The 72,089-nt window shown below is 43.8% G+C and overlaps 1 protein-coding gene across 3 annotated transcripts; it reads right to left on the bottom strand.

The window, feature by feature from the left end:
* Positions 1–14,609: 14,609 nt before the first annotated feature.
* On the bottom strand, positions 14,610–57,688 carry GAD1 (glutamate decarboxylase 1). Of its 3 annotated transcripts, XM_082465391.1 has the most exons (18): positions 54,563–57,688; positions 53,732–53,887; positions 52,959–53,103; positions 49,501–49,563; positions 43,683–43,841; positions 42,117–42,359; positions 37,442–37,532; positions 30,497–30,609; positions 29,234–29,349; positions 29,074–29,153; positions 28,795–28,849; positions 27,409–27,525; positions 26,146–26,210; positions 22,789–22,867; positions 21,400–21,549; positions 19,192–19,299; positions 17,637–17,726; positions 14,610–16,053 (listed from the first exon to the last, which is right to left on the bottom strand). In XM_082465391.1, exons 2-18 carry the CDS (start codon positions 53,831–53,833, stop codon positions 15,880–15,882), a joined length of 1,950 nt encoding a protein of 649 aa, XP_082321517.1. In that variant the 5' UTR covers positions 53,834–53,887; positions 54,563–57,688; the 3' UTR covers positions 14,610–15,879. The 3 variants fall into 3 exon arrangements, with proteins under 3 accessions (XP_082321517.1, XP_082321518.1, XP_082321519.1); XM_082465392.1 differs by lacking the exon at positions 53,732–53,887 and having other exon boundaries at positions 54,563–57,687; XM_082465393.1 differs by lacking the exons at positions 53,732–53,887; positions 54,563–57,688 and adding an exon at positions 53,366–53,702.
* Positions 57,689–72,089: the final 14,401 nt, after the last annotated feature.

Genomic DNA, 72,089 nt, shown 5'->3' with positions numbered 1-72,089 from the left:
TTGTTATGGGTTTGTTTTTGTAGGTCCTTTTCTTCTCTTGTGTTTCCCACTTAGAGAAGGTCCTTTAGCATTTGTTGTAGAGCTGGTTTGGTGGTGCTGAATTCTCTTAGCTTTTGCTTGTCTGTAAAGCTTTTGATTTCTCCGTCGAATCTGAATGAGATCCTTGCTGGGTAGAGTAATATTTGTTGTAGGTTCTTCCCTTTCATCACTTTAAATATATCATGCCACTCCCTTCTGGCTTGTAGAGTTTCTGCTGAGAAATCAGCTGTTAACTTTATGGGAGTTCCCTTGTATGTTATTTGTTATTTTTCCCTTGTTGCTTTCAGTAATTTTTCTTTGTCTTTAATTTTTGTCAATTTGATTACTATGTGTCTCAGCGTGTTTCTCCTTGGGTTTATCCTACCTGGGACTCTCTGCACTTCCTGGACTTGGGTGGCTATTTCCTTTCCCATGTTAGGGAAGTTTTCGACTATAACCTCTTCAAATATTTTCTTGGGTCCTTTCTCTCTCTTTGTCCTTCTGGGAGTCTTATAATACAAATGTTGTTACGTTTAATGTTGTCCCAGAGGCCTCTTAGGCTGTCTTCATTTCTTTTCATTCTTTTTTCTTTATTCTGTTCCACGGTGGTGAATTCCACCATTCTGTCTTCCAGGTCACTTATCCGTTCTTCTGCCTCAGTTATTCTGCTATTGATTCCTTCTAGTGTAGTTTTCATTTCAGTTATTGTATTGTTCATCTGTTCGTTTGTTCTTTAATTCTTCTAGGTCTTTGTTAAACATTTCTTGCATCTTCTCGATCTTTGCCTCCATTCTTTTTCCGAGGTCCTGGATCATCTTCACTATCATTATTCTGAATTCTTTTTCTGGAAGGTTGCGTATCTCCACTTCATTTAGTTGTTTTTCTGGGGTTTTATCTTGTTCCTTCATCTGGTACATAGCCCTCTGCCTTTTCATCTTGTCTTTCTGTGAATGTGGGTTTTGTTCCACAGGCTGCAGGATTGTACTTCTTCTTGCTTCTGCTGTCTACTCTCTGGTGGATAAGGCTATCTAAGAGGCTTGTGTAAGCTTCCTGATGGGAGGGACTAGTGGTGACTAGAGCTGGCCCGGCTCTTTGGTGGGGCTAACGGCGGACGCTGGGAGGGCTCACGCCAAGGAGTACTTCCCAGAATTTCTGCTGCCAGTGTCCTTGTCCTCATGGTGAGCCACAGCCACCCACTGCCTCTGCAGGAGACCCTCCAACACTAGCAGGTAGGCCTGGTTCAGTCTCCTATGGGGTCACTGCTCCTTCCCTTGGGTCCCAATGCACACACTACTTTGTGTGTGCCCTCCAAGAGTGGAGTCTCTGTTTCCCCCAGTCCTGTCAAAGTCCTACAGTCAAATCCCGCTAGCCTTCAAAGTCTGATTCTCTAGGAATTCCTCCTCCCATTGCCGGATCCCCAGGTTGGGAAGCCTGACATGGGGCTCAGAACCTTCACTCCAGTGGGTGGACTTCTGTGGTATAAGTGTTCTCCAGATTGTGAATCACCCACCCAGCAGTTACGGGATTTGATTTTCTTCTGACTGCGCCCCTCCTACCATCTCATTGTGGCTTCTCCTTTGTCTTTGGACGTGGGGTATCTTTTTTGTTGAGTTCTAGTGTCTTCCTGTCGATGATTGTTCAGCAGTTAGTTGTGATTCCGGTGCTCTCGCAAGAGGGAGTGAGCACACATCCTTCTACTCCGCCATCTTGAACCCATCTTGGAATTGCCTATATCTTTTTAATTATTAATACATTTTAGTATCAGGTAGGATCTGTGATCCCTGTGTGTTTGGTCTGACAATTCAACCCCTTGTATTATCTCAGCCATTTTCTTGTTTTTGTTTTTCTGTTTTTTGTTTTGTAGTGACCAGCAATGCTCCAGTATGTGGTTGTCCCTTCAACCTCTCCTGGATTGAGGACAGTCTGGAGAGGAACCCCCACCCGACATGTTATGGACAGGGAGTATGATCAGGAAATAAGCCTGTATTCTTCCCCCATCCCATGTTCTTTTAAGCCACTAATAATGTGGGTGTTGTTTCTTAAAGTAGCATAACCTGAACTATCTAGACTGTCCTGGCGTCAAGCACCTGCTCCTGGCCAAGTGCTGGGTTGGAATAACATGCTTAGGCCCATACCTTCATCAAGATTGTCTAAGCAGGACAGTCCCAGAGAAGGGGATGTGGGCAGGTAGGTATAGGTCATGTTTACTGCCTTACTGCCACTTTATTTCTGACCACTGGCACTCTCCAAAGTCTTCTGCAATAGGACTGAGCAGATGTATTAGTTAGGATTTTTTTGATTGTGAGTGTCATAAACTCAATTCAAATGAAACTGGACCACTATCTTACACCATACACAAAAATTAACTCAAAATGGATTAAATACTAATACATTAAATAATGTAAGAAACCATAAAACTCCTGGATGAAAATATGGGTGGTAAGCTCTTTGACATTGGTCTTGATGAGGATTTTTTGTATCTGACACCAAAAGCAAAGGCAACAAAAGCAAAAATAAACAAGTGGGATTATATCAAACTAAAAATCTTCTGCACAGCAAAGGAAACCATCAACAAAATGAAAAAGCACCCTACTGAGTGGGAGAAAATATTTGCAAATCGTGTATCTGATAGGGAATTAATATCCAAAAAAGTATAAAGAAGGCATACAACTCAACAGCAGAAAAGCAAGCAATTTGATTAAAAAATGGACAGAAGATCTGAATAGACATTTTTCCAAAGAAGATACACAGATGACCAACAGACACATGAAAAGATGCTCAACAACACTCTTTGTCAGGGAAATGCAAATCAAAACCACAATGAGATATCATACCTGTGAGAACAGCGTTCATCAAAAAGATAAGAAGTAACAAGTGTTGGTGAGGATATGGCAAAAAGGGAACCTTTGTGCACTGTTGGTGGGAATGTAAATAGGTGCAGCCACTGTGGAGAGCAGTATGGAGGTTCCTCAAAAATTTAAAAATACAACTACCATATGATCCAGCAATTCCACTTCTGGGTACTTATCTGAAGAAAATAAAACTACCTCAAAAAGATAAATGCTCCCCCATGTTCACTGCAGCATTACAATAGCCAAGACATGGAAGCAACTTACACGTCCATTGATGGATGAATGGATAAAGAAAATGAGAGATATATATGACTATTATTTAGCAATAAAAGAGAAGGAAATCTTTCCATTTGCAACAACAAGGATGGACATTATGCAACATGAGGGCATTATGCTAAGTGAAATCAGCCAGAGATAAGTCAGAGAAAGACAAATGCCACATTATCTCACTTATATGTGGAGTCTAAAAAACAAAAACAAAAAAATCCCTAAGCTCATAGATGCAGAGGACAGATTGGTGGTTGCCAGAGTTGGGGGTTGGGGAGTGGGAAAAATGGGTAAAGGGGGTCAAATGTACAAACTTCTAGTTCTAAAATAAACAAGTCATGTGGATATAATGTACAACATGGCAACTATAGTTAATATTACTGTATTGCCTATTGGCAAATTGCTAAGAGAGTAGATCTTAAAAGTCCTCATCACAAGAAAAAACATTTTTTTGTAACTATATATGGTGATGCATGTTAACTAAACTTATTGTGGTGATCATTTCACAATATATCCAAATACAGCAACATTATGTTGTACACCTGAAACTAATATGTCAACTATACCTCAGGAAAAAAACACCTCAATTCACACCGGCTGAAACATTCCTTATACCCACACTCTTATGGGCCCCAGAAGTTTTGGCCAGGCCCAGAATGTGCATGCAGTGGTATAAAATACAGAATGGGTCAGAGGACTGATGGTCCCTGGCTAGAATGAATATACTGTATTTCTGCTGGCCGGTGCCACTGCCTTGAATAATAATGACCTTCTAAAGGTCAGATCTGTGTCTTGAGGACCAATGAGTTCCAACCTGCCTCATCAGGCACCTCAGGTTCCAGACCCTCGGCTTGTTGCTGACCACAGCTAGCTGTAAGCCCCCGCCAGTCCGCAGCTTCTCTGGTTCCCAGCTCCTGCCCTGAGTCTGGCAGCCGCTGCGTCCCCTTTGTTTACCCCAGCTCTCGGGGCTCTCTGGCTCTCTTGGGCCACTCTCTGCCAGCCCGAATCATCTGCTGCCTCTACCCCAATGTGAGGGGCAGCTTTTGAGAGGCTGAAACACCGTTTACACCCCTGCGTCTGGTAGTTGAAGCAAGCTAAATAGGAAATCAAACCTGGGCTGGCCACGGCTGCCGGCTGGGTGTGAGTCCACCGTTTGCCCACTAGGTGGCGTCTCTTGAGCCTGAGGAGAGAAGGAGAGCTTTTCTGTTAAAACAGCACAAAGGAAGTGTTCTGCTGCTTTGCTTTTTCTTTTCTATTTTTTTTCCACCCACCACCATCGCCACCGCCACCACCTCCAACCCTAAAAATAACATTAAAACAAGGCACCTTTCTACTTCTCCCTCCCGGGAGGATTCCAGCTTCTCTGACTGCCCGGACTAAATTTAAGGCAAGAAGGCTGTTCTTTTATCAAGTCCGAAACAACGGCCCAGTGAGTTTCATTTGTTGTTAGGTTGTAATTGGAGCCCGCTGAGAACCTGTAACCCTCAGCCCATTCCATTCCTTCCTTTCACCTGATTTTCTCCAAGACCCACAATTAAGTTTAGCCACAGGTGTTATTTTTTTTCTTTCTCTTCTCTCTCCTCCTCTCCCCTCCCCGCCTCCCCTTCCACTCCTCTTCCTTCTCGTCCCTTCTCTCCAGGTGTTGTTTTGTTTTTTCTTTTTTTCCTTCTAGGAAAGGGTACGGCAGCTTGCCTACTATCAGGAGAAAATAAGATTCTTGGTGCTTATTCTGCCATTACTGTAAATTCGTTGTAAAGATTTCTAATAACCCTAACTCTTGGGGGGGTGGCATAAAACATGAACCTGTTCTATTTGTCTTCCAGTCTGTAGCCCCAAATGTTGAAACTTTCTTTCTCACTATGTAGGGGGTCCCTTGGCAATAGCTTAGATTCCGTAACTTATCACTCTTGATTATTAAAAGACAGTCCAGCTTTTCAAAGCTGTCCACTGCCCCGTCCGTACAGGCTGGCGGCTCACCGACCTGAGTGGGAGGGGCAGGGCCGCGAACTGCTGGTTCTTCTTCCTTCTGCCCTCGCCTCATCAGGGAAGGGCCTGTATCTCCTCTGGGAGGCCGCCTCCCCTTCAACCTCCAGGCTCCAGCTGCTCCGGGGTGGTGGGTCTCAGCTCACAACCCTGACAAATCCCTTCTCTCCTTTCTGGAAAGGTGGTGGGCCTGGAGGGCTGGTCTGAGGCTATGGCTGCTGTTAGAAGGGCCGGTTCTACCACCTCCCAGTAAGCTCTGGGCAAGGTGGGCGTCCTGGCGGTGCTGTAGCATGTGAAGTACTTACGGCTTTTTATCTCTCCAGTTGGATCCTAAGTACCGATTTTGGGGCAAAGAGAAAAACCCCACCTGTTAACCTGCCACAAAGTACAGAACCATCCCTCACACCCTCTTCCCTCCCCCTTCCACATGCTATGAGGACCAGGAGCACAGGCAGACTCCGAAACAGCTCACCAAGCCACACCCTCCTGCCATTTGTTCACGCCTGCTGGAGTGGCCTGAGTAGCGCAATGATGGCCAGGTTGTCCTGGTGTCGGAGCAGAAGCATCTGGAGCCCTGGCGGCAGGACACCTTTGTCTTTTTTCACCCTTTTCTCAGAGGCCTTGAAATGTACTTATGAGTGGGGAAAGTACCCTCAAAAGTTAACCACTCTGAAGCCATTGTCATTGGAGTCTCTGTTCTAGCCAAACCTAACCCAGTAACTTGAGATCCAGGCAGAAGGCAGAGCCCTTCCCACAGAGCCATTGGACTCTAGTCCCCAAACACCCCCATGGGGGTTCCACTCTGCTATGTGGCTCCAAAGCTATTCCAGCTTGTGTTCTAAATTTCTCAGTTTGTAGTGAAATGAATTCTTTTCTTACCACCTCCTCTTCACAGATTTCTGGTATTAGTTCTCAGGAATAACCCAAGGTCTCCTTTTCCAAAAAACTAATCTCAGTAAGACATTCCCCGATGAACTTCACAGATTCCTTGTTACACCAACTCATTGTCCTTGGACCATTAGCTGTCTCTTTCCCTCAGATGAGGATTTTGTCAGGAGGTACCTTGGCCTCAGTGCACATTTAACTCATGGTGGATCTTACCCATAGGCCCCCCAAAAGCTTCACATCCTTATCCCTGGAATCTATGAATGTGTTACATGGTAAAAGGGAGTTTACAGGTGTGATTAAGTTATGGATCTTGCAATGGGGAGATTACCTTGGATTTTTTAAGTGGTCCCAATATATTCACAAGGGTCCTTATCATGGAAGCAGCAAGGCAGGTGAGTCAAAGATGGAGATGTGAAGTAGAGCCATGAGCCAAGGAACTCAGACAGCCTCTAGAAACTAGAAAAGGCAAGGAAACAGATTTTCCCCTAGGGCCACCAGAAAGAATGCAGCTCTACCTTCAGAACTGTAAAAAAATTAATTTATGTTGTTTTTTAAGTCACTAAATTTGTGTTAATTAGTTACAGTACCAATAGGAAACTAATACAGCCCTCCAGACAAGTTCAGCCATTATTAAAGAATCTTGGAAAAACCTAGTCTGGGCTTCCAAGATGGGGCCTCCGTTCCATCTGTTGTGTCAAGGCCAAGATTGCTAAGGCTTCTCACATGTTGCTTTGCTCATGGAGTCCTTATTGACTAGGGCTTCATCACCTCACCTGACAGCCTGTCCAGGGTCAAGAGTCCATCCCTGTAGCCCAGGGGATGGAATACCCTGATTGGCCACACTTGAGTCAGATGACCAGCTCTGGAATCAGAGGGTGGGCTCATTCCTCCAATTACACAGGGCAAGAATGAAGAAAGGATATCCTCTCAAAGGAAAATTAGAGTGTTATGATCAGAAGAAAAGAGAATAGATGTAGGGCAGGCATAAAACACAGATGTCCACTATGCAGACTGAGGGAATCAGGAGATGGAGTTTTGCAGTGGTTTTACTGGAATATTAAAGCAACCTTGTATTATGAAAAATTCCATTCTTCAACCCAAAATAAAGTGAGATTCCCTTTATTAAACTGCTTTACATCATTTGGTCAGATTAAAGGATTTTAAGATTCTTGCAGGTAAATTTGATGCATGTATCTAGTTTCTTTTATCTGTAAGAGATAACAGAATCCTCATAAAGCTTAGAAGCAGGGCCCCTTGATGTGACTGGACCATTTTCTGTTTAACAAAGTCTGCCTTATCTAAGAGTTACCTTTTCCAGCTTCAAGGCAGCAAATCGCCTGAATCACTATGATTTCAAACCAGCCTCACAAATGATGCCCAGGAAGCAATGTTAGAGAGCCCATTCTCAGAGAGGGGTTATTAATAAGCTTCAATAAAGGAAAGTTCAAACACGTGCAGATCAAGGAAAAAGAAAATGACCCAAATGGAAGGTCTGAGATGTAAAAAGGAATCATGCACAAGGGAGTGGTAAATATGTGGGTATATCTAAGCAAAAATCAATTGAATAAAACTATTAATAATGTATAAATTATAGGGTTAAAAAAGAGATACCCAAAATACTGGATAACAATGGTGTATATATTGGGAGGAGGATGATCAAAGCAAAAGAATTCTAAGGTTCTTTTGTGATTCATGAGGAGAGTAAAATTATTAACTTTTGAAACAGTAAAGTATTCATGCTAATATCTTTAGGGTAGACATAAAGAGTATAATTTATCAGCAATTATACCCTCATAAGTTAAAACTGAAAAGCAAGAGAAACAAAAAACAAACCTCAATTAATCCAAATCTTTTACAAGAAAGAAGAAAAAAAGAACAGAAAAGGTGGAACAAATGGATAGCACAAAATAAGATGGTAGAATTAAATCCAAATATATCAGTAATCACAATAAACGAAATTCTTCAGTTAAAAGACAAAGATGGTCAGATGGAAAAGATGATAAAATCCAGTTATTTTTATATGAGACACACCTAAAGTATAAGGATACAGAAACATTATAGTTCAAGGAAGAGAAAGTATATATTAGGCAAATTATATCTGCCTGTCAGACAAAAAAGACAAGAAGGCAAAAAAAAGTGGGTCAGCACATAATGATAAAAGTTTTAGATCACCAGAAAAATATGACAATTATAAACTTGTTTATACCCAATAAAGAGCAAAAATTAAACTACAAGGAAAAATAGACAAACATCATATTTAGAACTGAATGATAATAAATTATTGTGTGTCAAAACTTGTAATATACAGCTAAAGGAATGCTTGTAGGGAAATATATATCCTTAGATGCTTCCATTAGAAGAGAAGATAACGTTCAAAATTAATGACCTAAGCACAGAACTTGAGAAGTTAGAAAAAGGAATAGCAGATAAGCCTCAAAAAAGTAGAAGAAAGGAAATAATAAACATAGAAGCAGAAATTAATGAGGTAAAAAGCAATCATATGATTGAGACTATTGACCAAGACAATTTTTTTTTCTGAACAGCTTAATGAAACTGACAAACTTCTGCTAAGGTTAATGAATAAAAAAAGAAAGAAGACACAAATTACCTCTATTAGGGGAAAAATGGAGAATATAAGTACAGATGCAACAGATTAAAAAAAAAGAAGATATTGTGGACAACTTCATAATAACCTGAAAACTTCAAAATATGTATAAATTCCTGGAAAAATGCAACTTGCAAAAACAGACTCAAGAAGACATGCAAAACTTAAATTGTTTATGTATAATACAACATTAATTAAACATTCATATATTACAGAAACTCTTAGCAAACTAGGAATAAAAGGAAACTTCTTTAACCCAATAAAGTGTATCTACAAAAAAACCCCAAAAAACCCTAAAGGAAACATAAAACTTCACGGTATCTGGTGAAAACATTCCCTCTAACATCAGAAATAAGGCAAGATGCCTGCTACCAACACTTCATTTCCTCATCATACTGGTTATCCTGGCCAGTGCAGTATATCAAGGAAAAGGGGAAAAAAAGGTATAAGGAGCACGGAGCAACTAAGCCTGTGCACCGCAACTACTGAGCCCACGTGCCACAACTACTGAAGCCTGTGGGCCTACAGCCCATGCTCCGCAACAAGAGAAGCCACCACAATGAGAAGCCCGCACTGCAACGAAGAGTAGCCCCTGCTCGCCTCAACTAGAGAACACCCGCGTGCAGCAAAGAAGACCCAACGCAGCCAAAATAAAAAAATAAATAAATAAAATAAATTTTAAAAAAATAATAAAAATAAAGGGTAAAACAGAAAACAAAACACAACACACACACAAACGTATAAGGATCAGAAAGGAATAAACAAAGCTGTCATTATCCATAGACGGTATATTTCTCTATTTGGAAAACACTGAAGAACCGAAATTATTTGAGTTTTAGAAAGTTTTCAGGATACAAAATCATTACTGAAGAAGGCAGTTACATTTCTATTTATCAGCAACAATCAGTTAGAAAATGTAATTTTAAAAAGATGCCATTTAAAATAACAACAATATAAAGCACATAGGAATAAATCTATCAAAAGCTGTGCATGTCCATTATGAAACTTTATTGAAAGACATTAAAGATAATGTTAAATGGAGATATAAACTTTGTTTAAGGTTATGATATTCAATATTGAAAATATGTTAATATTCTTCAAATTGATTCACAGATTCAATGAAACTCCAATAAAAATTCCAACAGGATCTTTTGGTGGAACTTGATGAATTAATTCTAAAATTTATAAAGAAGACTAAAGGGCTAATAATAGCCCTTTCATTCTTGAAGAAGGACCAATCACAAACATCAATTCCAGGTAGATTAAGGACTTACATGTGAAAGGTATAAAACCATAAAACTTAGAAGCCAATATGAATATGAGAATATCTTTATGACTTTGGGATAGGGAAGAATTTCTTAAAGAAGGCACACAAAAAAACAAAAACTGTAAAGAAATATGTTGATAAATTCTATTACATTGAATTTAAGAAATTATATTTTCAAAAAAAGACCATTAGTTAAATGAAAAGTCAAGCCCCAAATTAGGAGAAGATATTTATCAAACATACACTCAGAAGGAATTAGTACTTGGAATATATAGAGAACTTCTAAAAACTATAAGAAAAAGGCAAACAACTAAGTTTAAAATTGGACAAAGGGTATGAATTAGGCGTTTCAAAGAAGAGAGAACACAAATGGTTCATAAAATGTGAAAAGATACTCAATCGCATTTGTAATCAGGGAAAGACAAATTAAAACCACAAGGAGATACTCTTTTGTACCCACCAGACTGGCAAAAATTTTGGGCTAAGTGATGGTGAGGTTATGGAAAATGTGCATTGCTGGTTGATGTGCAACTTGGTTTGACCACTCTGCTTTACTCGGTCAAGTTCAACAAGTACTCTACGACCCAGCAATTTCACTTCTAAGTATTAAACCTTAGAAAAAATTTTGCACATGAGCACCAGGAAACAAGTGCAAAGAATGCTCATAGCAGAAAACAGTATGGAGGGTCCTCAAAAAACTAAAAATAGAGTTGCCATATGATCCAGCAATCCCACTCCTGGGCATATATATGGAGGAAACTATAATTCAAAAAGATACATGCACCACAATGTTCATAGCAGCACTATTCACAATAGCCAAGACATGGAAACAACCTAAATGTCCATTGATAGATGAATGGATAAAGATGTGGTAAATATATACAATGGAATGCTACTCAGCCACAAAAAAGAATGAAATAATGCCATTTGCAGCAACATGGATGGACCTAGAGATTATCATAGTAAGCAAAGAAAGTCAGACAGAGAAAGACAAACACCATATGATATCACTTATATATGGAATCTAAAATATGAATGAACTTCAAATATGAATGACACAAATGAACTTATCTCCGAAACAGAAACAGACTCACAGACGTAGAGAACAGACTTGTGGTTGCCAAGGGGGAGGGGGTTGAGGGAGGGATGGAGTGGGAGGTTGGGATTAGCAGATGCAAACTATTATATATAGGATGGATAAACAACAAGGTCCTTCTGTATAGCACAGGGAACTATATTCAATATTCTGTGATAAACCATAATGGAAAAGAATATGAAAAACAATGTATATATATGTATAACTGAATCACTTTGCTATACAGTAGAAATTAACACAACATTGTAAATCAACTATACTTCAATACATTTTTTTTTAAAAACTAAAAAAAGAAAGAATGCTCATAGCAACATTGTCCCTAAAGGCAAAAACTGGGGAAAAAAATCATATATCCACCTTCACAGAAGGAATAAACCAACTTAAGTATATTCATACCAATGAATAGCATTAAAGCCATAAAAATGAATGGATTACAGCATAATCAAAGATGAATCTCAAAAACATGAGGCTGCCACACAAGGCTGTGCTTGCAAGTTATGGGAGTGGGCTCAGTAGGTGCTAGAATCTACTACATGCTCCACATGCCAAGCTGAACACACTGGCACAGGGATGCCTATCTCTGAAGGAAGGGGTGCCTTTAAAAATTTTTTAACTGTCCAAAGGCTCTTTATAGGTTAGCTCTGGCCCTACAAAATCATAATGTTGAAAGACAAGTCAGAAGTGTATATATTCTGTAATATTCCATTTATACAGAGTGCAAAACCAAATAAAACTAAACCATAATGATTCATATACGTGTGTTAAAACTATATAGAAAAACAAGAGAGTGTTTAACACAGAATTCAGAATAGTGATCATTTCTTGGGGAAAGGAGAGCAACCAATTATGGAAGAGTTCCTGATGGGGGTGGAGAGCTCTTAAGGTACTGAAGATGCTCTATTTCTTTGGCTGAACAGTGGGTAGTCAAGTATTCTGTTATCGTCATTCTTTACCCTGTACATGTATATTTTAAAAGCCTTCCTTATGTAATCCACATGATTGATTTTAAATAAAAGAGATTCCACCCAGGAGTACTGCCTGGAGAAGGGGTATCAACGTAAGGGCTGGACAGGGTATATTGCTAGGGGCCCAGAGCTGAGAGTCTGAGTCCTAAGTGGTTACAGGAGGAGAGACTTTGATGTCTCATGTGCGATGAGGTGGGAGGACTCCAATGGGAACCTTCAAAAGTGCTCCATGAAAAAGCAAATTAAAACCACAGCAAGATACCACTATTAGAGTAAAAACAATACAAAACAAAATGTCAATACAAAAACTTGTACACAAATATTCATAGTAGGTAGTGTTATTTATAATAGTCAAAAAGTGGAAACAACCCCAATGTCCATTAACTGATGAATGGATAAATAAAATGTATATCCATACAATAGAATATTATTCAGCAATAAAAGGAATGAAGTACTGATAAATGCTATATCATGGATGAATCTTGAAAACATCCTAAGTCAGATGTGGTCACAGAAGACCACATATTGTGTGATTTCATTTATATGACATGTCTAGAATAGGCAAATCTATAGACAGAAAGCAGAGTAGTGGCTTCCAAGGGCTGGAGAGGATGTGTGTGTGGGAATGTGAAGTGTTTGCTGATGGGTATGAGGTTTCTTTGTGGGATGATTAAAATGTTCTAAAACTGATGGTGGTGATGGCTGTAGAGCTATATGAATAGTCTACAAGCCAGGGAATTGTACACCTTAAATGGATGAATTACATGGCAAGTGAATTATATTTCAATAAAGCTGTAACAACAAAAAGAATGGCTAAAATTTTTAAAAATTGACAATACCAAATGTCAGCAAAAATACAGAGCAACTGGAAGATTTGTACATTGCTAGTGAGAATGCAAAATGGTACAGCCACTTCAGAACTAGTTTCTTATAAAGTTAAACATACTCTTACAATATGATCAAGCAATCTTACACCTAGTTAATTACCCAAGTTAAATGATAACCTACATTCACACAAAAATCTGTACACTAATATTCATAGTGGCTTTATTTTAATTGCCCCAAACTGCAAACAACCCAAATTTCCTTCTATGAGGGAATGGATAAACAAACTGGTACATTCATACAAATGGAATACTACACAGTAATAAAAGGAACAAACAAATGATACAGACAACAACATGGATGAATTCCAAATGCCTTGTGTTAAGTGAAAGAAGATAGACTCGAAAGGTTACTTATTATATGATTCTATTACCAAAATGGGAAAAGCAAAACTCTAGAAACAGACAAATCAGAGGTTGCCAAGAACAGGGATTTGGGGAAGGTGCTACACACAAAGGATATAGGGGATTTATTGGTGTGATGGAACTCTTCCAGGTATTGTGGTGGTTACATGACTGAATGGGTTTGTCAAGACTCACAGAACACTACACACAGTACACTATAAAGAGTGACTCTTACTGTACCTTAATTATATCTTAATAAAAAAAAATAAACCATTCCCCTCAAAATATTGTCCCATGAGAAGAAAATCTCAGACCAGGGGCCCGGATGCCAGATGCCAATTTAACAGTTACCTCAAATTGTGTCTTTGTTACTTTGACCCCTTCTCCTCCTAGACCTGACCCTAGATGGGAAAATACAGTAGCTAGGGAGTAGAAATGAGGCTGAAAGAGTAAACAAAGCAGCTGACTTTACCCCACCACCAGCCTCACACGCATTTCCCCCCAACCCTCGCGCCAGGAATTGCAGCCTGAAAGGTACCAGAGGGAGGAAGGGGAGGAGCTCTATATTGTATACAAATTTGAGGTCTTGCTTATCACAGTGACCTGGACATTTAGTTGCTAAAATGAGACTGTTCTTGTGACTGAGAGGCCAGGAAAGCTATGGGATCGGCCTGAATTCAAATGGAGGCATGGAAACAATCAGCCCACAGAGGGGATTTGAAGGAACAGTAAGAGAAAGAATAAAGTGACTTTATCATCACCTCCTTATGGAGCCCAGTTTGTTTAATACAATAGTTACTTGTACAATCAGTATGTTAATTACAAATGACTCATTTAATCCCTACAAGTGCCAAATAGGGAACTCCTTGTATTCCAAATGAGTGAGATAGTATTATCATAGCTTAATAGAATATTGTAGAAAATGGACCCTATTTCATAATGATCCAGCACCAAAATATGTTTCCTGAGAAAGTGAACTGGGCCCACTGTACAAGCATAAACAGCAGGAAGGCACAATTCTGTGCTCTCAGACGTATTCAGATACCACAGACACCAAGTGATGGAAGATCCCCACGAGAAGGAAAATTTGTCTGCCGTGCACACCTCTGCAACCCTAGTGCTAGAACACTGCCTGCCACAGAGGAAGAAAACATTTGTTGAGTAACTGAATGAATGGAACTCCAAGATGCAGATACGAAAATGAAAAACAGGAATGGCTTTTCTTTTTCCAGGTGTGAATTGCAAATTTTATTTAATTAGAATCCCAATGATTTTTAGACAAGGGGCTTGGGAACCTAAGACTGTGGGTTGAGTCCCAACTTAACAAAGGTACCGAGCATCACCTAAAGCCAGCTAGTGGAGAGTGAATGGGCTGTGGTGATCCCAGTAACTATAACTGGAAACCTCTCTTTCTGCATGAAACAGATACTAAAAGAAAATTTTGTTCAAATTCTCCACGGAGAATATTTTTATTTGTTTATATTCTTCTTGCATACTCTAAAACGCACAGTGTGAATTTCCTTTCTTCAAAAACAGCTGTGAGCCTGGTCAGTTTATCTGACTTCAGAAGGTCTTGGGAAACATTGCCTTAGGTTTGTGCTAAGCAAGTCACAGAGATTGGTCATGAGCTACTACAAAATTACAGGGCATCTAGTTATTACGCAACAGTTACTAGAAAAGCGTAGAGAACACCAGACATACAGCCAGACAGAGAGGGTAATAGAAGAGCAGATGCTATGTAAGTAACAGGATTTCCATATATACGTTATGTACAGTATCAGAGTTCTCTTACAGACAGTAAACTTATGCTTAAATCATTATTTTAAGGGCACTCTAATATAAATACAAGTCTCACTAATTTTAATCTTTTCTCTTTGGCTCACAAGTGCACGAAAATACCATAATCAGTTTTCAGAACTTACTGCGTTAATATATAAATAAGATACATTACAAATGGGAAGAAAATACAAGACGCCTCTTTAACATGGTAAATCTCTGAATATAAATAAGCAAATATTTCATACAGCTACTGTTAAACAGTCATTGAAATCATTACATGTGTTCTTCCACTCCGCCCCAAGGTCAGACAACAGAAATATCCACAATCTATACAAATTAATCTCTAAAAATACAGCAATAGTACACCTGAAACAATGACTCTGCTACTGTTTTCCCCTCACAGGATACTAATGGGAATGGCAGGACTCTTGTCAGCCAGTGGTGCTTTTTCTCATCCATCATCACTTCAGGCAGGAGAAATACCGACAATGAAGTCAACTCCTGCCAACAGCATTTCCCTTGGTCCCCGACACCTGGCATTTTGAAAAACATCTTTCCAGGGGTTGTTGCGCAAGCTGGTTTGCAGCATGTCTGGCCCCTCAGTAACTGCTGAAGGTAAAGTGAATTCTCATGGAGTGGGAGACATACTGCGATCTATTACTAAGCCACACTCACTATACAGACATATATTTATAGAGAGAGGTATATATAGCTGTACATATATACTGTGATCCTAATGTGCAACTTTTGAAAAAGAACATCATTTCCTGCTAACTCTAACAAGCCTAAGTAAGGTTTTAACAGTATTCTTCAAGATATTATGTTTTCCCTCAATGAAATGGCCTATGTGTTTCAGCAACATATAGAGTTTGTTCTAGAATACCAGAGGGGAAAGGGAAGTCCCAGAAACTCATGTTCTATGGACGGCAATTACAGATCCTGGCCCAGCCTCTCTATTTCCTCAATGAGGAAGTCGATATCAGACTGGGTAGCGGCTGGGTTGGAGATGACCATCCGGAAGAAGTTGGCCTTGTCCCCCTGAGGCTGGTAGCCAACCATGGTTGTGCCAGACTCCATCATCAGGGCTTTGATTTTCGGGGCCACCTTGTGAGGGAAAACACAAAACAAAACTCAAGACTGATACACCATGCTCTTTTTCAAAATGCAACCCATTTCTTAGTTGGAAAAAAGAGCAATTTTCTTTTTATTACTTGTACAAGTTTCTTCCTTGGCTAGTATCTAATGACTAATTTTTTAAATTGACATGTAGTTGATTTACAACATTGTGATAGTTTCAGATGGACAGCAAAGTGATTCAGTTATACACACATATATATATTCTTTTTCAGATTCTTTTCCATTATAGGTTATTACAGGATATTGAATGTAGTTCCCTGTGCTATATGGTAAGACCTTGTTGTTTATCTATTTTATATAAAGTAGTTTGTATCTGCTAATCCCAAACTCCTAATTTATCCCTCCCCCATCCCCTTTCCCCTTTGGCAACCATAAATTTATTTTCTATGTCTGTGAAGTCTGTTTCTGTTTTGTAAGTTCATTTATATCATTTTTTTAGATTCCACATTCACATTCCATGTGATATTTATCTTCTTCTGACTTACTTCACTTAGTATGATAATCTCTAGGTCCATCCATGTTGCTGCAAATGGCATTATTTCATTCTTTTTTATGGCTGAGTAATATTCCATTGTATATATGTACCACATCTTCTTTATCCATTCCTCTGTCTATGGACATTTAGGTTGTCTCCACGTCTTGGCTACTGTAAATACTGCTGCTATGAACAATGGGGTGCACGTATCTTTTCAAATTAGAATTTTCTCTGGATATATGCTCAGGAGTGGGATTGCTGCATCATATGGTAACCTTTTGTTTAGTTTTTTTAAGCAACCTCCATACTGTTCTCCATAGTAGCTGCACCAATTTACATTCCCACAAACAGTGTAGGAAGGTTCCCTTTTCTCCACACCCTCTCCAGCATTTATTATTTGTAGGCTTTTTGATGATGGCCTCTAATGACTGTTTAAGTCTACCCAATCACACATTCCTACAGAAAGTACTGTGCAACTGAATTTTGAAAGTCGGACATAGGACAATGATAATAAATTCAAAATCAAAAACAAAAATGAAAAATTCACATGGCCAACAACACAAATTAGGGCTTCTGTATAATCCAGTGCCTAGGATACTGTCTGGCGCGTGGCCTCTGCTCAACAAATATTTGCTGAATGGTTAGATGAATGAAATATTATATAAATTAAATACAATACAAACAACTATAAGTAATATATAAACTAGATATAGAAACCGACAACTAGAATGAATCAGCATTAGAGCAGACTTGAACTTAGTAAAAGATATTTTAACAGACATAGTGTAATACGAAAGTTCCTAGGAATACGTATATTATTCAACTGCCCTGCATATGACCCCCTAATGACGAACACCAACCTAAGGCAGGGATGCGTCCCCCAGAGGTTCCCATGGAGCTGAACCACAGTGAGGGGACAGTTCAGACCCAAGAAGACTATAACAAGATGTTTCCCTACCACCCCAAGCCTTTAGCTTTTATTTCTCCTCTGTTAGAAAGACACATCAGAGTGAGTATGTTCTGACTAGCCAGAGAAACTGCAGAGGGTTAGATGAGACAAGGAGTGATTCCATACCTTGTGTAGTTTTTCCCGTCGCTCAGGGCTATCCAGAAGGCCCCTTAGGCTTTGTGGAATATACCAGAAACAGACATTCGTGTGCTCAGGCTGTGGAGATTTTCACAGACAAGCATGCATACAAACAAAACAGAAAAATTATGAGAACTTGAGAGAAAGCTGTCCCAAAACCCCTATGGACCCTTGGCGGAAGTCTCTCAGACAAAAAAAAAGGATAAGAAAAGGCTTCATGTTACTTCTACACTTGGGAGAACAAAGCCTGGTTAATCCCATCATCTCTGACAAGAGAGCTGTTTCCCATAACCCATTTTCTAGATGACTAAAGTTACCCACCTTTCAACACTGAAATGTTAAAAAAATTACATTTGGGTCATTTTAAAAAGGGGTATTATCCATCTTGCCATTTTGTAGTGCCTCATGTATAGAAGATGCTCAAAACATAGTTAATTTTATTGGTACTGAATACTTTGAGTTTACTCTATCGATAATGAACTTTCTCTGAAGACTCAGGATTATCATAATGAACATTAAAACTGGTTCTAATCTATAAGACAGGGCTTATTGAGATGCCTAGAACTGTTTAGTGTTCCTGCCCTAAAGACTCTCATGCTTTTTAAGTCCTTCTGTATTCTTGCTATAGTTTTTCAGTTTCCTTCCTAGTTGCTGTCTGCCATCACTGTGCCTGCCTCTCATGGTCTAGAGACATTACATTTGTTTTAACCTGCTAGTAGAATGTTTAAATTAGTGTAAATGACGAGAGTGAGGTCCCAGAGGTGAAACGCGTGAGCACTGTATGACTGATTTGAACTGCTCAGGGCTCTCTTTCGCTCATTTGGAGACTCTCCAGTGTGTTCCTAGTAGTTTAGGTGCCTGATAAATAGACTGAATTGAATGCAGGCGGTGTTTTATTACACTGAATTATGAGTGGATTTCCTTTTGTTCAGCACTGGCTCCTATTCCAACTTTCTTCATTCAACTGCGAGCTCCAATAGGGCAGAGACAGTACCTGTTTTGGTCACTGCTCTATAATCCAGCTCCTGGCCTGGGGCAAGGCACACCACAGGCACTCAGCCAACACTGGTATGACAAGTACCTTACTGTGTGCAATGCGGATCTGAACTCAGGGCAGAGACAACTGTATCTTGCTCTCTTCATAATGAATCTATTGTAAAGTAGAACTTCATTTTAGAACCAGTCTTGGAAGACAAGGATATACCCATCCTATAAGTTTCTTGGAACTGAGGAACACTTTATCATGGAGGTATAACACCATAATAAGACCCCAGAATTATACAGGATTCAGACCTGCCAAGGAAAGACCTCTTGCCTACAAAGGGCTGGCTGAGAACTATTTCTTTATTAGAAGAGGTGAAGGGGAAAAGTCATCCCAATGCTACCGGAAGAAACACTCATGGACACAGAGGGAAGTAAATGAAGAGTGCTAGAATGAAAATCCAGAAGCAGCTTCTGGCAATGTGGGACACTACAGCTTCAGGAGCTTCCCTCAAAAGATTTTCCAGAAATGCTATACATCTAGTCCAGGATGACAACTTACCTCACCATCAAAAACCATCTCAAATTCCTCTCTGTTTTTAATCTTGGCATAGAGGTATTCTGCCAGCTCCAAGCATTTGTTGATCTGATTTTCAAAGCCCACTGTGCCCTGTTTTAAAAAAGGAAAAGTCATGTTTGTTGGTGACAGGCTGAATTTCCCTGTGATGGCATTGACAGGGCTATGCTGTCTTCGTCTATCGGAAATATACATAAGAGTATTCTTGGAGATGGTTAACAAGAACCATCTCATTAAATGTGTGTGGCTTTCTCATAGCTCTGCATGCGATAAAGTGTGCCTCATCTCTTTTGAAGGCACTCTAGTCTCTGGGCAGTTATTCTCAACAGGGCTTTTAGCTTCTTGCTAGTAATTCACAGCCTGAAGCCCATTTCTGGTTTGCTTTAGGATAATGCCACCCAAACTGTTGTCTATGGACTGAGGCCAATCCACAAAATGTAACCAGTCCATGATAAGATGAGCCCAAAAACTGAGATTAAGTAATAAGAAACTTTTATGGTCATTTGACAGAGTAATTTTATGCCTACTGAATTGCATGTTTAAAATCGGTGTTCATACTTTGTATGGCTTTTTATTTCACCTTTCTAGCAATTCATTTATTGTAGTGCACAATAAATGAATTTAATGAAGACCAATTTATTGCACTGCTCTATGAGAGGTTAGAAAAACCCCAGCTGGTTCTTCACCACAGATAGTTGGAGAAATACTACTTTAGAACCCACCTTCCGCAGCAGGAAGTCCTGGCCAAACACGTCCCCCTCCCTCCCAGGCAGGCTACCTTCCACGTAACATGGTATTACCCCTTTTTGGTGAGAGGCAGGCAGGCAGGCAGATGGGGAAGCACTGGTCTCAGGATGTGCCCTGAGATGGCAGTAGCTCCATCTATTGACAAACTGAGCATGAGTTTCCAAAGCCAGCATGGCTGATTAGTAACAGCAGCATGGGGGTTGCTGAGTGGGTCGGTGTTAACAAGGAGAGCAGATGCACAAGGCCTGTGGGTTGCTAACGTGTCTGGGCCAAGTCCAACACTGGCAAAGCAGCAGTTGCCTCTGAGCATGTGCTCGGGCCAGTCCACTTCCTTCTTGGGAAGGAAGCCCGCACCAGGTCCCACCTCGGTAACCAATACACTTTGAGCTAAACTTCCGGCAGACGGTTCAAGCGGTTATTGTTAGGCAAAACCAAGGCACAAATTACTGAGACAGGCCATGTGGTTAGCATATTTCTGAATGATAGGGCTCTTTCTCTTGTTGCAATTTATGGCTATTTGTATGCTTAAAATACCTATGATTACTTTGTGGTAGAAATCAAATTCAGACGATTTCTATATTAAGACAAAATAACTTAATGAGGAAAAAAACTAATGATCCATCAAATTCTTCTTACAGAAAAAACATTGGACTAGATGTCTGGCTCGAAAGCCTTTTTTGTTTTGGTATTAGGTGACCCGATCTTATATATGGAAATTTATTAAAATTACTTTACAGTAGAAAAATAAAACGATGGTTGCAATATAAAGCTGTGAAATAAAAATTGCCCTTACTTGACTGCATACAAATACTTTTGAAATAAATAGTCCCATGGTATTCCTCTCCCTCACCCCCACTGGGGGAAGTTCCAGTAGTTTGGTTTTTTTTCTAGACACAGAAATGCAACCTGAAAGACTGATGAATGCAGACATAGCACGCTTCAGTCTCAGATTACTTAGAATAAAGTATGTATTTTCTAGAAGAGAGTAAAGAAGTACAAATAATGGGAAAGCCATTATTTAAATAGAACTTAAAACTGTCATATATATTTCCCATGATTTGAGGCCACATAAAGGAACTCAGGATTCTGCACAGAATAATGTAGTAATTTTATCTTTATCTCTTTCTCTACATCTGCACTAAATAATTTCAGCATCCCTAAGGACTGCTGTGGAAGTCCTTATCTTGGCAAAATTTTTAGTGCTTATAAGAGAAAGTTATAAGAAAAGTCATGCTAATTCAAATTGAGGAGACTGAATGGAAGGAGAGAGAATTTGACATAAGGGATGAAGTGATTTCATTTGCAAAGAAAATACAGTTAACTCAATTATCTAGATATTGATTTCACACATAATGAATTATCTGGGATATATCTTTGCCTCTCTTTTGCCAGCTAGCCTGTGCAAATTACATTTCTGCTCTATTTCCTGAATGCCCTCCTTCGTACCTTTGCTTTCCACATCAGCCAGAACTTGAAGATGTCCACATGGCGGCCACACTGAATGGCTTTATCCCCAGTGTCGTAGGAGACGTCATACTGCTTGTCTGGCTGGAAGAGGTACCCCGCACACATCTGGTTGCATCCTTGGAGGATACCCTGTCATGGAAATCAAGACAGGTGTGCATCTGTATTCACAGGGCAGAGGTGAGGATGGTTTTGAAACAGGGCAGGCCGGACTTAGGGCCACATACAACCTTTCTTCTAACGTCTCATGAGGCTGTGCACTTGTTCTGATGTCCTTCTCCAAAACCACCCTTGGAAAAACCTTTGCCCCTTCTCCTCTATCACTCTGATTGGAAACCGATCTTTTGTCTCAGATGCCAACAACAAGGGCCCACCCTAGTGTCCCTCTAAGGAGCATCTGGAAATGTGCATGGGCGTTTTGGGTCATTTCACAGGCTGGAAGTGCTATGGCATTCAGTCAGCAGGGGTTGGGGACATAAACTTCCTGTAGGGGGTGGGACAGTTTCATGCGTGGAAGAATTTTCCTCCCCCAAAGCACCCCCTAAAAAGTGTTCCAATCCTTTCTGGGAGCTCCTATGAAGTTAACAGGCATCCTACTTAGGAGTGGAGTAAAAAGCTTGTACAGGTACTGGCCCCCACAGGTTGGTGACAGGCTTTTGGGGACGCCTCAGTGTGCAACAGTTTTACTGCAGGAACAAGGCCCTCTGGGGCAGGGTCCTATTAGATTCTTAGGAAGAGAATATACTACCTATTGTTCTAAGTGCCTTTCAGGCATTTTATCAGTGTGTTGACATGGTTAAGAACTCAAGCTTTGGAGCCAGAGTACCCAAGTCTGAAATCTGGCTGACGTTTGCTAATTTGGGCAAGTTACACAACTATCGTCATTTACAGAAGCTTTTTGGTCAACATTCCTTGTTGCCCTAGGTTGACATTTGTAGCTGTGGTTCCAAATAACTTGCTTCAGCTCTTGGGACCACAAACTCATGCTAAGAACTAAAAGTATGTCCCAGTGACCACTTTTTGTCCTCACTGAGGTGAGAGTTGGCAGCTCACCCAATCACTCTCACTTTTGTTTGAACAAACACGAAGGAATGTGAAATGAAACAATGCCCTTGTAGTTTCTATCACTGGCAGGGCCCTGGGGGCTGAACAAGGAAGAAGGACAGTTCAGAGCAAGGGCCAAGAGGATACGCTGGGTTAGCCGAAGGCTAAGATATGCAGATGGGAAAGAACAGCCGTGGCAGGCCCAGTGGGGCTGTCAATCTTGTGAGTGTCTCAGCCAGTACTGTAAAAAGACCCCATGCTTTTCTCTTTTTTGTGCCTTCTCAAGGGTGTGCAGGCCACCAGCTCATCTCTGCGGGGAGGGCAGACCTTTTCCTTGACCAGGATGGCGGAGCACTGCAACAGCACGCCCATCATCTTGTGAGGATTCCAGGTGACTGAGTTGGCCCTGAAAGAAACACGTGATGCTCTGAGGAGGAGGTGCAGGAGTCAGCAAGAGGCAACCACCCTCTTGAGGAAAACATCACCCACTGCAACTCAAGTCAAGACTCAACTCAAGTCAAGACTCAACTCAACTCAAGTTTTCGACACCTCGTCCCCTAAATTGACTAATCAAGTGGCAAACAAATATTTTGCAGGCAGTCTCAGAGTACTAAGTGGTAGACTGCCTCTTCTAAATAACTGCTATTAATACTAGCTAACATTTACGAACAGCATTTATTACGTATCCTATTGTTCTAAGAGGGTTACAGGCATCTTATCAGTGCGGTGTCACGGTTAAGAGCTCAAGCTTTGGAGCCAGATTACCCAAGTCTGAAACCTGGCTCTGACATTTGCTAGTTTGGGCAAGTTACATAACTCCTTTGAGCCTCAGTTTTCCTGTCTGTAAAGTGGGGAGAACAGTATCTGCCTCAAGGAATTGAATAAAGGATGAGTTAGTAAATATATAATGCTAAAACCATGCTTGAATACTTAATTCTTACAACAATCCTATCATATAGGGACTATTATCACCTCTATTTTAGATGGAGAGACTGAGGCACAAAAGGGTTCAGTACATCACCCAAAGTCACACAGCTGGGAAGCGCTGGAGCCAGGATTCAAGTTCAGGGAGTCTAACTGTCGAGCCAGTGTTCACATCCTCTCCACTAGACTGCCTCCCTCTAGGCTACAGACTCAGCTTCTTTCTGCCTTTCCATTCTTACTAATAAATTGGACTGGTGATGCTGACCTACCTGCTTATAAGGTAGTATGAAGACTGACACATAAAAGCAAGGATCAGTTGGACAATTCTAGACTTTGGCTACTTAGCAGCATTGTTTAAATGTTAAATAAACATAATCTTGCCTGTTTAGGCTGCAATGATAGCTTAACAAGCATGGTCTCCTAGCAACCACACCACTCCGTCAGACACAATTAAATGGTTAAGGAGCACACTAGCTAGGACATTATGGAAACAACTACGTGTAATGTATGATGATTAAAGCTTAGGTAGCTCCTTTCCAATGGCCTAGCCCACAGCTGGGCTCTATGCTTTAATACCTGTGAAGGATGTTTTCCCCAGACATAGCAATTGGCTCGGAATTATACTGCCTCTGCTCTCCCTGGAGCTAAATTCCTGCTGCGAATTTTAAACCTCTTCATCTTGCTTAGGTGCATAAGAGGGAAAATAATTTAGTGTATACATGACCACAGGCATACATTGTATCTCAAGAAGAAGAAAGAAAGGCATGATGTACTTTCCCCCATGTGCATAATAAAGAAAACCTTTATGAAAGAGACTGTGGAAAGTTCTAAGAAAAGTTGACTAAATGTTTATCTCATTAAAAAACATCAGTGTCGGACTTCCCTGGTGGCGCAGTGATTAAGAATCTGCCTGCCAATGCAGGGGACACGAGTTCAATTCCTGGTCCAGGAAGATCCCACATGCTGCAGAGCAACTAAGCCTGTGTGCCACAACTACTGAGCTTGTGCTCTAAAGCCCGCGAGCCACAACTACTGAAGCCTGCACGCCTAGAGCCTGTGCTCCACAGCAAGAGAAGCCACTGTGATGAGAAGCCCGCGCACGGCAACAAAGACCCAGCACAGCCAAAAATAAATAAATAAATAAATTTATTAAAAAAAAAAAAAATCAGTGTCAAGCCTTATTTAGAAGGTAGTGAATTTAATCCATTTTCTCATTGCTATCATTCACTGAATCATTAAACAATTACACATAGGGACTTCCCTGGTGGAGTAGTGGTTAAGAATCTGCCTGCCAATGCAGGGGACACAGGTTCGAGCCCTGGTCCGGGAAGATCCCACATGCCGCGGAGCAACTAAGCCCGTGCGCCACAACTACTGAGTCTGTGGTCTAGAGCCTGTGAGCCACAACTACTGAGCCTGCGGTCTACAGCCTGTGAGCCACAACTACTGAGCCTGCATGTCACAGCTACTGAAGCCCGCGCGCTTAGAGCCTGTGCTCCGCAACAAGAGAAGCCACTGCAATGAGAAGCCCGCGCACCACAACGAAGACCCAGACAAAAAAAAAAATTAAATAAATAAATAAATAAATAAGTTAAAAAAAACCAATTATACATAGATCTCACAAAATGTCTTAAATGTTTTTTGAATGTCCTAAAGTTCTGAAGTAAATGATTCTTTGGTGCTACAGGTGGAAAGTAATAAGACATGACGTGGATTCAATTTCCTTCAGAAGACATACGTACTTTAAAATGTTACAGAAGAAAAAGTCTAGTGCAAAATGTTTCAAGTTTTCCTCGACTCAAAGATGGAAAATGGAAATTGCCCGAGAAATCTGAAGTACAGCTGGACTGGCTCATCTACATTTAAGATCTTGTCCTCCAGGTTAAGGGTCATATAACCATGCTTCAACGAGTCAGTCTCACTCCCTTCGATACTGGCCTTTCAAAACTGAAATGCAAGGGAAGAGGCCCAGGAGAGGTAACAAACACTGAAGCCACGGGAGCGCTCTCCCTGATGCCCGCTCCCCGTCCCCTTCTCCACCCTCAGTCTGCTCTTACTGCTGTCACTCTGCTCCAGCCACAGTGGTCTCTGTGACGGTCCTTCCTCCAACTTGCCAAGAACAGTCCTACCTCCGGGTCTTTGCATTGGCCCTTCCCACGGTCTGGAACACTCTTCCTTGTATTCATGCTTCCTCTCTCCCTTCAACCCAGTATCTGCTGAAACGCCTCCTCCTCAGAAAGGCCTCCAACTACCCTGTCTAAAATAGCATGGCTTGGCAGATGAAATATCTCTTTGCTTATGAGACAAGTTAGGTAAGCTGAGTGTCTTACCCTTTTCCCAGCTTAAAGGGAAATGTAAGCTTAGTGAGAAAAAAGAATGAAATAAATCAGCGCCCCTTTCTGTGCCCTTGACAAACTCCCATTTAGCCTCCAAATCCCCACACTGGTAAGTCTCTCGTCTCTCCTACCCGGGCACCTTGCAATCACATCTATTGTTGAGCTTATCACATGGTGTGGTAACTATCTGCATACTTGTCTCTTTCTAAATCGTGAATTGAGGCGAGAACTCATTTGACTGGGAAATCCATCATCTTTGATTTCCCAGTGCCTGGCATACAATAAGTGCTCAATAAATGCCTGCCGAACAAAAGTGAGCTTAGAGTGAATAAGACGTTGGGAATCGGGGCAGGGACGTTAGGGACTCGGCGGCACAGCATGTTGCATGGCCTGAACGGAGGGAGGCCCTGTGCTCAGCCCTTACCTTTCTATGCCGCTGAGTTTATGGCGGTGCTTCTGAGACATGAGCAGCCCGCCACCCCAGGCAGCCTGTGAGGACAGAGAAAAAGAGAGGGAGAGGGAGCAGTGACACTGAGGAGTCCACGCCTGGTCACTTCACATCTCTAGCGAAACATGAGCGAGAATGTACACGGCGAAAAACGTAAGCTTCTCTGACAGAAGGAACCCACGCTGATTGTTCCACCAGGGGCCGTTGTGCTTATTCATCGTTTATCACTTCTTCAAAAGTTCCTCCTGGTTAACGTCAGAGTCGCAGTGCAAGTGATACAGGTAAATAGGGGCTGAGCCTGCGGTGCTGAGACCCGAGGCCCAAAGTGCTCTGGAAAGCCAGGGACACTTGAGGAGCCAAGGGGCGGAGCTCCGGGAGCGACACAAAGGACTAGAGACTGCCGTCTGATTCTGCCCAGAGCAGAATTCTAAGGACTCCTGAAAAACTCACAAGGCAGCAGCCCTCGTGGGCTTGGAGGTCCCACAACCACTCCTGCAATAGCAAGACATTTTTATGTGTCCCCTGATGCATGGTGATCGAATATCTTGGGACACCATGTGACACAAGAACAGCCTTTGTTATCATTTGTCCAATAGCAGGGCAGATCACCCCACTGTCTAGTTGTGAGAAGTTCAACCCATAAAAGAATGGAGAGAGAAAATGGAAAAAACACACCCAGTCACACGTGTGAAAATGTACGTCTTATGTTCCTAGGAAAATTTGGAACTAAATCTCTTAATTGATAACACCTTCCATATACTGCCTTATTTTTCCTACATGTACCAGATATGCATTTCTTTCTTTCTTCTTTTCTTCCTTTCTCCTTCCTTCCTTTTTTTTTTTTGGAAGAAAAGTGTCATAGATGGCTGGACTGAAGGCAGATAGCTGAGTGCCCAGATTCAGACTCATGGTCACTTTCTATACGTTGTATCTTATATCTTTTCCCTCTGAAATCAGTTGTCCTTCACTCTTAGACATTTGTTCAGACAAAAGCTTTCCGGGAAAGTGATAGAGATGAAATTCTAGGATGAATCACAGATGACAGCAATTGGCCAGTAAGGACTGGGTGAGCCCCAGAGGACGGACAGGCGTGAGGTGTGCACCTATCATGAATGGCCTGCTAGGGGCCAGAGAAATGTAGTGGGGAGAGAGGCAATGGGAGAAGCTGGAGGCAAATTATAAAGCAGAGCTGCTTCCACCCCACGACAGGACCAGGCCACTCTGAGTTACAGCACTTACATCGACATGCAGCCAGAGGTTGTATTTCTCACATATATCTGCAATCTCCTGTATGGGATCAAAAGCGCCATAAACAGTCGTGCCGGCAGTTGCATTGACATACAGAGGAATGTATCCCTATAAGGTAAGAGGGACAAGCTGATTAGTCTTTCTAACCTCCCTCCTTTCCACATGAAGGAGAATTACTATAGCATTTATTTCCAGCAGAGATCAGCTAAGCTGGTGTGTTATCAGATACTATATCTGGGACTATTCTCTGTAGCTCATTCACCATTCCTTCATTTATTCAACAAATATTTTTGATGACTTTCATGTGCCAGGCCCTGTTGTGGATGCTGGGAATACAGCAGTGAGCACAAAAGACGAATATTTCTGTCCTCGTGGAGTTTGCATTCTTGTGGGGAGTGACTGACAGTCAACAAAATTAAATAAGCAAAATAAATAGCATGTTTAGTAGTGATAAGTTCTATGGCAAACAATAAAGCAGGAAAGAGTAATAAGTGGAGTGATGGGCAGGTATCTGAGTGTCATCTGGACATTCTACATTTTAGAAGCTGTGCTGTTCTAAGTGTATTGATGTAATAATAATACTGAAGCATTGTTTGGTTATTGAAAACAGGTCTATACACCATTTCCCTAAGAGTAGATACAGTAAAATTTTGGTGTGAACAAGAAATAGATGAGAAAGTGAAGTAATAGAGCTCAGACAGGGTTAGGGAAATCTATGAGTTCTAGGAGCTCCCCCTCTGCCCCTTGCTCAGTCCTAGCGACATTTCTATCCGTCTCTGCTGAGACCCGGCAAACAACCATAGTTAGAGAAGAAGGTACAAGAATGTAACCAAAACAACAATGAGTTGGTAAATGGCCTGACAGGTACTTGGCAGTGCCTCGTGGATATATCTGTTCTATGCGATTTTTCTGTTTAAGAGAATTTATTGAGGCTGGATTCACCAAGTATTATGGGCCAACTGCCAGGGCATGCAAGCAATTTGCTAAATAGAATCCTAACCTTAAATGATATTTGTTAAAATGAGATTATACCTAACAAGTAGCAAGTGAAAACCTCAGTTAGGCTGCATCTTCATGAGACGCGGATAGTGGATTTATTGAAGTACATCGAAGTAGTCATTTGGCACAGTAAAGACAGAACAAGTGGTTTAATGACTGAATTTTCCACTTTTCAAAAAAAATTGATATTGTGTAGACACAGCTTTAAAGCCATGTCAACACACAAGTTGAAAATAAGCAAACATCTGAGAAAAGAATTTTAGAAACACAATAAAATGATCTCTTATATTATCAAACACTTTTATTGTCTAGGGCAGAAAGAAGGTATTTTAAAAAATCTATATTCACCAGAGTTTAAATGCACCATAGAGTACATACCTTTTGCTTGGCTTCAAGAATTTTTGCCTCTAAATCAGCTGGAATTATCTTCCCCCTGTAATTATTGTAAAAGGAGAGAAATGAAAATGAACAATCAGTGAGATTGCACATGGAAAAAAACTTCAGCAGCAGCAGAAAGTAATTTAATCAGATATTTTCAACAGACCGTTAGCAGCTTGGCACACTGTACTGAGTCAGTCCTTAAGCACAATAAAACAAATTTAACAGATGAGCACATTTAATACATCAAGAACCTAATATTCACTCTCCCCTGCCTACCTTTCATTGCACTTTATCAAAATCACATTGTCGGTTCCAAAGCCAAGTGCAGCCCCAGCTTTCTTTATGGAATAGTGACTCTGCAACAGAGGCTGGAGGTTAGATGTTAGACAGTCCCTTGGAAAACACCACAATGCATGAGCAAGAGTACCCAACTCACGTGTTCTGAGGTGAAGAGGACCAGCTTGGGTACGGCCGCCATGCCCTTTGTCTTAACTTCCGGGAAGTACTTGTAGCGAGCAGCCATGATGCTGTACATGTTGGATATGGCTCCCCCTACCGGCAAGCAGACACATTGGGAGCTGTTGGGACTCCCTCAATACTGTTTCTAACAACAAAGGCTGACGTGGTGTCTCAAGAGACTAGGGAGGTCAGAAAGGGGAAGGACAATATCATGCATGATAGGTTTTGCTGGCTTCCTTATCGCCAGGGCTTCCCTCTGGCCCCTTTGCCCTGGAAATACAAATAATCACACTTATTACCAAAGCCATTTAGGCAATTTGGCTGGAGGTGATTCACGTACTCTGGTGCCTGTCCCACCTTAAAGCCCAGACAGGAATATAAGGGGTGGCAGAAGCAGTGGCTGCGAAGAGATAGGTGAGTTACAACCCTCCTGCTTCCATTTTCTGCTCAATCTATTTACTGAACAAAGATGAATCTTTTCTCTGAGTCAGAAAGACAGAGAAAGAGAGAGTAATAGAGCCTATGGAAGGAAACAGTGACATTGCCTGGATACTCTCCTCAAACAACAGCCCAACTGAGTTATTGAGTCATTTAGAAGAACTCCAAGTGTATTAAAATAAAACCAAACTCGTGTTTACTTAAATCAAGATGAAAGGAGAACTGAGGTAACCAGGTACGTCTGGCCAACACCAACGAGTCATGTTTGCATCAGTTACCTGACAAACAGGCAAATTCATGGACTGATTCAATTGCCTGAACAATTGCAATTTTTATTTTTTCTCTTCCCTTTGTACACAATCACACTGTGTCTGACACCACTCCAAACTCCCTCCTTTCTACAAGATTATCTGTCCTTGTTTTAAAGATTCTTATTGTATCTATATTGAACTAGAGATTTAAAGTAGATATACTATTTTGGCCAAAACTGATCTGTCCACTGATAATCTTGATTCTCTGATCCCCAGCTTAATCAAACTGCTATTGACAGACCAGAGCTGTTTAGCATGATTGAGACACAGCCTTTGTCAGTTTGTACAGGTTTAGGCACAGCCTTTGTTGGTTAGTACACATAGAATGTAGCATTCTTGCTAGCCTTCACTCTGACAAAGGTAAGAAGGCAGGACTATTGAAAAAATTGTTATTCTTCTACAAACTCACTTTGTGTTTAGTGTTCTCACGGATCCCAAGGATCCATACTGCGAACCTTGAGGAGAGTCGGGGAAAGAGAACAGAAACCTACCAGGAGAAAATATCCCATCACCATCTTTACTTGACCATCCAACTATCTCTCTCATCTTCTTAAGTGTTATTTGCTCCATGAGGACAAACACTGGTGCAATTTCATATGTAAACCTGGAAAGGTGGTGAGAAAAAGAATGAAAATAAAGAAGTCAAACCACTTATTTGGGGAACACAGATAACCAGTTCAGTATTTGTACTTGGGTTCGAATAAAAGATGTTTAAAACCACTAAAACAATTAATTTCCTGGAAATGCACTGTCATCAATCATAAAATGTCAGAAACCAGCCTGGGTTACCGAGAGAGGTGGTGGAAGTACCTGCTCTGTGATTCTTCACCAACAAAATAGACTTTCATCTCAATGGAATGTCTTAGGTGTGGTTCACCCAGAGAAATAGAAGGAAAGAAAATGACTTTTCTGGTCCCTTTCACCTCTAAGATTATATAGGATGATGCAAATGCTAATTGAAAAAATGTATTCTAAATTCTATATAAATGGTTTGCAACATTTAAAAAAACTGACTGCCAACTTCACACCTGTAGAATTTATAAAACCCAGAGCCAAAGTCTATTTTTAAATTTTTTTTGGCCGAGGTAGGTGGCTTGCAGGATCTTAGTTCCCCGACCAGGGACTGAACCCGCGCCCTCGGCAGTGAAAGCGCGGGGTCCTAACCACTGGACCATCAGGGAATTCCCAAAAAGTCTATCTTTTAAAAACAATGTAAATATCTGAAAGCTAACCATGAAGATAATTGGAAGTATTGACCTAGGTTTTAAAGATCTCAATATAATCATCTACATGGTTTTTCTACTGATAATCCCTAAGGACAGCAATGCTTCTATAATTCTCTGAAGTCGATATCTGTCAAGAATAATTTTAAGTGATGATTTTCTAATTACCAATTACAAAAAAACAAGAAGAATGTCAACTGGCATACACAGCTAACTGTGGGCATCAAGATATTCTGGTAGGTTAGCTTTGTCTTCTAACTAACTGACTTAAAAGTAGCAAGCCATGCTCTTCTCAAAGCCATTCAAAACAGAAGCACAGTCTGGTGACTAATCATTGAAACAAAATCATGGTACCAAGGCATAGGGCTTAAGAGAAATCAAAGAAGGTCCATCTACAGACAATTAAACCAGAAAACAAAAAGGTATTTACTGACTGTGAGACTCTTTGTCTTTCTTCTTTTTGCTTGGCCTTCTCAAGCATTAGAGTTTGTGGGCTCGGCTCAGACAATGCTCACCGAAGGGAGATTCCTAGATTGACTCAGCCAAGTGATATGGGGAGACTTCATACCTGGTTAGGGTGTTTAGGCTGAATGCCAGTGCTGAGAGTTAATGGGAATTTTTGCTGGCTTCATGATTTAGAAAAGCTGTTTGCAAGGATGAGATAACAATTGTTGTACAAAGACCCAGGTGAAGGTGCTAAATTTTAATCATGGAGAAAAATAAAGCAATCAACTTAATCACATGGTGGTAAAAGAGGACAACAAGATCCTGAAGGATCCTCAGGGTATATCTCTTGGTAGAAGAATTTTGTTTGCAAAAAGAATATGTCCATTTTCCTTGGGAGGACCCTTGAAATTTAGGAGGAAGACCCTTGGAAATCATGTGTTCAGTTACCATCACCTCTGGAGGTCACAATCATGCTTTGGTTCTGCTCTGAGCCCCATCACCGTAGCAACCAACACTCCCTCATGTCTGATGGCCTGATAAAGGAAGAAGAAGAGAAGGATTCCTGGTTTAGCCTGTGCTGCTGAGTGTACCAAGGGGCAAACTCATGATGTGGTTCTAACCATTCTTGAACAAATGCGTTATCAACAGTGCCACTGATTGTTGGAAATGTTGGAATGGCAAAAATGTTTGCATGGTGAAGAGGTACTGGTGGCAGTGTGTGTGTTTAAGTCTCACAGTACCAAATGAGAAGGCTCTCTAGAGTAAGGCAAGGAACCAATGGAATCATACACCATAATATCAGAACCTTATCAAGGATTGGATGAAAGCTGGACCAGAGTCAAGTCAGTGCAGGAACCACATGGGGAAGGGAGAAAGGATGGGGCTGAAGGCCAGAGGGTTGGTCCACTTCAGGATTTGAATCAATTTAGGCCCCAGGTTTGCATGAATTAGTCTTCTTACCAGGAATATGGCCATTACTCTCAGGATCAGAAGGAAGAGTCTAGAGAGTTTGATCGTGAGATTATCTGATCTCATCTATCTCAGGTTCCTTATTTATGCCAGGTTCCTGATTCTGAAACCTTTCTTTCAGTTCTGTTCAACAAATATTTAATGAATGACTATTTTTCTGCCAAGTAGCTTTTTACGTACTGAGGAGACAAAGATGTCATAAGACACAATTCCCAACCTTGAGGAGGAAGCTTACTAGGATGAATCCAGCATCTTGGCCTTAGCTGCATCCTATTTGACAGTCGCTGCCTGGGTCTGAAGGACCAGTTACCCCACAGCTAACACCAAGCTTATTCCAATTCGTTACCTTAGTCCTGACATCCTCTCCTGGAAGCTGGTAGATTGCCCCACGGCTGTTGATCCTCAGCCAGGCCTGTCACATGGGCTGACGTGGTGCCCCTGTTCCTGACACTTCCTCTGAACTTGCCTTCTCATCCTGGGCCGTGTTTACAACTGGGAGTCTGCCTGCACCCAAAGCCTTAGAGAAGACCTTGAAGTTCACCCTAGAGCAGTGGTTCTTAACTTAATTGAGATCACAGACACCTTTGGGACTCCCAGGAAAGCTACAGTCCCCCTCTCCAGGAAGAAAATGAGGATATGCACATCATTTTGTATACCCTTGTAGCAGAGTCTCCTCTTGCACCTGGGACTCCAGGTTTGGTACCCCTTCCGTAAATGACAGATGAAAGTGGACAAAGTCAAGAGATCAAAGGTCAAATATGGATTCAGAAGAAGCTGGTTTGATGCTAAAGTCATAGTACAAGATGACATTTCAGAATCGGAGGATAAGAAACTAAACCTGCTAAAAGCTCTAGGTTGAAGCATAAGAACATGGGATTGAAAGTAAGCCTTTAAAAACAGTATGATTGTGACATTCAGGGAGTGACACTAAAGGAGAGTTTTTATATTCTGAGTAGGGTAGTGAGTCAGCCCTGTTTTAGTAGTTCAACTCACCTTCCCAGTGGGATTAACCGAGGCAAATTGATTGTTAAGCTGATTTTCTCTGATGGCAGAATCTGCTGGTTGCTAACCAGTATCAAAATTTCCCTTCCTTCATTCAGTTTTATTTGGAGTTGCAATTCATCCAGATCAAAGACTGTATTTTCTAGCCTCCCTAGGTGTGGCCATTGGATTAAGTTCTAGCTAAAGAGATGCTAGGAGAAATGTCTTGTGGAGCTTCTGAGAAGGTTTCTTAGAAGGAAAGAGTGTGTTTCCCTTTTGCCCTTCCTCCTTCCCTCTTTTCTTTCTTTCCTTCCTTCCTCCTTCCTCCCTCCACCTGCACTCCTTCCTGAGATCTGGAACACAGAAATAATGGCTGGAACTCCAGCAGCTAAATTGCACCATGAAGTAACTTTGAAGATGAGAGCCACATGCCTCAATATGAACCAGTAAGGCACAAGGATCCTGCATCCCTGGTGACTGACAAACCAGGAACTTCTTTAATGAGAGGAAGAAATAATTTTCTATGTTGATTCTCTAACTTGACACTCCTCTTAGATTTTATCCTCCTTATGGATGTGGTGGGTGACCCATCTTTACCTTAAAAGATAACACACCTGAGGGGGAGCTTAGTGAGCCCCTTTGGTGTCCAGAAATGATGAGAGACAGAAACAAAAGAGCTGGGAAGTTGAAGGGAGGGGTTGCAAATGGCAACAGTGACCTGTGGGTTGGCTGCCTTTCCTGGGTGTGTGCATTGTACCTTGTATACACTGGGCACTTAAGACTGGTGTCTTTTTTAGTCTTCAGAACCACTATGTAAGGTGGATACAATTATTCTTCATTTTTCTGAAGAAGAAACTGGGGTTCAGAGAAATTCAGTGAGTTGTTTCAAGATCTCACATGTAGGATGTTTCCAAGCTGGAATTCCATGTCCTTTACATCACAGCTGCTTTTCTATGACAAATGAGAACTACTTACTGCAGGGTCCTCTGTAACAACCTGCCTACTAGTATAAAATGACTGATAACCCCCATAGAAAATTTCTTCTGTGTAATTTCTATGAAAATAAAGTGCTAGATACTTGAAATCATAACCTCATAACAAAGGGCTGTGATAGATCTTGCCACTAGGATTATGTATTAACGTCAGGTGCTTGAGGGCAGGCTGTTGTTTACACCTGCTCGGTGGCCGTGTTTTGGAAGAAAAGAGCTGTACATGCCATGGCCAGCTGCACACTGGTGACGTTTTCTTTGGATCTTCACTGAGTCCTAGCTTGGAAGAATATATCTCAAAGCTGAATGCACAGGCAGGTGTGAAAGCATGGGCATAAACGTTCCTTCTATTCTAACCATCAGATACCTTACACTTTGCCACTTGGATTAAGATATTGGATAGTTCTTTTAGAGAGAGTATACTGAGGAATGTAGTTATTATTCTCGATTACCAGTGCCATCCAAACGCAATGAAGTACAGGTCAAAAAAATGAGTGTATCACTAATTAAATCCTACTCTGCCAAAAAAGATCCTTTTGCCATTCTTCCCCAGGCTTATTTTGAACACTGTTCCCAGCTGGAGAAGGAATTGTCACAAGGGAGCAAGTTTCTGCCCAAGCTCCTGACAGCGCTGCCACATTTCATGATCTTCCAGGGGAACCGGCTTAGAACAATTTCTAAATAATAGTTATTACTTCTTCAGACAATGCCTTGTCTCTAGAACTGACAGAAACTATTTCAGTATTTTAAATAACCTTTGCTATCGATCTGTTGGAATTGGATCATATTTTATAAATATCCACTGTTCAGTACAGCTGCAATTACTATGTGCCATTCAGTTGGACTGGCCTTGACCTCAGATGGTTGGACAATATTTTAGCGTTTCATGGCTGAGCTGAGGTAAGGGAAGAGTAAGGGACTTTCATTTTATGAACACATACAAAAAAAAAAAAAAAAGAATTTGCGAGATTTCCCTGGTTAAAGAAAAGACTTTCAGGAGAATATGTGGTCATAAATGGTTCAACGGGGTGAATTCCTTTTATTTACCTTGAGACTGAGCTATATATATTAGGAAATCACAGCTGAGAGGCCTACAGAATACACACTTAAAGACACTGGGTGAATTTGGTGCCTATATTAATAAGGGTACTTGGGCCTTAATGGGTATGTACCTTTATTTTTCCCATTTATTTTCTAAATAGTTAAGTTTTTTTTTTTAAAGCTGTACTTTCTAATTAAAATCATTCCTTAGTGTGAGATGTTTCAGTTAAACATTACTGTCTTTTTTCAAGTTATAATTAATATATTATGATGTCTGTGCTTGCTGATATATTTTTATCTCACAAACCATAAACATAAAGACTGCAAAGGGGAGTTTTTTGTTGAGGAGATCATACAGGTGATTGTTTGTATCTTTGACCTGAATTCCTTCCAGCCCTTCAGAGCCTCAGTGATCCAACATGAACATTCTGTGACGTTAACCTTGACTTGCAAGTAGGGAGTAGGAAAACCATTTGACTTTTCAATCAATTTAATCTTTTATGCCTTTTAGCACTAATGGTTTCACTTGTCACATTTGCTTTTTAAATGTTGTTGTTGTTTTAAATTAGCAAACAAAGCAGGAGGCCTTAATTAATAGAAACTTTTCTGAATGTAGTTAAGTATTTTGAGTCACAGCATTAAACAGCTTTGGAACACACACAAATCAATATATAAGTTTAAAATGCCCTTTCAGGCTCTGTGGCTGGTAGTAGTTTAAGAAAAATAGAATACCTTGAACTTTAATAACTTACATTCTATCTTGACGTCAAATGGAATTTCTCATTTTAAATAATACCACCCTTTCACCTAAATTCATTTTTCAAATCTACCACGAACTTAAAAAGCGTACGGTTATTTTCCAAATCTTTCCACAGTGACTAAACTACATAATTCTTATGCAGTTATTTTTAACTTACTGCGATAACCTTGTTTTATTATTTCCCTCTGGATACTTTCATAGAATGTGGTACCACTGTCTGGATACAGAGAGAGTGGTAAAACATTATCTTAGCGTTGAAAGAAAAGGCAGTACTTAGTAGGTTATGATACCCCTCCATCAACTTGTAACCTGTCCTTGTCTCCAAAGATGGCACGTGTGTGTAGAAGAAACTGTGGGGTGATTACCAGAAGACTACCCAGGTATCACTTGCACACACAACCCTCCTACCGCCAGGACCTTAGAGACAGTTTCAAATAAATTTACAAGAACTTAGAAACAAACAAAGGCTTTGCCTACTCAAGTATGAAAAAAATTTCACATTCAGAAAAACAATCAGTTATTTTGAAAGGGATATATAATTCCTTTCAAAGGAATATCACTACATGAATTGTTTTAGAATTTTTAGTTGAACAATAGGCTGATCAAATTGGTTTGTGGCTTTATGGCCCCTTTAGTTATGAAGAAAATATGACCTAAATGATAAGGAGCAATATGCTTGGGTGGGAAAATGGACCAAGATTATACCCCAGAACATGATCTCTTTAAATATATCATTAAGAAATATGGAGTCTTTTAACATGAAGTTTCACACTAAACTTTGAAAGCTAGAGTTATTACTTCTTATGACCATGCTCTTATTAAACTGCATTATTCAATTAAAAAATAGTTTATCAAGTATCTATCATTAACTCAGAGCTGTGATAAACCTAAAAGATTTTAAGAGAAAAGATGACTAGGGCAAACTGTAATAAAATTATTATAGAACCATTGGAATTGGACTCTTAATACAACAAGCTATACTCAGACATCATGTTTTCTTACATGAAAATAATATGTGGGACTTACATGTTGGTATTGGCAGTTGACGTCAGCCATTCGCCGGCTAAACCAATGATATCCAATCCAGTGGAGAGCTGGTTGAAAAATCGAGGATGACCTAAAGAGGTAAGTAACAGACAAGCATCAAGGCAAATCCAGATTTTTCAAGCTGTCTTCAAATCAAAAGGTCCACTCCACTAGGCCACAGTGATGGGACCTCTATCCCAACGGTCTAATAGGGCTGCCCAAGAATACTGAAGGGAGGGCACGTTGACCCACCCTATACCAACCTTTAACATTGAAGATGTCTCCCAAACTTACATGTTTCTAAAGCATTATGCTTTTAAATTTAAAAAAATCCAAGGTCATAAAACAAGTAACCTGTCCAGTATCGTTGATTTCCAGATGAGCTCCTCTGTTGTACTTTTTAAAATACAAATCGGGATGTGGTGGTCCTGTTTTTCTCCATAAATATTTCAATTTTTAATTTAACACCTCAAGCTTTTATTCCCCAAATCAAGGTATGCTGATGGAGGAGGAGAGGCTGCAGGCTTCAGAAGGGGTCAGTGGCTCTGTGAACCGAACCAAGCCCAGGGTAAGTGCCAGCTCTGAGGCTGATGCCGAGGCATGACATCACTCTCTGGGCCTCTGTGTCAGTCAAATACGATGTCAAGCATTGGTGTGTTTTGCCCACATATAGTCAGGCGACTGTTAAACTAGATGTATTGCTGAGATGACCTGGCATCTGCTCTGTGAAACAGGGGCAGACACAGCCTCATTCACTCATTGAGTTGTTGATAGAATAATTTTTATTATTATGTAACTCAAAAGTCCTTTTCAACCCACTCTATGCTTTATCAGGCTTTGTTCTCAGCAAATTCAGGATTACTGCCAAATTTTGGCCAACTTGGCGTTCACAGAAAAACTCAACCCCATAGAGCAGGCTTGGCTTGGCTGTCACGAAGGAGTCAACGCAATAGATTATCTAGGGGTGTGTGACAGAGAACTGGTGTTAGAAAGATGTGCTGACTGCTGTGTTTCCAGCGGAAATTGCTTTTGCCTCTGAAGTAACTGTCAGAGAGCTAATGTTGGAATGTTCCTGGTCTAAGTCCCCTCTCTGAGGAAGTCTATCCTTCTCTCCTTGTGATAAGGACTCATTCAGAACATCTAGACTAGGACTTCTAATAGCAGAATATACCGATCCCTGCACCTCAAGAGTCCTCGAAAAATAATACTGATCTTTAGAAAGAATAAAAGAAGCATAAACAGTAAGCTTAGTGTAAATTCAAGGCCAGATTTCAGACATTCATGTAGATTACTCTAAATAGCTTAAAATGGTCCATTTTGCTCTACTCGGCTCAGTGCCAACAAAATCTATGAGATCTCCTACAACATAACTAATTTTGTTGAAGTCCATTTAAATATAAATACATATATACATATATATATATACATATACGCACACACACACAATACCCATTTGAAAACTTTTAACAACAAACATTTCGTTTTAAGACAAGATTGAATGATAAATAAATGCAATCACACCATTTGACAATGTATCAAAATCACATCGCATAGCAGAGACAAAAGATGGACACGGACAGACAGACAGACTGACACAAATAACCCTCAAACAAAAGCGAAACAGTATCTCACGGTCTATTAAAATATAAAAGGACACAAAGTCCCCCCAAACCTTACTTTCCTCTTATGGCCATAGCTTAATGAAGCCAAAATCTCATACCAGAATTGCTATCAAGAAACAAAATGACCTAGTTTAAATTTCAATTTCAACTGTCTATAGTCAACAAAAATACTAACAGATGATAGACGTGGTACTGAGCAGCCCACAGCTTAGAGTCAGGTTGGAGAGAAAGAAAGAGTAATTTTTTAAAGTAAAATTTTTGAACAAATAAGCTTCAAAAAAAAAAAAAGAGATGGAGGAAGAAATCTGTTGATTAAGAGACATATTAAGCAATTGCAATGTGAGGGACTTATGTGGATCTTGACTCAAACTGTAACAAAATAAAACATTTATGACATTCATGAGACAACTGGAAATTTGAACACTGAATATGTGATATTAAAAAATTATAAATTTTTTTTGGATGTACCAATGATAATGTGGTTTTTTAAAGCGTCCTTGAGGATAAAAAATATTTATGAATGAAATAATACTATGCTGGAGATTTGCTTCCATATAGTATAGAAGAGAGGGGAGTGGGTGGGGTGTCAGGTGAAACTACACTGGCAAGAGCTGCTAATAGCTGAAGCTGGGTGTTGGGTATACAGGGTTCATTACATTATTTTATTTTTGTATAAGTTTAAAATTTCCATGATAAAAAGTTCAAAAAAGGAAAACTAAGGAAGTCAGCATGTCTACTGTGACTGAGGGCTGACTAGCGTTTCTCTCAGTTCTTGGAGAATGTATATACATTGGTTCCTTTTTCAGAAGTCTTTGTTAATCTGTAGGGAAATTTCCAAAGGCCATCATCATTCCTCCACAGACGCTTCCCAGATCAGTATGTTTTCATTCTAAAACCCTATTCATTATTCTGGCTGTGCATTAATACTCTTAAAAACTATCTTCCACTTCCACTGCAGAATACCTGTGGGTTTACTCTATTGCTCCAGTAACTACATCTAAACTACAGACCAGCAACTAGGAAATGTGTTTTCCCATGAAAGCAACAGTACACTTTGCCAGGGTCAACACCCTGTAATGCAGGTTTCACATTGCCTGAAGACTATGAACTCTACAAATGCAAATATCTGCTTCTAGAAGCTGCTCCGAAGAACAGGGATGAATGGGTCCAGGCTAAGTATCTAATTGGATTCACACACTCCACTCTAGTAGGAGTCCATGCTTCTCTGACCACGTGCTACTTCAGTGTTGTAGGCGATATGAGTTGCTATTATGACAAATCCATGTATTTTTCTTTGAGGGGCAAAAGTATTCTGAGCTTTCATGATAAACGTACGTGGTCTCATCTCTCTGATAAAGTGTTTGTGGCGTGAACTGACAAAATAAAAATAGTGGACCAAAGCTAGTCAAGCTAAAACATACACGGAGAATTCTGACTCTGTTTTTTTTCCTAGCCAAATAACAACTTGATCTCCACCAGGAACAGATTAGCCATCAGACCAAGGTGAGATGTACCTAATTGGATGAGCATGCTTTTCTTTAAAAAGCAAACACAGACTTTGTAATATAGTTGAGTCTTGTCCATCTTGCAGTTATTCAAGGAAGCTACACCTATATCAGTGGTGTTGGCAGATTTCAAAAGCTGTTTGGGATTCATTACTTAAAAATGCCTCTTTGGCCAGCCTCATTATTTCATTATAACCCTTGTTTTTGACATCCAATAGTCTTACTCAGTCCTATTACAACACCCTCCCCAGTCATATCTTCAAATGACTAGGAAGAGTGAGCAGGATAATAAAGGAGAGAGAGAGAAAGAAAAAAGAACAAGAGGCTACCAGTCATGGGCTCAGGGGCTCCTCTGTGGGGACAACCATGCTATGGACTGCCAATTCCTGTACATCAGTCTGTCCAAGAGCTCAGGAGAGCCAGGCTACAGTGGGGAAAGACGGTAAAGGGAAGAAACCACTGCTTGATTCCTAGGCTTAGAAAGAGCCAGACAGAGATCCCAAAAGTCCTTGAACTTGAGGCAACTGGAGAGTAACCACCTGGCCAGGATTGCTGAGTAGAGAGAGTTCCTATAACATAGAAAGGAGGCAAGAGGGTGTCCTCCAGGGCTCCCTGTTGGAGATAGGATTTGGTGCCTCAGGATACCTGAACTCCAGAGGATGGAGTAGAATGCAAAGGGTGTGTAAGTGTGTGGCTTTTAGGCCTAGCAAATAGAGGGTGTGGTGGGTTGAACTGTGTCCTGTAAGAGATTGTTCAAGTGTTAACCCCTGATTCCTGTGACTTTATTTGGAAATAGGGTCTTTGTGGATGTAAACAAGTTAAGATGAGGCCATACTGGATTGGGGTAGTCCAAAGAAGAGAGAAACCTGGACACAGACTCTTGGAAAATGTCATGTGAAGATGAAGGCAAAGATTGGAGGGATGCATCTACAAGCCAAGGAATGCCAAGGAATTCCCACAACCATCAGAAGGTGGAAGAGGCAAGGATGGCTCCTTCCCAAGAGTCTTCAGAGAGAGCATGGCCCTGTAGACACCTTGATTTTGAACTTCTAGCCTCCAGAACTGTGAGATAATAAATTTCTGTTGTCTTAAGTCACCCAGTTTGTGGTCATCTGTTGTGGCAGCCCTAGGAAACTAGTACAGAAAGAAAAGGAAATGGGCCCAATTCTCCCCAGTTTCAGGGACAGGCAAGGGTCGGATTTATCAGCATGAAGTAGGCGTGAAAATGGAAGCGAGAAAAGAAGTAGAGAATGGATCATTCTGCTCTCTTTAGGTTGTGAATAGCCTCAAACCAAGAATTAAAACTCTTTATACAGAACTTGACACAGCACCGTGTACCTGTATCTTTTAAATCTCTTTTTACAACAATAGATAATGATGGGATTTTGTCACTGCGTCTGGTGGTTCTGAGGTCATGGAGCGCTTTGCTGCCTTCCTTCACCCGGGTTTGTGTTTCTCCTTCAACATGACTTTGACATCCTGGCAATCGGCAAAGGTCTGACGCAGGGCAAGGTTGCCACTGCGTGTCGACCTGGATCTCACCCTTACCTGTGCGGACGCCATATTTCAGGGTGTCTCTGCAGTCGACCAGGATCTGCTCCAGGGACTCAGGGTGGTCAGAGAGTTCCAGGTTGAAGCCCTCCATGCCTTCCAGCAGCTGGTGGGGGTGGTGGAAGTCCAGCACCTTGGTGGAGCGATCGAATGTCTTGCGGACGTAGTTGAGGAGTATGTCTACCACCTCCAGCAGGAACTGCACAGTTTGCTCCTCCCCGTTCTTAGCCGGAAGCAGATCTGGTTGGGGGGAAGCCCATGAGTGGTTATCACCTGACTCGTATCTGGATTTCCTCAGTCAGCTTAGAAATCCCTAATATGCGTATCTTTATAGGACTGATTTTCTTCCAGGATATGCATGCATTGAGAATCTGATGTACCATCTCCCCAGAACAATGTACATCGGTGTATACACAGAAGCGCTGCATATATTCTCTGGGGGTTCACAGAGTTTCTGATAGTTAGGCTGCTCATAAATGAAACGCTTTGAGAAGCCACGAGCAGCCTGCCCCTGCAGTTATCCATTTGGGCACCTGTCAGGCGTGTGACAGACGGGGCGTCTGTCTTGCTCCCCTAGTACCAGGTGTGTCTCTGTACATCTGGCTCAGACACTGGGCTTTCGGTTTGGTGTTATGATGTGCTTGATCTGTTGCTGGTGGCGGGTGAGGCTTCTGTGGGTAGAGGCTGAGGTCACACCAAAGAGGATGGTTCTTTATGTTGTCCTTAGACAGAAAACTAGAACTGGAAGGTGGGAGAGGGAACTCCTGCCTCTCTCTTGACCTTACCTTTTAGGGCTTGGCCTCTGGGATGCCAGAAGGTGACTCTGGGTTCCGGCCTCTGTTAGGCAGAGTCAGGCTGGGGGATAGCCAGGGGGGATAGCTGTAGGGGGCCCCAACTGAAGTTGTCAGCCATAGCTCAAGGACAGACCGGCTGTATATGATGCTCTGTGTCTATTCTTTGGATTCTCTCTCCAAGGTTTAGTGAATCTTGTTTACTGTTCTGGTTTGGCCTCCATGGCTTGTGGGGAGTTCACGGAAGGGGGAGGGGGGTGGGTTTACCTTTGAGCTGGTCGGGAAAGACTGGGAAAGCACCTCCTGAGACCCTTGTTGTAGGGGCAGCGGTAATGAGTGAAAGATCTTCAAAAGGAAAATGACCTTCAGGACAGCACTTGGTCATGAGGCCCAGCTACACAGCTTCCCACAGGGTGATTTTGTTGCTGTGGGCACCACCCTTGGAGGATAAATGCTATGGAGGGAATAGCTGGATTTTCTTATGTGAAAGATTTCTTTGGATTCTGAGATTCTATGACTGTGTATTTGTCCCTGCAAGTATCTTTAGAGTTGGCTGTTTTACTGATTGTCCTCATCCAGCTTTCAAATGATGGAGACCTGGGCAATAGGGAAGGAGGGAGTATATTATATTCAAATGTTGGGAAAGCAGTTTCATGATGGTTCAGAGAGAATAATGACTTTTTTTGTAAAAGAAGCAAGATTTCAGGAAAAAGGAAAGAAACTCCAATAAGCAACCTACTGGATAGCACTAGGGCTAGGGGGTGGGGACTACCTCGAGCAAACAGGTTGGAGAAGTCGGTCTCTGTGCGCTGGAAGCGGCCATCCCTGTCGCTGTTTTCACAGGAAAGCACATTCTTGGAGGACTGCCTCTCCTTGAAGGCGCTCACAAGCCTGCTCTTCTCTTCCAGGCTGTTGGTCCTTTGCAAGAAGCCTGTAGCACAAGAAGCTGGGTCAGAGGAAGGGCACCGAACTCCCAGCCTCGGAGGGTCAGCTGCTGGCCCAGGTCGACTCTCCAAGCAGGGTTCTCACTTTTCCTGAATAGAAGCTGAGTGTCTGTTTTATGTATAAGGGCTCTGGCACTGCTCGCCTCCAGGCGGGGAGGGGGCAGTGCCAAGTGTCATCAGTGGCACAGACCCAGTCATGCAAGAGAGAAAAACAGTAAGTGAAGCCCATTCTCCTCTGCGAACATGACAGTGAACGCAGAATTAAGTCAACTGGACAGCTTCCACTCCAGTAACCAGCCCCAGGATGGGGTTTTAAGGGAAGAGACACAAACGGAGAGGATGCTGCCAGCTCTGGGTTTACGGGCTGTGTGACCAGAGGGAGGAGGGGGTGAGGACCAGCACTGAGGACTGGGGAAGATGCTTTCTTTGGACACCAGGTAAATGCTACCAGGGTTGAATGTAAGTTTAATTCTTCTGACCCAACACTGAAGGGCAGCTTTCCCTGTACCACCCCCTCTCCTTAAATAAAGGTATTGGAGAAAGAGACAAGAAAGCCTAAAATTTTATGTGTGGTGACATTTAATTCCGTAAATACTTATTGAGCACCTCTTGCGGAAAAGGACTTTACTAAGCATTTAGGACCAGGGACAGATAAAGATAAATGAGACAGATCCCCTCTTGTCCAGGAGCTTGCAGATTGGCAGATGGTGACCAACAATGTAATAAAGCTAGAAAGCCATCCAAAAACTCCACAGAGATGAACTCTGAGCCCAGGGTGGGAGTCAAAACACCTCCCCCCTGCCCCTCAGAAGGAGTGGAAATCTCTCCCGCCTGAGGTGAGCAGTGCAAACACTACCAGTGGCAAACCCAGAAGCAGGTTGAGCTGAAAGGGCTGAGGCTCTGCCAACCAGGAGCACATTTCCTCTCTCAGTACCTCCACCTGTCCCTTCTGGGGCTCGGGACCTGCAGACCCACTCCTTCCCTCAGCATCTCCTCCAATTCAGCCTCAATCTTAGTCCGAAATGCAACACCCTGAAAAGAGGAAGAAAGTTCTAAGCTTCTTGGTGACCCCAAAGCTGTATTTGTAGATACCAAGATCCTTGGGGAGTCACATACGTCACAAGGCAGGCTTGGAGGAAAGTCCCGGGAGGTTCGACGAGAGGCAAGTTAATCTGGGGAATTCAGCTTTACTTCCCCAGGGCTGCAATTCAGTGGTGAGGGGTGGAGGAAGGAGGGATGCAGGGGGAAGGCTGCAGTGATTAGAATCCTCCCACACACAGAAGCAGGGTCTATTTTTGGAGGGAAGAATAGGAAGGCAGAGGCACCAGGCCTTTCATTGTTCCCAGCACCTTTAAAACTTATCACTAAAGCTCTAAAGGACATCAGAAGGGGGGAAATACACTATAATAGAGCTCCACACTTGGATATAAAGATGGGGGGGGGTGTATCCTCCCCTTCACCTCTGCTCCTACTTTCTGAACTCCTCCTCCAAATCCCCAGAGTCCAAAATGAGAAGCTAGCACTCATTTGCCAGAGGGATGCAGGACCACCTGGCTCCTGAGTGAGACTGGCCCCCTACACCCAGAACAGGCAGCAGTGGAATTTGTTTCACGCAGGCTGAGAAGACCAAGTGCCCTAATGGAGGTGAGGTCCTGCCTAGCTGAACTCCCGCTCTTTGGGTCTCTGACCTCTGGTTGGTTCTGACTCACTCCCTGGGAAAGTCTCTGCCTTGAAACCCCTTAGCAACTCCTTTCCTAGGTGGAAAAGGACCTAGGACCTGCATTTGGGCTTTGGATATTATCTCCAAAGGAGTTCTTCTCACAGGCATTCCCAGAGGTGTCCTGATAGGAATGAAAGATGACAATTAACGACACAACTTTAAACCTGCATCTCATTCCTGGACCACACTTCCTGGCGTGCACAAGGAATTAGTGTTTTCTATACATCTTATCATTATCCTATGCAAAGCACACTTATATTGCATTATAATTTGTGTTAAAAACCATTAATTTGCTAATATAAACACTTAATGGATATTATTTTTGGAATATCACTTTTTTGGAAGGTATTTGTTTTCTAAAATATTGGGAGCCTCAAAAACAAGGTCAAGGACCCGGGCCTCTCTGGGCTCTGAGAGGCTCTGGAAGTTCATATGCTTCTCCAAGGATAATGAGGTGGTGGATGACATTGAGGTCAGTGCTTTGATGACCTCCCTGGCTAGCAAGGCGTCCTGGAAACAGAGGTCCCTGAGACTAGAGCAGACTGTACTCCCTTTTGCTCTATACCTCAGCTATAAGGACCTAGTTTAAGGTAACTTAGCTGAACATTCTTAAGAGGCACAGAGGCAAGCGGAGGGGAGCCGAAGCTGCGGTAAGCTTTGGCCCGGTCGTAGCACCCTGGCTAGCTTCCACCTATGAGCCGAGGGCGATCCTGCTGCTGGTCCTCACAGCTGCCCCCAAACTCAAAGGCCTAATCAGCCCCGTGAGAGGGGGGAGGTGTGAGGAACTAGAACACCTGGGTCAAGCTGGTTGTTTCCAAGTGGGGTTTCAAACTGAGCCTGGCATAAGGGCACCTGGCCAAGGGGGCAAGTGAGGCCTGAAGCCCAACCCCCTTGCTATCTCTTACCAAGCTGTAGCATGGAGTTGCATCTCCCTAGAGGAAGGGGCTCTTTTCCTGATTTTTCTGGGCTATAAGTACCCTGCCAGATCTCTCCCCCACCTCAAACTTTTTTTTTTTAATTTCAAGAGAAGCCATAATAAATACAGAATATTTGAAATGTATGTTTAAAAGTTGGTGACTGACACAAAATTAAACACACACACAAACACACGCACTGCATGGGCTAAATAAAACAGCTCAGGGGCTGTAACTGGCAGCCAGTCTGGGACCTCTGAATACAGAAGTGATGGAGGCCCAAGGACACACTGGGAAGTGAGCAGAGCCCAGAGCCAGAACTTAGGGCTCCCTGCATCTCCTTCTATTTAGGTCATGCTATCATGCCTGTAGCCACCCGGCTCTCTACCTCTTGGCAAGATCCTGGGTTTCTTCTGGCTGACTGCCTTCCCACGGGATTCTGCCTCCGGAGCTAAGGGTTCCACTGGTGAGACCAGGGGCCTTCCTTGCAGCTTTGTCTTCCTGGGGGGTGGGGGGGTGGGGGGGTGGGGGGGTGGGGGGGCGGGGATCCAGGAGAGGGGGTAGGAGAGGGGGTGGGGTGGAATCTTGGCAAGGGCAATGGAGGGGTCCCCCAGGGCAATGGATCTGGAAGTGAGAAGATGACCATTAGTCCCTCAACTCTCTTAAGGTGAAAGGTCAAACCAACCTGGAGAGTGTCAGGTCAAGAGGGCACCTTTCAAGCCCGTGAAGGTCTGGGATGAAGGGAGTGGGGGAATCTGTGTGTGGAGGAGGGGAGGGGTCTGTGGATTCAAGTCAAAACCAAAGACTGCACTTTGCCTCCGGTAACTAGACGAAAATGGAAAGCCAGAGTTGGCGCAAAGTATGGAAAACAAATCCTCCCGTTGTTTTGTTTCCTTTCAGAATCAAACCTATTGTAAATCCTCCTAACCTGTGGCCCCCAAAGCATGCGTATTAGCAGAAGGCAATTGCCCCTCAACACACTACCAGCCCTCTCCTGTCACAGGGGTTTCAACTTTCCTGAAATTAATGTTGGGGAGGTGGGTAAAAACAGAGAAGAAACTCCCTGAGGATGGTAGCCCCCAAACGCCCAAGAGCTCTCCCTCAGGGGAAGCTGATGCAAACCTCTACTCCCCAATTCCTGTACCCCTGTGCCTGGACATCTGTTCCGGGACCCAGGGATGCTCCTGCCCCTTTACCTTTTCGGGTCACTTCGGGTGTGTCCCCAAAGCGGCGTTTAGACCTTCTCTTCTCCCCAGACCCTGAGGGTCTGCAGTCGGGGCGGCAGGGGGCACCGCCCAGGGCCGAGGCCGGGAAGCGGGGATGGGGATGGATGAAGGCCGCTGGCTAGGCAGGCCTAGGACCGCGAGGAAAGCAGCACTCACCCCAAGCCTCCCCAACCCTGTCCAAGACCGTGTGGGCGCCCAGGGCTCGCTCAGTTCTGCTTGCCCGGCTGCATGACAATGACGGCTGCTGAAGCCGAGCGCCGCGGCCGCCGAAGGGACCTGGCGCGAAACGGGCCATTAAGCCGGGAATGGCGGCGAGGGGAAGGGGGCTATTTATAGAACAAAGCTCGGCTGCCGCCAGCTGCCCCCGCGCGGGGACGCTGCCCAGGCCTCGCGCCGCGGGCCTCGCGTGCTGGGGAGAGGGCCAAACCCCGGGGCCTCCCCGCCGCAGGGCTGGGTTTTCCCTGCAAAACGGCTAGGTCCTGGAGTCGAGCAACACTTCCTCACCGTAAAGCTGCTTCTGGGATCAAGGGGACAGAGCCCCAGAAACGCAGGGAGGGCGCCGCGCCGCAAGGCGGGGAAGGGAGGGTGACTCCCAAAAGCTGCTAAGTAACTCCTCACGCTCCGGCCACAATCTCTCGCCTCCCTGGGGCCCCGGGATGCAGGACAGCTGGGAAGATCAGGCCCGGAGACCACCGGCTCGCCGGCCCACTCTCGGGCGCTCCGGGGGCTGGGCGGGCGTGCCTACGCCTGCGCCGCCACTATCTCCAGCGCGCAGCAGCTGACGGATGGCCATTTAATAAGCCCCACGTTAATCTTACCCCGCCTCTCCACCCCCTAACCCGGGACGTCCGTATTTTCCGGCCCGATAAGGCTAGAAATTTTAGACGGTGAAATGTAGCAAGGAAAGCAAGTTCTCATTGTTCAGCCGGAGCCACTCAGCTGTGTCCCTTCGAACAAATCTCCCTTTTTCCTTAAAAAAAAAAAAAAAATTACACCCCTTGGGCGTTTTCATTTTAGATCCTTACGTCTCCGGAGAGCAGTTCTTTCTCCCGTCCAGCTCCCAGATCTATTTTCCTTCCTCTCTAGCAAATCGTGCCCGATACCCCCTTTCCGTCTTGCGGCCCCACGCCCCCTCTGCCCCCTTTCCCTTCCCTCCTCTCCTTCAAGGGCAAGCTCCGCAAACCCTCTAGCTTGCACCGCCCGCACCTCCTCCAGGCAGGCCACCGAGGGCTGCAGGCAATCCTTTCTCTTGGCCTCCAAGGCCTCAAAGAATGAAACCTGAATCCGTTTTGACATCTCGGGCAAAAATATACAGCCGAGGAAGCCACTTTCAACGCGCGATGGTGGAGAGGGAAGGAATACGACGCGCCAGCTACCGTCTAAGGCGGATGTCTTGCCTTGGGCCTGCTCTCCAGTAAACCCGGACCTTTTTATGCCGCCTTCGCGTCGCGTAGGCCGAGCGCATGGGTCAGAACAGCCAAAGCGCCGGGCAAGATGAGCGGGGCTGTCGCGCGGGGGCGCTGTGCTCGCGCCCAGCTAGGGGAGCCCCGAGGTCTCAAGTAGCCCAGGACCCCCCATCGGAAAAGGTCCCTCGGGGGTACGTCAGGAGAGGGCAGAGGAAGGTCAAGGCCAGTAGAGGAGCGTCACTGCCGGGCGTAGGGGCTGTAGACACTAGAAAACAGACCCAAGAGCCAGGATTCCCTTCCGCGTACGTCCCACTCTCCCAAACCCGCAAAGCCCGCTCGCCTCGCAGCCCTTTGGGGCCCCAGCCGTCCCTTTCACTTACCACAGATCTTCAGCCCCAGTTTTCTGGTGCATCCATGGGCCACGCCGCACCAGGTGTCATACGCTAGAAACCAAGAGACGTGCGATCAGTGAGGCTCGGACAGTCCGGCACCCCGTCGAGGGCAAAGGTTTTCTGGGGAGGGTAGGGGCAGGTCTTCGCCAGTGCGCCTCATTAAAAAGCTCTTTCCCGAAAGGAGCTAAGAGCCAGATTTTTGGGCCGACGGGGAGACTCGTGCCCCCCGAGACCCCACCACACTCCCTTCCTGCTCCGACCTCAGGTACAGAACAGTGTCTCTGAGAGGCCACGCACCCAGCGCCCCGCCCGGCCTCCCAGCGACTACGATGGGGTAGCCGCCAAGGCGGGGTCGGAGTGGGACAGGGCTGACCGCAGGTGCAAAGGGCCAGGCCCAGCTCCTCGAGTTGCCCAACACCCACCCGCAGGCCCAGTCCCTTGGTCTCCGCCCCGCAGACTCGAAGGGCAACCACAGCGGCTGGGAAAGGGAACACAGAGACATCTGGGACCAACACGTCTCATAGTTTCTTGGCGGGTCTCCAGCCGAGTGGCAGCTTAAAATAAACTGGCATGAAATGGGGTCGCGGAAGAGTTCAGGAATTAATTGGGTGAAAAATAGTATTTGACTAGATGATCGGGCTCGCATGGCTGCTCTTCAGTGGGACCGGGGAGTCGGCAAGACAATAGTGCGCCTCGGGTCCTCATCCCCTGCCCCCTCTTCCCAACCTGCCCCTCATTAACCCTTCCCTCGGACGTCTCGGATCTGGAGCAGGCGAAGGCGAAGGGAATCAGACACTTTTTCTCTAGGTCTGAATCGCGGATTCAGGCGCTGCCGTGTTCTCAGACTCCTCAGTGTCTATCCTGCCCTCGGGGTTCAACTTCCAGCCAGAAGCACGGGGGTGCCTGCAGAGCCTGCATGCGAGCCGGTGTAGTGGGCCTAGCCTGAAATTCCCCTCGGATTCCTCATAGCAAGGCGCCTCCAATCACTCCCATCCCCCACCCCAGCCGGGCCGGTGCCTTCAGCCGGGCGCGAGTGTTTGCTGCGATAAGGAGAGTGACATCCATTAAACCCGAGGCACAACAGAGCCCCAGCGGGGAGAAGAACTAGCCCGACGTCAATGAGAGAGCGTGTCACAGATGGAGTTCCTGCAACAGACAGTAGTAAATCGGTGCGAAAGCTAAACCCTAACAAAAATGCCTGGCAGGTAAAGAGCTATTTTCATCCGATAGAGTGCTTTCATTTTAAACGCCATCTCACCTAATCCTCATAACCCTATGAAGCAAGAGGAGTGTTCATCTAAGACTCACTTTTACAAATAAAAACACTGAAGCTCAGAGAGGCTAGGAGAGTTTTCCAAGGTCACTCAGCTGTGGCGTTGGAGTTCAGACCCACTGCACTGCCTTTTAGAGTTGGGGATTGCAGTGAAAGAAAGGGAAAGAGAGATGGGAAGAGGAAGTGAGAGAGATCCTTTGCCGTAGCCAGAGTAAGGAAGACCGAGTGGCTGAGAACAAGGAGGAGGCGTCGCTGGAGCAAGAGGTCGAGTAAGGTTGTGCGAATTGAGCAACGCCACCTCCCAGGAGACCCTGGAGGGGCAGAGAAGCAGAGCCAGCTGGGCGGGTGAGGATGTGTCTGCAAGGGAGGGCAAGGATGGGTAAAGAGCCAGGCGTGCGCACACAGTCTAGAATGCTCACGGCGGCTGGGCTGTCGGGGCCGGCGGCGGCGTTCTCAGGACAGGTGCTGCAGGCTCTTCCTGGGCCCAGTTCTCGGCTATCTTCCCTCCGCCCTGGCGAATTCCGGGCGCGCCCGGCCATGAGCGACCTCGGGTCAGCTCCTCTACTGGGTCTGGGACCCGCGATTGGGCACATGGGCTCCGCTGCTGGTTGCCTCTGGGAAGTAGGGGCGCAGTAAGGGTGCCGGACTCGAGGGTGGGTGAACACAACGGCCGCCCACCCCTGCCAGACAGCAAAGAAAGGGGCAGGAAATGTGGAGAGAACTGGAAAAGAAATCCATCAGGGCCAGAGCAACAGACAAAGGCGCGCAGGCCTCCCGTTTCTCTTGGCCTGTTCCGACCAGCTCTGGTAGCCAGTGTCCGGCTCTCGCGCCACCAAGGCTGGCGGTTCTCCTGAGCCCCTCTTTGTTGTGTGGGTAATTGTAGCTTGCCTCGGGGGCGGGGAGAGGGAGCTGCAAAGGGAACTGGAACGCCGCCTAAGAATTTAAGAGAAGGCCTCCAGCCGGGAAGCCAAGGGCAGCACCTAGGGGTTGGATAGAGGGCTTACCCGATAACCGCCCCCCCCCCCCCCGCCCCGCGCCAACCTTCGTTGATGGGAACAGTTGATGTTTTCTCAAGCTTATAGAAAGTGCTATAAAAGCGAAGCAATAAGTCCTCCTTCTAACCACAATGCCATCCCTAAGCCCTTTTATATAGAAATTCTGGGGCCGTTACAATCTGGAGCTCATGGATTTGGAGGGAGCGCATTTCAATCCAAAGTGGAAAAAGGAAAACAATTCCCTCATCTCCACGCCTCTACAAAGATGTTGGAAATCAATCCGAATTAAAGACAGATTCTGGAAATGGGTTGAGGAGTCGCACGGAGCTAGGGGTGGGGAAGCATACATCTCCCCACCCGCTTTTATCTGGTTCCCCTTTTCTTCCTCTCTCTTAGAGAGGTGTTCATTGCTGACAGGTCTCCTGCCCGGGAGAAAAGAGAGGGCTGCTCTCTCCTCCCGCCCTGGCAAACCTTCTGGACTCCTCCTGGTTCCCCACTTCTTGCCACTCAGGATGCTGCCCGCTTTTTTTTTTTTTTTTTTTTTTTTGTTTCTGAAATGTAATTAATTGTCTAAAATGTCGAGGCTTAATCTCAAACCATTTTATGCTCCCTTCTCGCCCCTGGCTTCTTCCTCACTCGTCAATAGCTCGACGCAAATTTGGAGCAATTAGGGACCCCGAGTTTTCTAAAAGCTGCAATTAACGTCGAAATTTCCGCTGATTATAGACTTCGAGCACAACGCAGGAGTAAAGGAGGGGGGGAGGGTCGGATCTCGGCTCAACGAAAGCCGAAGACAGAAAACTCTCTATTCCCGATGAGGCTCCCAGCTCCTCACACCGCCCCTTGCGCTGACCCCCGTCGTCCCACCTAGCAAAGAAACCACACACAACACAACAAAAACAACACTCTCGCCGCGCGTCCTTCCCCCGCAGCGAAGCCTCCAAGGATCGCCGCCGCTCCGACCCTGCGTGGTTCCCACTCCCTTAGCGCCCTGGAATCGCCTAGCATCCCTGGCAGTCGAACGACCTTTGGTCGGGACCTGGGTCAGGGCCCCATTTCTTTCTAGCCTCCATCATCTCCGCGCTCCCCCTTCCCTTTCCGCCAGCGCAGCCTCCTCACGTCCCAGCGCCCCCATCTTCCCCGCAGTCCATTTGATAGGAAACTGGAGCAGGACCTACTTGTGGGGCGCAGGTTGGTAGTATTGGGGTCCGCTCCCGCGTTCGAGGAGGTTGCGGACGAAGAAGGGGTCGAAGACGCCATCTGCTCGGTTGTCCCCGGTCCTCTGCTGTCCGGGGTCCTCGGCCGGCCGGGCTTAGGAACAGGCTGCAAAGAGAAGCGAGAGCTGTACGGGGAGGGATTCAGGGGTCCGGCGCGCGGGAGGCGATTGAGCGGTCGGGGGCGCGGACGCTCCCGTTGAAGTCCGGGCTCGGGAGAGAGAGGCTAGAGGAACGGCAGCCAGCGGGCTGGGTCGGGGTGCGCCGGGCTGGGGACGGGGGGAGGAAGAGACGTGCGCGCGAGCTGGGGAGTCGGGCGCCCGCAACGTAGCCCGGGGCGGCTCTCCAGTCTGGCGGCGCGGCGGGGCGACCTGGAGCCCAGCGCTGAGACTAGAGGAGCAAAAGGCCAGGGCAGGTCGCGCGGGTGCGGGGTACTGGGCTAGGAGGGCTAGGGAGGCTCAGTGCGCGGTTTTCCAGCCTAGCCGCGACAAGCACTATTGGGCTCTCAGCAGCCGGCAGGCGGGCGGGCAGGCGGGTGTGGGGGGGAGGAGGGCGCACGGGGCGGGCACGTCTGGTTCGGTGTCTGGTTCCCCTTGTTGTGTCTGGCTGATTCCCTGGAAAGAAGGAGGCCAACTGCTCCGGGGACCGGGGACTTTGGTGAGACAAGGTGAGAGGGGAAAAAGGGTCCGTGTCTTTACGTTCTCCCTCGGACTTGGCTGGGGAAGAAATACAGTCACCTTGTACTCCAGACAGCCAGAAAGCAGCGAGTCGGAACCTCGCTTGTCTCCCTCTTGCCCCACCCGCTTTGAGTCATCTCGAAGGCAAGAACGGGGTTCCATTCTTGTTTCTGTATTTCCTCTCCATACAGCTCTCTGAGGTACCCGGATTTCTCGCTGTACAGACCCGGAGAGGGTGAGAGAGGCAAGAAAGGGGAATGTCACTGGGGAAACGAACTTGCGCCCAGCGCGCGGGAGGCGGCAGACAAGGATAGGTGCGCGGCGCCGCTGCTCCGCGCTCGGCGCTGGTGCGATGGTTTCCGAAGGCCAGGGGACAGAGAGTGCGGGCGAATCTGGGTACATCTAAGAGCCTGCAGAGTAGCGCCCGCCGGCCACGTCCTCCACACCCTGCATAGGACTCCGCATCTAGCTCCGCGCGCGCTCTCTCACAGCAGAGCAGGCAGTGGGGAGGCCGGGTCTTCTGGGGAAGTAACAGGTTACCGCTCTGAGTCGCGCCTTCGGCTGCTGCTGGCCAGGAGCCCAAGACCAGCGCACGCAGCCGGGGAGCGGAGGGGAAAATCGCTCTCGCTCCACTTCTGCGCGAGCCTCAGCCTCTGTGCGTCCCCGGGGCATGAATCTCGCTCATGGCGATAGGATGATTGCGAAGGCTGAGGTCTCTGCGCCGCGCAGGAACGGAGAGCCAGGACTGGGGCGGGCGGGACGCACTCGGCTCGGGAAGGTAGATGGCAGACACTGGGGTGGGGATTGGTCAAGAAACCGCGGGTGAAGAGGACCCAGCTAACAGTCGCGGCTGGGCACTGGTAAGGTACGGGCGGCCGCGCGCTTACCCACCTAGGTTGGGAGACAGCAAGCCGGGCGCTCCGGTCGCTCTTCTGCGTAGCGCCCAGCAATCCGCCCCGCTCGGCCCGGCTCTGCCACAGGCGTAATCTGCCCGGCGTCACCTCCAGCTGCCGCCTCTCTTTCGCTAGCACCGTCCCGCACGGGAGCTCCAGGAAGAGAAGAGAGCAATCCGAAGAGGCGGCTTCTTGGCTTCGGGGGAGGCGGAGGCGGAGTGGGGAGGCGGGGACCGGCTCAGCAGGGGAATCACGAGGCCGCTGCTTGCGGGGGCAGCTCGGCAGAGCGGTGGGGCTCCTTGCAGGTGCCTGACCGCCTCTGGAGCTTTATAGGGCGATTACAAATCCAGATCACGGGTGTGCGCCCGGGGGAAAAAAAAAAAAAAAAGGAAGAGAAAGAAAGCAAGCAAGAAAGAAAGAAAAAGAAAGAGCCCTATGAGTAATCCAGACCGTACTCAACACGCTCTATTTTTTGAAATAGGCAGAGTGTCGGGTAAGGCGAGGCAAGAGAGAATTTCTATGAAGAATTCTGCCTCGCTGAGCGCTTCTCCCTCCCTTTCTTCTCCCCCACTACCATATCTTCGAGAAGACAAGAGCAGTGGCTTTGCCTCAATTGCTTTCGCCGCGGTTCCTCCAGCTCTACGACCCCAAGATGCCTCCTTGAGCGAAACCGCGTTATGGGTCGTGTCCTTGCTGGCTCTCTACTGAGCCAGGATTGTCGTGAAAGCAAAGGAGGCAGAGACGAGGGGGGAACACTCAGACCCTAGAGGACTCCATCTCCTTTTCACTTCAGTTTCCTCGTCCAGCTCGGAGCCTCCCCAAGTACTTCATCTGAGCACAGCTACCCACTGCCTCCGCAGAGAAAAGGGTCCGATTTCCAATCCACTGTGCGCTCCCTCCTAGCTTTGGTTCCCTTGGTGATGGGGAAAGGAGTCCTCCTGATTGATCATATCTGAAGGTTAATAACACGCACGAGTGCCGCTCCACACACAAGGGGAACCCGAGCATAGAGGTGTCCTGGGGGTGGGGTGGGGGGAGCGGACCGGCCCTCTCTGCCTAGGCCCACTCCCCTCCACTCCCCCTTCGATTTCATGCTTTTTAAGGATTCTCCTTTTGCAATATTTAAACGTATTTAACGAACTGCCTCGTTCGGAAAGCCCCTCACGGTAAAAAGACGTTCACGGAAAAATTTCCACCAGATGGCGCTAGGCGGCCAGAGACCGAGAGGCCCTATGCTGGCCGGGTCTTTCCTCGTGCGCCAGAGCCAACAACTAGAGGGGCTGGCGGGGCTGTTTATTCTCTGGCCTTTTCAAGCCATCCCTCAGGCACCCTCGTCTCTAATTTATGTTCTCCTCTTTCCTCTACCTCAGTTTCTTTTTCTTGAGGGCAAAACAAAGTTGATCTTTGGGTCTGGGTGACACCGTGTAACCAGTGATTCCTTTACTCGTTTTCACAGTGATTTTTTTTTTTTTTTTCCTTTCCCTGTTACGGTGCAGCAGGCAGGGGTTATATATGGACACGTCTGCGGCCTTGCTGGCCCACCGGAGTCCCGTCCCTTCTCTCTGAATGTCTTATTGCCTTTCACCATGACACAGTGGGAATGCCGAAAATCTTACAAAGCACTGAATATTCCGTAAGGGAGATCGAAGATTCCACCCTGAGAAGATGGAGTTCGATTAGTAAGAGGGATCTCGTTGTGAGGTTTGAAATAACCGCGTTGCCCTTGATACTAAAGGAAATACTGTTGCCCTCTCTTCCATCTTACAGTAAGAACGCGGGCACTTTTTAAGGACGGGAAAGCATCCCGAACGGCGGGCGTGGATAACCGCAGCTGCGGGTGCCAGAGCTCAGGACTGGGCAGGGTGGGCGTGCCCACTCCGCGCAGGAAACAACCCTTCAAACCGCGCACCGCGCAGCTTCTCTGCCACGCTTGGAATGCGCGGTTTACTACGAGACTAGGCTCGGAATTCCACCCACGCCCCTTCCTCGAGCCTCCCTAAAAGAAATGGTTGCACCAATCAGGGAGCCCGGTGCTAGTGCTCGATCATTCAAGACGCCCTGGGGCAAGGAGGCTGGCGGGAGGAGGCAACAAATCCCGGCTCCTCTCAGGGTGTGCCGTACCAGGAAGACGCCCGCTCACCTTCAGTCTCCTCCGCCTTCTCCTAAGATCCCAGATTCCCCAGAAAGGAAGATTCGTTTACCTTCACCTGTGGCATCAGACTGAGAAATTTCCACCCACTCCCTCTTCTGACCCCGGTGTCCAAAACGCTCACCCCTAATGTTTTAGCCAATAAAATAATCTCGCCGGAGAAAGAAATCTCCTACAAGATTGTGTCTCAAATTAAAGCTGAGTCCGTCCAGCTGCGAGGACATCCCTCCCTTTCTCCTTTATGTAGGGGGAAGGGAGGAATGAAGGCTCTTGCTCGTCCTGAATTTTAAAATGTTTAATTAAATATGAGTAATTAATTAAACGGATGTTTATTAATCACCTACTTTGTGCCAGGCGCTGTTCTCATGGAGCTTACACTGTCCAGCAACTTATATTATCCCTGCACTCATGAACATTCCAGTTAGGCGGGAAGAGTAACAGAGTTGGGGACTTCGTGGCTTTGATTTAGTTTCCAATTATCTCTCATTCCAACCCAGACTCTTGGGCTCAGCCGAGATGGTAAGGAACCGAGGGCCTGGAATTCCACAGTTTCAGCACAGCGAGTTCGGACATAGGGCACGGCTCTTTCAGCACCAAGGACAGAGCCCACGGTTTGGCCGCTTAAGCCTCCAGTTAGCCGGCTTAGGTCTCCAGCATTTAGGAAACCCGCCCCGCTCTCCCCATCCGCCTCCCCGCAGTAACTGCTGGGTTTTGTTTCCCTTGTTGGGGCGCGGTGGTGGTGGAGTAGGTCGCCCCATTCTTGCCTCTCCGGTAAGAATTTGCAAGGAGGGTCGTTGTGGTTGTCTTTTGGCTCTTCAGAATATTTGGGGATCTATATTTTTGTCTGTATTTTTTCACTCTTCTTTTTATCTTTGATGACTCCCGGGGGAAGATGTTTTGGATAATGGGGGTGGAAAAAAGATATCCTCTCTAGGGACTCTTGCCGGTGGTGAGGGGTGGTCCGGAAGGGAGTGGTATCCGCCCAGCTGTTTCGTTTGCATTTGATCTAAGGTTTAGCGCTTTGAAGAAATGGGAACAAGACGCCCAGAGGCAGAAGAAGTGGGGGCGGGGGGGGGGGGCGAGGGCGACCCCTCTGGTCTCTGCCGGGCGTGGAGGTTTTGCCAGCCTGCAGCCCGGGCTACTCGATTATGTCTTCCGAGGACAACCTTCCTTTAGGTCAAGGATGGCTGGGACTTGGGAATACGAGCCTCCGCGCACAATGCCCTTTCCCCGGGAGGTTTAAAGATATTCCAAGTGGATTTGGATTTGGAGCTGAGCCTTTCGTCAAAGGAAAAAAAGCGAGTGGGTGGAGTAAGGAGTGGAAGGGGCACCCAAATGGGTTGCGGGGGAGATTTTTTATGCGTAAAATATGGTCCGCGTCAAGGTGAGTAAATATGAAACGTCAATCTTTTTTTTTTTTTTAACGCATTTAGTATTTTTAGCCTTCAGGAAAGGTAATTTAGAGCCACAGTGTTGATTCATTTCAGCCTGCTCGTTAAGGTCTATTTTAAGCATCTAGTTTACGACCAAAAAAGAGGGGGGAAAAATGGCACTGCTCACCTTTTAAACGTCTGTCTCCCGAGACGAGGGCTGTGGGCAGCGTTAACCGTACACTCGGCTTTTCGTAAGTGGGAGCAAAGGTCTATTCGGTGTGTTTGTGTACTTTAAAGATAGTTCCCCAAATCATTCTGGACTTTCTTTGGGAACCATAGCTAAATCGACACCCCTACCCGCCACAGACCACGTCACACTCACTCCGGGAAAGGGTTAAAAGTGTGGCGAGAGAGGGAGAATTCCAGCCAGAACGCCGCCAGAGAGGACTCCGGAAATTGCAACCTTTTCTTCTAAAGAACAGCGCTGAGTTCCTCAGATAATCGTCATATGGTCCCTTCCCCCTTGCTATTCAGAAGATGAAAATATTCTAATATTAAAGAAATTAATCAAAGAGGACCGAGTAATTTGTATTTGGGCACATCTTAAGACGCCCAATTCTCTATATTTCAAACACGACGACGGAGGGACCGCCAGGTGGCGATAGATTACAATTTCTGAAGGAACAACGGGTTCCACAAGGGAGCAGTTCTTGAAGGAAAACTGCTGGCAGGCCCTTTCCAGTTCACACTCATACTCTGCCATGTTTCCCAAAGCAGGGCCTTTTTTTTTTTAAATGCCGAGAGATGCTGCCGGAAGTGGCTGGAAACACTCAGAACCTCTGTCCCTTTGGTGAAAGAGGAGGGGATGCAGAGTATCCAACGAGTATCCAACAGGACTGCTCCTTAAAGGTAGCCTCAGGACGGGAACTCTGGTATTAGGCAAGGTGTCTCACTGCGAAACTGGACACCAGGGAAATAACAGATCTGGATTGCAATTCTGACAGCTTCTAAGATGTATCTATGTTTTCAGTTCTCTCAACAAAAACTAAGGCAAAATCAGTCCTTTCCCAAAAGAGTGGGATGAAGAAAGATGATTTCCCAAATGAGATGCTTTTTAGTGAAACAGAGTATGGAATAGCGATACAGTTGAGCCTTGAACAACCTCCGGGGGTTAGGGGAGCCAGCCCTCACACAGTAGAAAATCCACGTATAACTTAGAGTCGGCCCTCCATGTACAGAGTTCCTCAACATCCATGGTTCCTTGGTATCCTAGATTCTGCATCCACACTTTCAACCAACCTGAAATCATGTAGTACTGTAGTATTTACTATGGAAAAAAATCCACATCTAAGTGGACCCTCACAGTTCAAATCTTTGTTGTACAAGGGTCCACTGTATTTTATCTATTTTTTTTTTTCAGTGTAAAAGCTCTTGAACTATTTAGAATAACAGGTATTTAGCCCTTGTTTTCAGATGTAGGTGCCTAGGACTGCTGTGTATGAGAGGTTCTGGAAGGTTCTGACTTAGTTGTGGAGAATCTGATAAATTTCTATTCCTGATAAGATTCCTTCCCTATCTGGCCTAATCCTTGGCCAGTTACTCAGGGGAGAAAACAGAAGCTTAACAGGTGGGATTCATCATTGCTGTTCTAGCTCAGTTTCTTTCTTGTCAAGAACTAACAAGAGCTCACTGGAATTTATTCACACCCAAGGTTCTCACCTGTGTCAGCTGCAAATCAGTGCCTTGGGTTTTCCCAGAGCAATTAGTTACCTGGAGCTCGTTCTTTCTTACTTTCAGGTGCAAGGCTGAGGTCTTGTTTTCTCTGCCTTTGGATGAGTCAGGGATCCTTTAGAACTGCAACAACTTGAAATCTCAGGAAGTCCCTAAATATGCAGATTAAATGATAGTCAATATCTTTTCACTGGGGCTATAGTCACATTGTCTCAACTACATAGCTAGGGATAAACCACAGACATGCGTTGAAGCACGGGAAGACTTGAACTGGTAAAACTTTTGTTTTCTTCCCTGAATCAGAACCGTATACTCTCCCCTCCCCATCACCCCCCCCCCGCACCCCCCCTCGCCACACACACACACCAACCTTGATATCGGACTTGGCCATGTGATTTGCTTTGGACACAGGAATAGAGCTGAACTGCAAATCCATGAGTTTTGAGGTAATGTGTGATGCATCATTTCTGTGGCAGTAGCTGACGAATACAGCCTCTCACACCAAGGCTGCCAGGGAGAACCAAGGTGGAGCTCAGAGAAAGGTCTTGGCATTGGCTGCCCAGGATTGCTTACTGTGGGTGGGCCCAGTCTGGCCTAATAGCGGTGGTGGAGGGGGTGGGGCACGTTAGCGACCTCTGACCTCTCTCTGTCTCTCTCTCGCCCTCTCTGTGTCCGTCTGTCTCTCGCTTTAGAATCGTGACTACAGAAATAGTTATATTATAGAGGTGAAAAATGAATCTCCTGGAAATTATGTGGTGTGTTTATCGTCTGAATTCTCATTTAAGCATCACCTGAGATCGTCTGCTTTGCAGACAAAGAAACTGAAGTCCAGAGAAGTTTCAGGATTTCCCAGAGCACACACTTAGTGAGAATCAGGCTGGAAACTCTTCTCCCTTCAGTCTCAGTACCTGTGCACTGCTCAGTGAGGCCTCCCAGCTCTGCCACATAATAATCATTTGGCCTTGGAAAATCACTTAATCTCTCTGGACTCCCATAATGGCAGGGTTAGGGTATCAGATGAGACCAGATAAGGCTTCATTCATCTGAAATAATTAATTAGTAGTGCTTCATGACTCTTCTCACAGGGCAATGTTCTCCTGTTGTGAATGCTATGGACTCAAGGACCTCTTGAGGTCTTCAAGGCAGCTTGTTACAGGAGGAAAATCAATAACTTTAGTCAGACTTGAGTTCAAATCTCAATTCTACTTATCAGCTATTATTTAAATGCTCTCAGTCTAAATTTTCTCATCAATAAAATGGGAGCTAACATTAGCTTTGTGGGCTGTCTTATTTGATGTCCATAAAACCCATGTTCACAAGTTCAGTGGTGCCTGGTTTGTGGATTTCAGTGTATGTCAACTCCTGCTCCTGTTCTTTCCCCTTAGTTCAACAGTGATTTTGATCCGTTTAAATGTTTTCTCCTTGGATGTATAAGCTAAGCCTAATATGTGTTTTATTTTGTTGCCCATTTCAGTAGAGCTTCGTCATCCCTTGACATGGACTTGAAGGCTTCCTCTTCAGCGATTTAGAGGCTTTTTAATCTACAGAGAGTTTTGATTCCTAGAGGAGAAAATTTTCTGATGGAACATTCAGACTCAGCTGAGAAGGGGTGAAAGGGAGCCAGGTTTGTGCCAATGTCTTCACTCTGCCCCAGTGACACTGACCTTCTTGTTGTTTCTTAAACATTCTTGGCATGTTCCCATCTCAGGGACTTTGCAATAAATATTCCTCTGCTTGGAAAGCTCTTCCCTCACGTATCCATAGGATTTGTTCCTTCTCATTCTGGTCTTTGCTCAAATGTTCAAATGTTATTTTCTCTATGACCTTCCTTTATCCCTCTGTTTAAAATTGCAAATCTCCCCCAGTCATAGAACTCCCTATTCCACCCTGTTTTTTTCCTCTAACACTTTCTTTTTTCTTTACCACTTGACATATTGTATATTTTACTTATTTATTGCTTCTTTCTTCTCACTAAGATGTAAGCTCCATGAGGGCGGGGATTTCTTTTTAAACCAATGTATCCCCAGCACAGAATGGTTCCTGGAACACTATAACCACCTAATGCATATTTGGCTGGTTTTTATTTTGTGCATCTGAATAGACAATATATTCCTAAGATCTTCAGGTGGCCATCTGGAAGGCACCTAGTGCCTGCAGAATGAGTATGGAAAGTCGTTTTGCATCACTTTCTTTTCTTCATCTGGATTCAGATGAGGAGGTGAGAAGAAAAAGTAGACAAGGAAGAAGTAAGTCCCCCATAGTCAGAACCACCTAGGAGACCTCAACTAGCCTATGAAGGAGCAGCCAGTTACATTAGTATTCAAACCCCTGCCTTAACAGGTGGCAAAAGATCTCAGTTTTGCAAGTTTGTTTTGAGACAAGTTTCTCAAAAGTATTCTTTTAATTCCATTTCATACATAGGATTTTTAATATTTTTCCTCTTATTTTCTTTCATTGGTGGGATGTGAGCTAAGGGAAGGTGGCTGTAGGAGGACGATGTTGTCTGCTGATTTAAGTATTCTGCCCCACCTTTGGCTCAGTTCTTCAGATGCCAACAGGACGAAACTGAATTTGGTGCCTATTATGATGGGAAAGAGATTTTCTTCCTAACACACTATCCAGTGGTAGACAAGGAACTGTGAAATGTATCATCTTAACAGGATGATTGTTTTCAAGTAATCCTTTTCATGGAAAGACATTCAGAATAATTTTTCTTTGAGGCGAAGATACATTTAGAGACCTGGGGGCATGAAACGCCAAAAGTCTTGTTACAGAGTAGAAGAGGGGGCAAGCTAAAGTATTCAAAAGGCGGGGGAAGGAGCTCAGGAAAGTTAACCAACTATTAAACTTTTTTTTGGATACAGTTATGCAACAATAGGAACTATTGGGTTGGCCAAAAATTTCGTTCGGAAGATGTTATGGAAAAACCTGAACGAACTTTTTGCCCAACCCAACACATAATCAATGCTAAAAAAGCAAGGTCTTTTGGAGGCTAGAGGTGATGATTTGCAATTGTTTCTACTTAATTTATCCAACTGGGCATAAGAGTAAGCAAGTTTGTGAGTATACTAACTGGTTAAGGTTCTATGAAGATCAACATTTCTGTCTCAGACAATATTTCTTTTCTGAACTTAATGACCTATTTATTTACTTATTAGTATTGATCCTCATCAGAAGCTTCCAGCACACCAAAAAGTGTACTAAGGCCTGCTAAAATGCCTCACGTACAATAGGCAATTCGTGAATATTGCTTTATTTTCTCCCTTCCTTGTGTAAACTTTTCTGTTCCTAAGGTCAGTTTTACTTTAACTTTTTTTTTTAGTCTTTTTTAAAATTGAAGTATAGTTGATTTATAATGTTGTGCCAGTCTCTGCTGTATAGCAAAGTGACTCCGTTGTACACATGTATACATTCTTTTTTTAATATTCTTTTCCATTATGGTTTATCCCAGGAGATTAGATATAGTTCACTGTGCTATACAGTAGCACCTTGTTGTTTATCCTGACTTTCTTTTTAAGTTTCTTTCTTTTTAAAAAAAGTACATTTCTTCCTTTAAATTAATATATGATTGTTAAAGAAAGTCTATGACTTTATAATGAACAAAAATGAAATAACCTCATCACCCATACACAATCATAGTTAACATTTTCATTAATTTTTCCCCCAGATTTTATCCCGCCCCATTAGAGGCTTAATTTAAAAGTTTTTAGTATTGAACAGTTATCTGTACACACATGTTCACAGCAACATTATTCTCAATAGCCAAAAGGTGGAAGCAATCTAACTGTCCATCAATGGATGAATGGATAAACAAAGTGAGATATTTATACACAATGGAATATTATTTAGCCACAAGAAGGGATGAGGTATTGAAACATGCTAGGGCATAGATGAACATTGAAGACATTATGCTGAGTAAAATAATCCAGTCACAAAAGGATAAATACTGGAGGATTCCACTTACTTGTGGTACCTAGAGTAGTCAAATTAATAGACAGAAAGTAGAACAGTGGTTGCCAAGGACTGAGGGTAGAGGGAAATGGGGAGTTATTGTTTAATGGGTACATTAAACAATAGTTTAATGCTTTGGTTTGAGAAAATGGAAAAAGTTTTGGTTTGAGAAAATGGAAAAAGTTCTTGAGGTGGACGGTGGTGATGATTTCACAATATGAATGTGCTAAGTGTTACTGAACTGTGTGCTTAAAAATGGTTAAATGGTAAATTGTATATTTTAGCACAATAAAAAGCTTTTAGTTATAAAAGTGACACATGCCTATGATAAAAAAATTAAAATGCATACATTGAAAAGTAAAGCTTTTCTTACCTACCTCCCCTCCTCACTTGCACAACCCAGAGATAACCATTCTAGACAGTTTCATATTTCTACTTTTCACATACCTGCACCTGTAACCGGCACAAGGATCCGCCAATTCCTCTTCCTTGGCTTTGAGTGGCCTGACCCTTGGGGACCTGACGGTACCCTAAGGAGTCCAGTTAGGCTTACAGTCTTAGAGGATGTTATTGGTGTCATTATGCTTGCTATGCTGTGGCAGATACATACAGTAGGATGCTCTCAGCTGCAAAGTAATAGAAAATCAGAAACAAACTGGCTTAAACAGTAAGAAAATTTATTGTCTTACGCAGGATAGTCAGAGGTAGGGCAGGCACTAAACCAGAGATGACTGTCAATAAAAATGTCATCAAGGACCAGGTTCTTCTTTTCTCTCCTCCGCTGTCCTTAGCATTGGCTTCAGCATAAAGCTTCCCATGGTTCTAAGATGCTGCAAGTACGCATGAGGGCTCTATGCTTTCTTGTCTCATGTTTTATTAGCTGAGACTGACTGAGTTCTGTCCATGTCTAGTAATAACTAGTAGTAAAGGGATATTGCTCTAAGGGTACAAAGTTTCAATTATATAAGATGAATAAGTTCTGGAGATCTAAGGTACAGCATGGTAACGATAGTTAACATACTAATTATTATACACAGGCCTACCTCATTTTTACTGCATTTCACAGATACTGCGTTCTTTTACAAATTGGAGGTTTGTGGCAACCCTGTGTCAAGCAAGTCTATTGGGGCCATTTTTCCAATAGCATTTGCTCACTTTGTGTCTCTGTGTCACATTTTGATAATTTCTGTAATATTTCAAACTCCACCAGCAAAAAGATTATGACTTGCTGAAGGCTCAGACGATGGTTAGCATTTTTTAGCAAAAAAGTATTTTAAATTAAGGTATGCATATTATTTTTTTAGACATAATGTTTTTGCACATTTAATAGATTACAATACAGTGTAAACATAACTTTCATATGCATTGGGAAACCAAAAACTTCATGTGCCTCGCTTTAATGTGATACTAGCTTTATTGTGGTGGTCTGGAACTGAACCCGAAATATCTCTGAGGTATGCCTGTACTTGAAATTTGCTAAGAGGATAGATCTTAAATTAAATCTTCTCAACACACACACACACACACACACACACACACACACACACACACACACAGGTCACTATGTAGAGGTGATGGATATGTTAATGCGCTTGATTGTGGTGGTCATTTCACAATGTATATGTGTATCAAGTTGTTCACCCTAAATATATATAAAAATATAATTTTTATGTCAATGACATTTCAAAGCTGTTACAAACAAACAAACTAGTAGCAAGTGGGATGGGAGTACCGTGATTAGCTTAGACGTATCACCTAGGTTGAAAAGGCTGGAGGGGGAATCAACCAGTGTCTGCTATAGGCTGTCTCCTGGTTCAAAAGGGTGCATTATGAACAAGGCTATGCAAGCCCATCTCATCTCCCAGTGCTTTACTTAACAAGCCTCTCCAACTTCTGCACACACACAGCCCCACCCCGCATTATAACATATCCCATGTCAGCTGGGTAGTTTATTTGGAAAGTCAATCAGAGAGACCTTTGTCCTCCTTAGTGTGGCCTTGGAGGCTACATCTTACTTGCCTCTTGTGAATTCTCAGTACCTCACAATATAGGACACTTGCCCAGAACTCCAAAACATTTCCAGTGGATCCAGGCTTTCCTCCACATCTGGCACCATGAGCTCTGGTCAAGTGCTCCCCACCCCCCTCTCCTGCTTGTCCAACATCAATATTCCAGGCAAAATACCCAAATTACATATACCTTACATGTAATTAACCAAGGGTATAGTTAAAGGGAAAAAACACACTTCAATTAAAGGGAATGTAGGTTATCACCTTGCTTAATACACAGTTGACCCTTGAACATCATGGGGGTTAGCGGTGCTGATCCTCCATGCAGTCGACAATCTGAGTATAGCTTATAGTTGGCTCTCAGTAACCGCCGTTTGGCATCTGTGGTTTGGCATCCGTGAATTCAACCAACTGCGGACCGTATAGTACTGTAGTATTTACTACTGAGAAAAGTTCACATATAGTGGACCCGTACAGTTCAAATCCGCGTTGTTCAAGGGTCAACTACATAGAGAAATAAAGGGTAACTGAAGGCTATAGGAGGAGCACAAAAGAGAGGCAATTCTGATTCCACGTTTGGACTGCTGGAGCGTGGTCCAGATGGAACCAACTGCCACTCACTAAGGTTATGCTATATACATTCTCTAAGGTATTAGATGGTCTTTACTTAATAAATCATTCCCTTTTCTTCAATCTGCTCCTCTCTACTGGAACCTTAGGGAGGAAAGTACAGTGAAGGGTAGGGCATTAGAGTAAAATGATCTGGATTTGGAATACCTTATGCTCTTCTTTTCTAACCCAGGCCCTGCGAATGGCTGTGAAAGAAGCGTGGTGAGAAGGACAAGGGCCGTTCTGCCAACAATAAGGTAGTGACCAGAGAATACACCATCTCCATTCACAAGCACATCCATGGAGTGGGTTTCGAGAAGCACACCCCTTGGGCACTCATAGCGATTCGGAAATTTGCCACTAAGGAGATGGGAATTCCAGATATGCTCATTGACGCCAGGCTCAGCAAAGCTGTCTGGGCTAAGGAATAAGGAATGTCCCATACTGTATCCATGTGTGACTGTCCAGAAAATGTAATGAGGATGAAGATTCACCAAACAAGCTCTATACATTGGTCACCTATGTATCTGTCACCACTTCCAAAAATCTACATTCAGTCAGTGTGGATGAGAACTGACCACTGATTGACGAAGTTATAAAACCATCAAAAACAAATGACCTGGATTTGAATTTGCCAATTCTCAGGTTTATGATCTTTAGAAAGTTACTCTCAATCTTTCCTAGGTCTCAATTTCTTCACACGTAAGTGGGGATAATAACATCTACCCCCATGCAGATGTTATGAAGACTAAAAATATTAACATGTGGAATTAACATATAACATTACCATATGGAATTAACATATGGTACAGTGTCTAACACACAATAGGCTATCAGTACATATGATTATCATCCTTCCTACTAAACATGCTCATTTTAAATATTTAAAAAGTAATACTCCTTTTGCCTTATGTCCTCCACAACACTTAATCTTTCTTCTTACCTTCAATGTCAAACTCCTTATTTTTGTTTTCCTCACTCCAATTCACTCAAACTCACTGAAATATGGCTCTCCTTCCTCCCCCAGTCAACTGACACTTCTCTCCCTAATGTCACCAACCACCTCTTTGTTTCCATCCAATCATACTTTTTAGTTCTTACCTTACTTGTCCTCTCTATAACTTCTGGCCAAGTAGATCTTCCCAGATCTTGAAACTCTTTTCTGGATTTCTGTACTCAGATGTCAGTTAGGATGCTTTTGGCAGCAGGTAAAAGAAACCTCAATCCAAACTGGTTTAAACAATAAGAAAGTTTATCTCACTTAACAGTAAGCTCAAATAGAGGGCTGGCTCCAGAGCAATGGATACCATGATTGAACATCACCAGGAATCTAGGTTCTTTTTGCTTTACTGTCCACAACATCCTAAGATTAGTTCCTCTCATGATCACAAAATGGCTGCCAGCAGTAAGGAGCGCAGCATGCTTCCTGGTTCCCAACCAGAGGAATGGAGGAAACTCTCCTCCCAATCATGAAATAAAGTCCTTGATCTGACTGGGCCAATGGAGGTCACATGTCCACTTCTGGAACAGTAATAGTCACCAGAGAAATGCCATGCACTGATTGGCTGAGGGTATCTTTTCTGAGTCCCATGGCTATGTGTGTGGGGAGTGAATATCTGAACAGAATCAGGGGTCTCTTAGCAAAGAAGCAGGGTGAGATGATGCTAAGCAGGCGACCAATGGTATCTACTATATTCGCTTTCCCGATTTTCCTCTTGGCTATTCTTCTCAGTCTCTCTTTTGTGCATTTTTCTTTCCTGGACTACCACTTAAATGTTGTTTATCATTTAAGATAATTCTACTTTCAGTCCTCTTCTATTCAGACTACACTTTCTCTGTGGGCTACCAATGCCTTGTCTTTGATTACTATCTTTAATTAAAGAGATATCTCTGTTATGTGTTATCTCACTGAGTGTAAGCTCCTAATGACTCCTAAATAAGGTGTATATCATCAGCCAAAGTGTCTCTTCCAAGCTCCATACCATAAATTCCAAAAAAACACACAATACTTCCTATGGCCAGCAGAATAATCCCCCACCTCCCAAAGATGTCTATGTCCTAATCCCCAGCACCCATAAATATGTTAGGTTACATGGCAAGGCACAATTAGGGCTACAGATGTAATTAAGGTTGCTAATCAGCTGACATTAAGATAGGGAAGATTACCCTGGACTCTCCAGATGGACCCAAAGTAATTACAAGCCTTTAAGGTAGAAGAGGGAGGAAGGGTGTTGAGAATTTAGCTAAAATATTTCATAATATTGCTGCCTTGGCATTCATTTTGTGTGGCTAAGTGGCCTACAGGGGCCTTGAAATGACACTAGCCTCTCCCTCAAGTGCATGCCCAGATAACAGCCCATGTACTAGACAATAGCCTGCAGGTTCACAAGTGTAAATTCCAGATATGACTTTCCCAGTGCCCCTGGTGATAAACAGTCTCTCCTGCTTCCCAGCTCCTTCCCCGGTGCACCCCCCTTAGATAAGACCTCCACAGAAGTTACCAAAACTCTGCTCTTTTTAGTTTGAATCCACCAATTTGGACTTAGCCTAGGAACGCCAAAAGCACTCGACTGTAGACCCTAAATAAGACATGCGCCCAGGGTCCTGCTGCCCACTCTCTCCTGCACCTTGACACCCCCCACCCCCCATCCCGTGGCCCCTCTGAGGTGTGCCATGTACCTTCTCTAGGACCCGTGAGTAATAAATTTCTCTATTTCACTTTCCCTTGTGGTCTACTTAACAAATGCTAATTTCACAAAAATCACAACAGGGGAGAGAGGGCTAGAGAGACAGCAATGTGAAAAGGCGTCAGTCAGACAGTGCTGGTTTTGAACATGGAAGAATGGGGCCCTGAGCCAAGGAATGCAGGAGGGCTCTGGAAGCTGGAAAAGGCAAGGAAACAGATTCCCTCTTAGCGCCTCCAGAAAGAATGGAGCCTTGCTGATACCTTGGTTTTCGCCAAGTGAGATCCATTTTGTATTTCTGACCTCCAGAACTGTAAGATAATCAATTTGTACTGTTTTAAGCCACTAAGTTGCTTTAATTTGTTACAGCATAGAAAACAATATACTTCCTATATTCAACCTGTGTAAGTGAACCACCATATTCTCCAGCAAATCTGCTTTTCTTTCTGTGCTCCTTTTTCAGGGGATATCATCACTATCATGCATCCAGTTATCCAGTTGGGAGTCATCCTTGACCTCTACCTCTCCCCACATTTAATTCATCACCAATTTCTGTCTGTTCTTTCTACCTCTAAAATAACACCTTTATTCCACTGCATTTCTGCTACTACCTCTTTCAGGCTACAGTACTGAACTGCTAGGATTATGTAACAGTGGAGTTTTGTATTCCACTCCAGTCTGTTCTCTATACTTTCATATATTTAAAAATGGAGATCCATAGGAAGAAATACATTTCACATCAAGATCTAGGACACACACACACACACACACACACACACTCTGAACGAAAAGTTTCACAAAACCATAATTCCCATATACTCTTTTGCAATGTGTGCTATTTTCTATTCTATGTATTTAATTAAAAAAAAAAACCCAGCTATTTGTGACTCACTACAGTGATTTCATATCTGACCAATGGATCATGACCTGTAGTTTGAGAACATATTTTTCTACCTGGCTACTAGAATGCTCTTTCTAATATACAATCATTATTTTCCTTAAAATCTCTCAATGGCCTCCCACTGCTTTAAGGATAAAGTTCAAACTTTAACACAGCTTGTAAGATCCTCCATTTCCCAGCCCCTTTATGAACATAGCTTCATCTGTCTCGGCTCTAACTGGTTCATTTTCATTTTGCGATCCAACCATACCTATTTACTTTCTGGACTCAGAATGTATCTACTGATAGAATGCTCTTCCCCACATCCTCTTCTTGTAGCTAATTCCCCCTCATTCTACCTTTTCAGCTTAGACTCCACTTCCCTCTGAATGCTTTCCCTGGACACCTGGCCCAGGTTAGGTACCCCTCCTGCATGCTCCCTTAGCACCCTGGACTTCCTACCACCCTGCATTTCAACTGTGCCAGTGTTCTTTAAGAGCAGGTATACATAGTAGGCCTTCAGTAAATATTGATTGAATAAATGAAACTATTTTGGTGGGTTCCCATCTTAAGTCCATTGAGTGGACATTTCGTACATTTGCAAATTGTTGAATATTTGGATTCTTTCCCACCACTGTAACATTCTGAAGAAGGCAAAGGTCTGGAACTGAACTGTCTATATAGATACTTGTTTGCTGATTCATTAAACAGTTTCTACAGTTTAGCTATGTGTGAAGCAGCACAGAACACGGGTTCAAGATTCACTAGATCTCTCATACTGAAACATAACCTAGCATCTCGTAGTCTTAATTTCCTCATCTGAATTCCACTACCCCAGTCAACATTTACCCTTGGATATGCCCAGCATCCCAAATTCAATTTGTGTAACTGATGGGGACAATATAATATCTTGCTCATAGGACTGAGAAGCCAGTGAGTTAAATAATATAAAATACTTACATAAAACAATATAAAAATACTTTGCAGATTATGTTTAGCTACTAGATTTTATATTTAGCTACCACATACAGACACGCGTGCCTATGTCAGGTTATGCCAACACCCAAAATTACACTGATTAAGGAGTGCAAGTAGGGAACTTCCCTGGCAGTCCAGTGGTTAAAACCTCGCCTCCCAATGCAGGGGGTGTGGGTTTGATCCCTGGTCGGGGAGCTAAGATCTCACATGCCTCACAGCCAAAAAAACAAAACATAAAACAGAAGCAATATTGTAACAAATTCAATAAAGACTTTAAAAATGGTCCACATCAAAATTAAAAAAACTTAAAAAAACAAAAACAAAAAAAAAAGGAGTGCAAGTAGGATGAAGAATATGGATAAAGGGTACATATCCATAAATATGGACTATCCTGCATGATCAAACCTCACAAATACTTAGATGTAGCTATAATATGGTCTGTGATATCATGGTTTTTTATTCAGAGTTTTTTCCTCAGAACTTGCTTGTTCCTTTAAAAGAAAACTAAAGGTTCACTAGTGTGACTAATTTAGTCTGCAATATCAGTTTTAGGGTATTTAATGACCTTCTTATGGGGAGAGCTCCAAAATCAGGTAAGTGACATCAGATTGACATACGATGGTTTTCCTATGGTAGGAAGGAATAACACACACCTCACAAATGAAAAGAACAAGTGGTTCTTGTGGTCTCCATCAGCCAGCCCTTCAGTGCTATCCGACTATTTATGTAACTAGATTATACATACCTGTCTTCACTTCTTTCAGATACTCCTATAAAATGGTGTGGCCGAATTCCTCCCTCTGAATGTTAGCACGCTACAAAATGCCCAAAGAATGAATTACGCTTTAAGCATTTTGGATATGACATGATACTGTGCTGATATAAGAATAAAAATTCAAACTGCCTAATCCCAAATCAGATTGGCACACTCAAAACAAATTATTTAGGAATATTTTTCTCATTTTTACATCAGTTACCTTACAACCTAATTTGAAGATGGTGGAAATTCATCAAGGAATACAGAATCAGCAAAATAATGTAGATTGATACATTAATAGTATAATAAAGTCTTATAAATATTTTATGAAAGAATATAAACATTGTCATTAACTTTCACCTCATTCATTCACTTGGTATACACATCCCGTTATTTTCCAGGCA

The sequence above is a fragment of the Balaenoptera physalus genome (assembly GCF_965194825.1).
Source record: "Balaenoptera physalus genome assembly, chromosome: 6".
In the NCBI taxonomy this organism is placed as follows: domain Eukaryota; kingdom Metazoa; phylum Chordata; class Mammalia; order Artiodactyla; family Balaenopteridae; genus Balaenoptera; species Balaenoptera physalus.
The sequence above is the reverse complement of the archived record's forward strand: the minus strand, read 5'-3'. Positions and strand labels throughout refer to the sequence as shown.

What these genes read in the sequence shown, in the direction of transcription:
- GAD1 (XM_082465391.1), bottom strand. Translation starts at nt 53,833, where the DNA reads ATGGAACCCCGTTCTTGCCTTCGAGATGACTCAAAGCGGGTGGGGCAA. An exon ending in TCAACTGCCAATACCAACAT is followed by an intron (nt 30,610 to 37,441) that starts GTAAGTCCCACA and finishes CCACCTTTCCAG; the next exon opens with GTTTACATATGAAATTGCAC. An exon ending in TTCTTGAAGCCAAGCAAAAG is followed by an intron (nt 27,526 to 28,794) that starts GTATGTACTCTA and finishes CTTACCTTATAG; the next exon opens with GGATACATTCCTCTGTATGT.